We start from the raw sequence: 71,502 nt of genomic DNA, 5'->3' as shown, positions 1-71,502 counted from the left end.
GTAATATAAAATACATTAAATTGAATTGAATGACATCACTCAGGGCTAATATATATGGATAAGTAAAATGATTCAAAGAGCTATAAGACTTTCAATGGAAAGGAGCTAATATTTACTGAATATGTAGAAGATGCTAAGTATGGTGCTAAATCGTCATAAATGATCTCAATTAATCTTCACAAAAACCTAGTGGGTAGAGCTCACTTTCTCCGGCTTACAGACAGGGAAACTCAAGGTTCAGGGACTGAAGGGACTCCCTCCAGATGGCACAGCTAGGAGCTGAAGGAGCCTGGAAGTTAATGCCGGCTGTCTGGTTCCAAAGGCCATGCCCTTACTATGCTCGCTTGAACCAGCCCTCTCCTAGGTCTCCAGGACGAATTTCTGCCCTGCTCTGGAAATTCTGCGTTAGGCTCACTTGTCTAGACTAGAAAGCTGAACCTGGACCTGCCCTCCAGACGTCCGAGAGGAACATGTAGCCTCGCGGCCTGTGGGACAGGAATATCCCTGCCTCTCGCACCCTGGGAGTGGAGGAACACATGGGATGGGCTGGCTGACCCCTTGCACTCTTGCCAAGGCCCAGCAGGTTTGAACTGATGGGATCGTGACTTCCCAGAGTAATTGAAAAAGCACTAACCAGGGGCCAGGAGCCCCAGGACAGCCAGACACAGGGAAGAGTGAAGTACCCCAGTGTCTTATACCACATACTGTGGTCCTTAGAAATACTCAGGCATGGCACTTTTTCTTTTTGCAGGGGTGCTTGATGTCACTTCCTCCTCTCTCACCAGACTCAGGCTATCCCTCAGACAGGGAGTTGGGCTAATGAAGTCCCTCCGTCTATTAATTTATTGTGGCCATGAGAGAGAAGAGAAGGAAGGGAGGATGAATCTCGGGATTTAAGTGTCCCGCAGGAGTCAGCCTCGGGTGCAACTTGTGCAAGGGGAGCCCCTCTAAAACAGGGAGGGCGCTCGGCCCAGGTGAGGAGGAAGGCACAGAGATGAGCCGTCTCCCCATCACACCCAGACAGGCCCCCACAGCCCGACTGTTACCTTCCCTTGGATTCTTGGGAAGTCAGTGATTAAAGTCAAAACTCACAAGAGGGCCGGCCCCGTGGCTTAGCGGTTAAGTGCGTGCGCTCCGCTGCTGGCGGCCCGGGTTGGGATCCCGGGCGGGCACCGACGCACTGCTTCTCTGGCCACAATGAGGCCGCGTCTCACATACAGCAAGTAGAAGGCTGTGCAACTATGACATACAACTATCTACTGGGGCTTTGGGGGGAAAAAAATTACAAGAAAAGATGATTTAATAATATATTTGCTATATACTAGAATTGTCTATTAATTAGACATTCCAAACTTCTTTCTTACACTAAAGACTTGTAGTTTTTGTAAAAGTTGCAAACTAATTCAATGTAACCAGCATTTCTCTGGCTCTTGCTACGCGTCCTGCACGCACCAGGTAGAAATACGAAGGGAAAGGGGACGAAGTTACCTGCTGGGCAGTTTAACTGTGATGGCGCCCCTTTCAGTGCGGGCTTTGGGTTTGGGATTCTGGATCACCTAAAAGATGAGGCCCTTATCAGGGGAAGAGTCCATGTGTGGGAAGGATCTAGGCTTCCGAGGCACAGGCCCCAATGACTAGCCAGGGGACCTTGGCCCAGTTACTTAATTCCTCTGACCTTCCATTTTCTCATGTATAAAATGTATAAATACCATCTCTTTTTCACACATACATTTGAGGACTCGACGAGACCAAGAGTGGAAAACATTCAGTAGCGCAGTCTCTGGCTGCTAGTAGATGCTCTCATTATGATAGCCAAGAAGGTGGAGATCTCTGAATACTGAGTTCCACACGTGTCAAACAGAGTGAGGCCCAACACTTTTACTAGAAGCTAGGTTCAGTTTATTTTAAAAAGCATCATCAAAATTTGATTGAAGGTTACCGATTAGGACAATGGAAAACAAACATTTTAGGCCTTCGCGGTATTGCTGCACAAAGTTTCCCCCCTCTTTTCAGCGGCATAATTGGGGAAGCGCTGACTCAAAGTGTTTGGATTGGTGGTGGGGGGTGGGGGGGAGTGAAGGAGAAAAGAGGGAGGTCTCTTAGCCAAGATTTGCAGGTGTTAAATATAAACCCGAAATCGGTTCCTGAGACTCTCCTGAGATCGGGGAAGGAAGTGGGTGGGTGGACGGGTGGATGGGGAGTGGTGAAACCAGGCTGGAAACCAAGGACTCCATATGATGAATCTTAACAGATATTCCCTTCATATTTCCTTCCTTCTCATGGGGGTGGGATTTACATAAGCATGTTCTTGAGTCTAGATAACAAACCATGCCTTGAAAGACATTTCACTTTTTCTGCCCATAATCAAGGCCAGTACCTTCCAAGATGCAGAAATCTTTGATCAACAACGACAAAAAATGTACTCCCCGTGCTCTGAAAGCCTTCCAAACCAGGTGCAGTAAAGAACAAGGAGATGGCAAGCCCCGCTGCCAGCCTGGCATCCGAGCTGCCCTTTTCTCCAGGAAGGTTTTCATCTCACCAGGCAGCACTTCACGCACATCCTATTGAAAACCCACATTAGCTTCTTGATTTCTCACATAACAGAAAGTAATCTGTTAGACCTTCCTAATGAACCTTAACCCTTTGAGAAGTATTTAACGTTCGCCCCCTAAACGCCTGTAAAAATACGCCCTTTTCGCACACGTAGCAAGCCTGCCCACAGAAAGATTGAGGGGTGCGGTTTTCAGAAGAAAGGTGTCTTTTTCAAGTGCAGCTCTGTCACTAAAGGCATATTACATCTGAAATGGATGCCCTTTTGATAGATAATGAGTGATAGCACTTCCTTACTGTCAGCACCCATTCTCCACTCGTAGGAAAAGCGGGTGTTCTGCAGCATTTGCAGCGATCCTACAAAAGAAAAATTTGAGATGATTTAAACACCTAACTGTTTCTAATTGTTATTCAGGATAAAAGGTTGTACTTAAGCGTTCCTGCTTTTAATACTGTTTTAAGTTCCTCCATTTAAAGCCTGAAAATAAAGATGCTTTTGCATGTGAATGCAGAGCTATATGTTCCTGGGGCGTCTCTCTTGACACTGGGGGAGGCCGGGGTGCTCAAGAGTAGTTTGCATCACGCTCAGGAAGCACCTGGAGTGGGAAAGGCCCTGGTGGCCCCGGCACATCAACCCACATCTCCACATTTACTGGGCACCCACTATGTGCTGGCATGCTTCAAGGCTCTGTAGGGGATACAAATAATAGGAGGTTTTCTGCCTAAATTTCAGAAATTTAAAGCTTCATTGGCAAGATATGGTGGAACCATTGCGCCCAGTGTGCTGTCTACCCCAGGCTGGAGACCCTGAGCAATTCCACATCTAAAATGGCCCACCCTGGTGAAGGCAACCTACGTTTAAAACTCTTGGATGGAAGTTTCCAGAACCTCTTTCAGTCTGCCATGATTTTTCCTGTATGCAACTCTACCCTTAGGTGCAGAAGGAAAATCAGCTGAGTTTCAGTTGTATCAACAAGAGTTTCACAAAAAGTGGTTGGATTAATTGACAGCTGAGAATAGTCTACCATTCAGGGCATTGGACAGGCATTTTTCAGTAATACAGAGTTTAACCTAAATCCCTTATGCTTAATACTTATGCCAATTTACCCCTTTTCTGCCCTAAGTAAGGATGGAAAATCATGGTTTTTTTTGTGTGACAGCCTGGGATGTGCATTCTACATTTTGTGTATGCATTGCTGCCCTCCTACCCTTCAACCGTGCCTGGTAGTTCTCAGTACACACTAAGTATTTAATAAGCATTATTATACGCCTTGAACTGCTCAGTTTTCAGTGATCCCTAGCTTCCTTGTCCCAGACTAAACAACCTCCTTTTCTGGTTTATTAGCATTACTGTCCCTTGGAACACCTTTAGGTTTTTCCTATCCTTCCGGAGTTGTGGCTCCCGGAAGGGAAGACCCTCCAGAACGAAAGAATGACAAAGATGTCCTTTCAACACATCCCAGCATGGGGCTCGGTCCTTCTGCCACCATATAAGACAGTATGGCCATCTCCTGTCAGCCCTCTGAGTCAGAGAAGAGCCCATTGTTAGCTTATGGCACCAAACCCTTGCGGGTTTTTGTAGGGATAGAGGGTTTTGCCTAATTCAGCTGAGACATTTGTGCCCTGAAATTACCTCCATTAGCCACGGTGTTGGATGTGTTGAAGCGGGGTGGGGTGTTCTGACTTCCTCAGCGAACAGGTTTCCAAAACACTTCATGAGTTGGTTTTAGGCTCACAGAGAAGCTTTTATTCAGTTGGTGCGCAGTCATTAGTGCAATGCTTGGAGAGCAGCAGAGTGGTTGGTTCTCCGGATGGCGAGATGAGCCCTGCCACCCTAGAGAATCACAACAGGGCAGAGAGAGGGGTTCCTCTGCTTGACACTCAGACTCAAGAGGGTCTCTGCAAGCAGTTTCAAGGTATAGGAGCATTGAATTCCCCAAGTTCTCATGCTGTACCTGACTAGTCATTCTCTAGTATTGGGTGTTTTCATCCTCTGCTATTACCCTGAATTGGGTCCCGGTGTATCGGCCTCAAGTAAATGTGTTTGAATTTTCACCACTATTCCAAACGAATTTTGAATTGAATTGTATTTTTGTATGCACGCTTTTCCCTGTCACCCCTTCCACAATTGGTGTCGTCCCTAGCTTAATGAGCACAATCTCTACTCATCAGTTCCTATATGCAAGAGAAAATCTGCATCATCGGCAGCAATTGGAAATGCACCACTAAGGACTCACCTAGGGAAGGGAGAGCTGCAGAAAATGTTCTTTCCAGCCTTCTCTCATTCCCTGCTTTTTACTTAGTTCTGTCCATAAGCTGCTGGCGAACTCAGCAATTCTGAGAAAGGGTCTCTCTAGGACTTGGGCTTCCTGCCATCCCAAGTATATTCTGACTTCCTCTTAGTGAAGCGGCAAGCACCCCCTATACTCCTTCCTCCATCTCCTTCCCAAGAGTCAGAACCCTAGTGATAGTCGTTCCTAGATGTTTGCGGCTTCACAACACAGCATGTTGCTTTTCTGACCTCAAGCATACAATTGGTATGGGAGGTCCTGGAACTATGTTTTCCCCTCTGTACTGGGAGTAGACAACTGCATTTGTTAGAGTCTCTCAGATGCTAAAAGAAGAGAACTGTGCTGCGAATGGAGAGCTGGAGAGAATCCAAAGCTGCTGTGTAATCTTTCTGACTCTCCTTTGCCAGATCTTCTGCAAGTGATATCACATTGCACAAAGCTCCCACTGAGGGGAAACCTTCCTGTCCCAGCCCTGCCTAATGACAGACCAATGTGCATTCATGCCCAATTTGAAGGGGGAAAAAAAAACCTGTCAGTGTGCAGCTTCTATGGCCCAAAGCTAATCCAGGGTCTTAAACTGTTTCATAAAGCCCCGAGGCCAAGGCTGCGGCAGGCCTGGGGGAGGGGCGCTGCTCACGCGGGATGCTGCGGGATGCTGCGTTGCTGGTGCATTACACACTGGGGAAATTCCGCCCCTCTGATGGCCCTGGCCACTTGGGGTGGGCCTCTCACTACATGCAGGTCTGAAAATGCAGGCTCTTTTTCTCCACTACTTTTCCTTAATCCATTTAGGGGTAATCCCTGAAATTCTCCACAGGAAAGACCTGCGTTTCACAAAGAAACCAAGCTGGTCATCTCCTCAGCTCTGCCAGGGCCTTGCGGCAGAAACTAATGGGAGATAACTTTCCCCCTAGGACCCATCTAGGGACAGATTATATTTAGATGGCTATTATTTTCTGATATTCAATATTCTTCTTGCTTACTACCACCTATCATTTTCACCTGTTGCCCTGGGATTCAGTTCCTGTCCTAATACTCTCTGCAAAGCTTTCTGTGATATTTCTTCTTGGTTCTTTCCTAAAGGAAAAAAGTAAAATTAAAATTTAAGAAGAAGAGAAAAGAATCATGTGAGAAGGTGTACATAACTCTCAAAGCACTTAGAATGTGAATTTGTTTCTGAACTCAGATTTCGAGTGTTTTAGTCACACAACATCAGATGAAGATGACGAAATTCATCGCATTACTCAGACCATCAAAGTGTGAGATTTTAAAAGTCAAGAAGAACAACGTTTTAGCTCCAATATCCACTCTGGAGAGACTAGGTGAGGCTGAAGGAAGAAAAGGATGAGTAAAACATCCAGATCTTCTTTCCAACCAGAAAGATTGTGCTTATTAAGTCAGGCCAATATCTGAAATTTTAAACTCAGATAAGACTTGAAAAACATACAAACAAACAAACAAACTTTCACTTTGAAACACTGTATATTTCTTAGAAACCTATTCCCTAGCAGTAGATTTTATCTGTTCTAATAATTTTTAGTGAGTCAATAAGTTCACCAACTAGACAACAAGCAAGATATCAACTTGCTTCCTTATTTCCCTTATAAGTGTGGATTTTATTTCTCTTCTTCTCCCATTTTCACAGGGGGAAGAGAAGAAAAGCAACCTTGAGATGCAGTGGAGTTGAGGGAACGGTGATAATCTAGAGGCACATATCCCAGCTATGAGAGCCGTTCCACCCACACCCACAGGCTCGGGGTGATCCTGGCCAAGGGACTGTCCCCACTTCCCTAGGACATGTCCATGCTGCACCCTCAGAGAAGCACACAGATTCCCGTGAACCACGCCGGGTTCTCCACTCCAGCCCTCCCAACACATCACCAAAGTTGAAAACTTGAATCAAGACGATTTTGCCGAATTCAGGCAAACTTACTGGTTTTTGTGGACACATCTAAGGCTATATCGGAAGAAAATCAAAGCAACCAGTTGAAAAGCCAGTTTGAAAAACATGTATATATTATATTATAAAATAATATATTTTGTACACTCTGATATATATGTATATGTATACAGATGTACATGTATATGTATATATGTATATATATGTACAAGTATATATACATATATATGTATATAGAGAGAGAGACAGAGAGGGCACATTGAACTTCTCTGTAACCATTGTATAGGAAAAAAAGATTTGATATGAATAAAAGAAGGTTATATAAACTATACGTCCTTTATCCTCTAAGGGTCTAAAGCCTACAAGAAAAAATATTTTTCACCCTATTAATGTAATAAGTTGTTTTTGATACATTGTCTTTGCCTCATGGACTTTTTAGAGCACTTAAATGATGAACTGAGTCTAATTCCACAATCTCTGCTCAGGGCAAAGGGCAGCCTTGTATTGGTTTATCTAGTGGAACAGCACCCAACCTACTCCCGCCTAGAACAGATAAGCCCTGCTCCAAGCACTGTCAGAGAGAAGAGGCAGGGACCGTGCCCACAGGCATCGCCCTAGAGCACAGTGATGACCACGGAGTTTTCAGAGGACTGGGCCAGCCAAACATGCCCTGATCCTTAGGAGAAAGAGTAAAGCAGAGTGGAGGGGTTTTCTTACTTTTCCAGGCTCTGGCACCCATGCCTTGTATGGAGAAGCAAACAAATCAGAATGGATTTGATGGCACTGCCTGAAGAGACAAGAGTAGACTTATATGAACACTTACAGGGAAGAAATCAAGGCACCAGCAATAAACACAAACTCGGCAACGGATCTTGGTGGGGGCATGGTCAGGCACAGAGCGTGCCTGGGAGCAGGCAGGAAATGTGAAGGCACTGGGGGCCCCTCGGCTGTTCCTCCTAGAACAACAGGTCTTTTATGGATGTTCATGGTCTCCCTCCAGACAGCCCCGCTGAGTTAATCTTACAGACTGCACTCCAGCCAAGCACAGAACCTGAAAGTGGAGCCAAAGGAGGCTTTCTCCTCCCTTACCGTTGGAGAGGGCATTGTTGTAGACTATGCAGGATGAAGGAGAGAATCTGGCAGGAGGAATCTTTTCCATCCTCCTGGCTGCGGAGTGAACAGGTGGCCCCAAATCTGTCCATGTGGTGGGGGGTGGAGGCGGGTGGGGAGACGATGAATCTGAAAATATAATGTCCTGAAACTTAAATCTGAACCACATGCAGGAGGGGGAATAAGTTATAAGGTAGTATTCTCAAAAGTTTCCGCCAAAATATCACTAATGTCAGAAGACAATGCATGTGCTTGGATGAGAGGAAGGGGCAGGAATTGGTCCAAAGCCACCATCCCCAGTCACCAAACGCACTTGGAGTCTTGGTTTTTGTTTTTAAATTATATGATGATGTTGTATGCTATTGTATAATAGATTCGTGCTTGTTTCTTAATAAATGTACAGTTGAAATTATCTATCAGTTGAGCTACTTAACTCGTCCCTCAAAGAATTATGTAGTAAACTGATGCTCCAGGCAGGCATGCCTGCTTGTCGTATGGCTTGCTCTCTGTAACCTGACGCATCGCCTGCACCCCTCAGGAGGTCTGAATTTAACAAGCTCAACTATGGGACAGGACCTCTGCTATGAAAACAAGGCACAGAGGCCGCAGCGACAGGAGGAGGCCACACAGCAAGGAGGGAGACTGGGGGCCCTCTCCCGCCAGCTCCTCTCACCTCACGATTGCTGCCCTGCTCTGTTTGCCAAAGGACTAAGCAGGCTCTCTAAATGTTTTGGCCCAAATGTGGGGAAAACTTGCTTCTGGGGATTTCTCTTAGCCTAGCTAAGTAATTTTTTTTTTCAAAAAGACTTGCAAAAGAATCAGGAGAGAAGAAATAGAAAATTAAGTAGAAGAAACGCAAAAGCCAGCTTTCTTGCCTCTTTCACGTGCTGTCACCTGAGGTGACCACACTTCATCTCAGAGGACTGGAAGGACTTGGCAGCCATCTTACCCCCACGCCAGCTCACGTCCCCTTCTAGGACCTGGTCTCCTGGACATCCAGAGGAGAAGGAACTGTGGTCAGCGCACAGATGTGACTTGAGACACATGTGTGCGTGTGCTGTGTGTGCTGTGTGTGCTATGTGTGTGTGTGTGTGCTGTGTGCACTGTGTGTGTTGTATGTGCATGTGTGTTGTGTGTGTATAGTGCATGTGATACTCACACACAAATCTTGGGACACAGTGCAGTCAACCTTGAGATCAAATAAGCTCAAGTCCACCTTTGCCCCCCACCCAGGAACCCCCCCACCCAATAATGCAATCCAAGAGGTCTATTTCTCATCAGGAGATGGTAAGGATGGGGTGACTGGCAGATTAAAGAATCCCAACCCTTTGATGAGATACCAACTCCCATATACAGGATCTGCCTCAGTCCTGTATTCTATCAAGTGTAAAATAATACTAGATTCACGCAATAAATACAACACTTGCATAAGAATTCTAACTGTTGAAGAGTAAGAGTGCAGCCTTATCACAAAAGCATAATGCAGAGTAAAAGCACTGGGCTTCCATTGAGAATATGGAGCATGTTGGAAATAGTTTGATTTAATGATTTCATTCCAGTTGATACTACGGTATATGCAGGTAGACAATATTTATATAACAATATTGATGATATATCTTAGGCTTTCTGTATATCACAGTAAAGAAATTGGCAGAGAGGAAAAAGAATCCACTTAGTTGGAAATAATTCACCCTCATTTCCAGACCAAACCCTACAATTGAATTCAGTCTCTGAAATTTGGGTAAATTGCATGATTTTGTCTCCACTCTGACCTTTGAAATCTGGCTGATTAAGGCTGTGTCTGCAAGCACAGCTGGTCTGTCCTTATACTAAACTGACTTACTAGAACCCGCCAGTTCAGCCAGGCAACCAGCTACTAATCAGCCAGTATCTGGTTAATCTTTACTGCTTACGAGTTCCCAGATTTGCTGCCTGAATCTAGGTGCATGAAGGAACCTTTCCATTTCATCTCTGTCCTGTCCCATGAAGACAGGAAGGACAGTCTTCTGTGGGAAAGGTCATTGGATAACTTAGAAAAGATTCAATGACAGCAGCTGAACCCCTACACTGTGGCCTCCCAGCCAAGCCACATGCAGAGGGCACAACACTGGCTTGCCTCTCTCACAGCTAGATTCCACTTCTCGCTCTCCACAGTGACTGGACTGGAACTGTGGAAACATGGGTGGCATTAGCGCACATTGTACCATCGGTGGAGATCCTCACTGCAGACTATAAAAGGAAGACACCAGAATTAACCGCGGAGTCCTGCCTGTGGGCTCTGCTTCTGGGAAGGACATTTTGCAGGGTAACTGTGTGTTAAGGATACACTTTGGCTATCTCCCCTGGCAGGGTCAGTTGGAGGGAGAGCTAATCACTCAGTAAACAGAGAAGAGAGATGCTTATACTTAATAAGCCATTGCAAATGGAAAAGCAAGCTCCTACCCAATGTGATTCTCTCTAGAAACAAATGGCTTGGATCCAAACACTACAAAGCCCTTTCAGAATGCTGAGAGGTCTCCCATCCCAGCGCCCCCAGAAGGTAATCCTCCTGCAGCTTCTCTTTCAGTAGCTTTAACGAGGGGAGAGGAAATGACTGTGTGCACGCGTGTGTCACAGCCGTGCTTTTTCTTTTGTCTTAAGTTGCGCAGCTCCTGATGTGCAGCACATCCCTCTCTCAGGGGAGCAGACACAGCAATTAAAGGGGAGGGCCAGACGAACGCTCGTGCTGGGGTCCTGGGAGCCGCCCCCACAACACCTTCCCAAAGGGCACTCCCAGCCCCCTTCCTCCACGCGCCCTGAACCCCAAGAGCTCAAACACCACAGAGCCTTAATGGTGCAGCGAGCAGCAAAGTTGGCCTGGCGGCGGAAGGGAGGTCGAGGTCTCTGCCAAGGCTTGCTGCACTGGTTTCTCTCATCCCCGTCCTGTGCCAACCCTCCTGTCAGATGAAAGAAACAGTGTGGTTCAGTGGGCCAAGGGAACGCTCCAGCTCGGAGCCTCAGCCACCACCCTGTCACCACAGTCCCTTCCATTTAGCATCTTGTGCCCGCTCTAGAGATTTTTCACTTAAAGCGTGGGCAATAAAAACACTAACCTGTTTCCCCAGGCTGTAATACAAAAAAAGAAGAAAAAGGATAACAGAGCACTTTGTAATTACACCTCACATGACTACTAAACAAGGCTGGCATGAGGTCACCAGCAATAGGGCCATGGAGAGATGTGGCGGGGCGCTTTGTATGGGAGACAGCTCCCCAACCTGGGAATTCTGGAGGAGAATGACAACCCCCCTGCTTGCTCACTTGCTATTTCTCAGCTCTCTTCTAGAAAAAAGGACTCCAGAGATTTCCACCAGTCTATGGCCAATGTCTGGCACATGAGCATCTCTTTCAATTGGAATAAATCAAAGAATCCAGGAAGAAGACAAGCCTAATTTTTTTTTTCCTCTCCTCTCTACTTAAGAGATGGTGACTCTCTGTTCTCCTTCTGGAAATAAAGAAAGAATAGAGCTCACTAATATGACAGCTCCTCAATTTTCCAGCTCATAATTAGAAAGAGAGGCCAAAACATGATCATCAAATAGTGTTAGTTCTGTGTGTCCCTCTATCTTGGCCATTTCTCCTTTTCTCCTGTTTCTAGAACTGGACTCAAAAATTAAAGATCCGAGATTTAAAATAATTACCAGGATATTTCTACCCTGCTAAAACCTGTGGCTAATTTGCCTTATTAGTATTATTTCATTATGTTTGTATGTTTATACTTAAAAAAATGTTTCAAAGCCACAATGAGATACCATTTTACACCCATTTGGATGGCTATTATTAAAAAAACAAAACAAAACAAAACAGAAAATAGCAAATGTTGGTGAGGATGTGGAGAAATTGGAACCCTTGTGCACTGCTGATGGAAACATAAAATGATGCAGCCACAGTGGAAAACAGTATGGCAGTTCCTCAAAAAATTAAACGTAGAGTTATCATATGATCCAGCAATCCTACTTCTGGGTATATGCCCAAAAGAATTGAAAGTAGGATCTCAAAGAGATGTTGTACATTCACTTTCATAGCAGCATTATTCACACTAGCCGAAAGGTGGACACAACCCAAGTGCCCATCAATGGATCAATGAGTAAACAAAACGTGGTACACACATACAATGGAATATTATTCAGCCTTAAAAAGGAAGGAAATTCTGACACACACTACAACATGGATGAACCTTGAGTATATTATGCCAAGTGAGATAAGCCAGTCACAAAAGGACAAATACTATATGATTCCACTTATATGAGGTACTAGAGTAGTCAAATTCATAGAGAGGGCAAGTAGAATGGCGGTTGCCAGGGGCTTGGGGAGAGGGGATGAAGAGTCAGTGTTTAATGAGTACAGGGTTTCAGTTTGGGAAGATGAAAATGTTCTGGAGAAGGATGGTGGTGACGGTTGTACGACAATGGAAATACTCTTGATGCTACTGAACTGTACACTTAAAAATGGTTAAGATGGTAAATTTTATGTGTATTTTACCACAATAAAAAATTTTTGTACATCTGACATTATGTTCTACCCTCATAACATACTTGAGAGAGGAACAGGTATTCTAATCTCCATTCTATACCCCAAGAAGGCAAGGCAGAGGCTCTTAGTTAGCCCTTTAACAACTCTGGGCCTAGACTGATGAGATCCTCTGCTTTCCCCTGGAATCTAGACTCCAGCCCAGCCACCTCTGGTTGCATCACCAGGGCCAACCACCAGGTGTCTAAGGCTGCCCACCGTCCTTCGCTGCCTCTGGTCCTCTGCTTGGAGGCATGGAGATAGGTCATCCACACTGTAAAACAGCAGCACAGGTAGTAGTTGCTGGGTCTCAGGAGAGGGTGGGTTGGGCCTGACTGTCACCTCTCCTCCCTTCTGGTCCTTATGTCACAGCTGGTCAGGACATCAGCGCTTCTGCTCCTTCCGAGAGACTCGGTGGAGCTTCCCTGACCTGACAGAGCGCGTGGCCTGGATTTCTATCTCCCATGACCGCTGGCCCTCACAGCGGCCTGGAACCCTCAGGAGAGGTCTGGACCTCCTCAAGCTCCAGCCCACCCTCCAAGTAGGTGGGTCCCTCTCTTCCTCCTTCCTGTGCCCAGCTTCCCTTGCCCTCTCCAGAGGCCCCTCCTGGGCTTCACCACCTGTCAGACTCCTCCAAATAGCACCTGCCAAGTTCAAGGGCAGCTCCTAAGAACCCAGTCCCTCCCTCCTAAGAGACACGGAGGCTCTCCTGAGGCCACTGCAGGACCAGATCTCCCGCAGTTGGGCACTTCCTTTCTGCTTCGTTACCATTATCCTCTTTCACCTCCTTCCCCCATCCCTCTGGAAGCTTCTTTGCCTACAGACCTCTTCATTACGTGGCTGTTCCTTTCGGAAAACAGGTGCGCGGCTCGGGGCTTCTTGGGACTTTCCATCACCGGCCAAAAGGAAAAAGAGAGAGCTTGAACGACACCAGGGCCCTATTAAGGCAGGTGCAAGACGATCCTTCCTCTTCTGTGGCCTGGGGGAACGCGAAAGGGAGGCGAGGGCAGGGGCGCACGGACGGTCCCAGTGGGCAGGCCAGCGCTGCTCCCGGCCCCTGGGAAGGTGGGCTTTGGGGGATTCCGGAGTTCCCGACCGTGTGTGTGCGTGCTGTGTGTGTTGGGGGCTGTCAAGGTCCGGAGTGCGGAGGGTGGGGAGAGGGCCCTCCAAGCCGGGTCCCCGCGCCTTCGGCGGTCCTAACCTCCTCCCGGCGTCAACTTTTTGCTGCTCCCGTTAGATGGCGCCCAAGACTTTCCAACCACTTGTGAAAGTGAGCCTGGCCCGGAACAAAAAGAACCGCGGGGTGTGAGTGTGAGTGAGTGTGCCTGTGCGGGCGAGCGAGGCCGGCACCACGCGGGGCCCGTCGCGAGTCGGCCCAGCCCCGGCGAGGGGCGCCCGGGGAAGGGTCTCTGCGCGGCCACCGAGCACTTTGGCCTTTCCCCGCCTTTTCTCCCTCCTGCTCCTCCTGGGTCCCGACCGCGCTCACTGGGGAGAAGCCGCGCGCCGGCCGCGGCCTCGGGAAGCTGGCTCTGGCTCGGTGCACGCGGGGCCCGGGGCGCACCGAGCGGGAACCGGGGCGCCGACACAAGCCTCGAAACCGCGCGCGTTACAGCCCCTTCCTCCGCCCTGACGTGCCGCCGGGCTCTCAACACACGGGGGCTCTGTTTTTAAGAGAGGGGGGCAGGTGCGGGTTTTGTCGTTGTTTTTACCATTCAAATGAAATTGTTGTTCAGTGTGAGGCTTCATAAACTTCGTGCGTGCGTGTCTTTCCAACAACACAGGGCAAACTTTCTTGTGGCCCCAAGGCCGGTGGAGCCCGGGTGAAGTCAAACAGTTTCCTTTCTTACAAAAGCCCCTGGGGACCCTAGGGCGTAAGATGCGATCGCCAATTAAAAAAAAAAAAAAAAGGCTGTTTAGGTATCAGGGAGCGTGCTTTCTCTCCGCCACCAAGTTCCTCTCTCCTTCCACACCCTCCAGGAAAAGTGACTTGACAATAAGGTGGTCCCGTCCCTAGCTCTCTCCTTCCTGTCAGTCTGAGCGGGCGCTGCCGCGGAGAGGGGGTGCGTCTCCCCAACCTCGAGAACACGCAGGAGCGGAGACCTGCCTTTGTGCCTTCCCTTGGCCGTGAACTTTCCCGCTCGGTAGGTTCTCCTTTAAGAAAGTAGAGATCGCTATGAATATTTAATACCGAGCGCCGGCCGGCCTGGCGGAGGGGAGCCCACCGGCCCGGTCCCCGCGCGCCGCAGCCCAGGCGCAGAGCGGGCGACACCCGCCTGGCCGCGGCGAGACCCGGGGGCTGCGAGGGCGGGGGCGGACGGGAGGACAGGGCCGCGGAGAACGAGGGCTGGGGACGGGGAGCCAGCCTCGGGGTGAGCCGGCTGTCATGTTCATTTCCATAAGAAAGCTGAAATCGCGGTTGGAGGGAGGATTGCTCGCTCCTACCGCCCTCCCCCTCTACCCAGTTTTCAGCAGAAGCAGGCTCGGGAGCTCGGAGCCCTAATGTGCGTTCCCGTCTTGGATGGTTTGCTCAAGTGTGGTTTCAAATGTTGCCCCGACTGAGACCGGTTTCCTGTCTGTAAAGAGTGGAAGCTCTGCGCGGGTGAGTCCAGAGCGCGGGGGAGTGGGCGAGGAGCGGGGGAAGAGGGGAGGAGGGCGAAGCCGGGAGGGCAGGGCACCTTTGCCGAGGAAGTTCTCCGGTAGCGTTCTGAAAAGGGAGCCAGGCTGAAACGAAGACCCCGAGCGCCGAAGGGGGAGGCGGGCGGTGATCAGGGAAGAGAGGTTGCGAAGCCCGTGAGCCCAGGCGGCCGGCTGGTGGGAAGGTCTGGCCGGCCTCGCTGTGTCCCTCTGCAAAGACCCGGGGAAACTTTCCCTCGCCGCCGCAGACCCTCTTCCTGCGAAGGAATAAAGTGAACTTGCTCAGATACTCGATTCTACTAGCAGTTGACTTCGTTCTACTTTCGCATTGAGTTTCTTTTCGGCTTTTAGTGTGAACAGCAGCCATGTGCCCTCAATTCTGCAGTATATTAAAAGAAATCTCTTAGGTACTCTATGATCCCATCTGGAGAAATTAAAACCCAGATCTGTAATGTTTATTCTTAGATAGTTTACAAAAAACAGGAAAAAAATGTGTGAGACACATGTCTGCAAATATAACAAAAGTACTTTCCCTTCTGCTTGAAAAAGTTGCCTGCAAATGGCTTTCCTTTACTGATTCTGGACCACCTGTACTTCCCCGTGAAACTAAATCGGGTCACGAAGAAAGCACCAATCAGATCAAGCAATTAAATACCAATTATGACTATTAATGACTTTATTACTAATGATTGGAATTAAGGACTCCAAACCCGCTCAAGGTAATCAAGCTGTTTCAAAATTGTGCTACCTAAGATTTTACAGCACTCCACCCAATAAAGGAGGTAAGAAGATAGAGTTGATGTTTTCAAAGGGTTCTCCAGTAGGTATCAGATAGTCGATGTTGAATTTATGTCTTCCCGTAAAGTTTGTTGCTAGTCCTGGTAAATAATGGAGTGGAGTCTAGGTTTCTGCCCCTGTCAAGCTATGCAAAGTGTAATTGATGATGGTGGTTACAATATATTCGGTTTGGATACAGAATTGGGGTGGGGGTGGTGCGTTCTCTCTCCAGTTACTCTGGTAATGCTGAAAACCCTGGTAGATTTTAAGGAACAAGTGTTTTAAATCTTCAGATGGGGTAATGGATATTGGGATGGCTGGGATGTGAGGAAGTGAGGGATGGTGAACTCAGGAGCAAAGGAGAAATAAAAAACTTGGTCTGGGTTTTACAATTTCTTTTTGCTCATGGGTTGAAATGGTTTGGGCCTGTCATAAGCTGAGCGACTGTTTGAAAAGAAAAAGTGAGTGAGAAGAGTCTGTGGGTGTCAAGGCTACCGTGGCTGGGCATGTTTATTCCTGAAGATGGCTTGCCACTCCACCTTGCCACCTTATCGGCACCCCTTCTTATCCCAAATGAATATCCGTGCTTGGTTCTGGGATGGGAAGAGGAGGCGCAGAGGGAGGGAATAAATTGCTGTTGGGCGTTCATAGCAAGAAGAAAGGAGGGGGCGGCTTGCAGGGACTCTGGTCTGCCGCCATGAAGCAGGGAGGCTGAGCAACTGGGCCGCTGGAGGAGTCAGCAGCTCCCCTCAGTGTAGGTCATCTCTGCTCATTGCTCCCTAGTTCAGCTTTTCCTACTGGCCTGTCAGGACACTGGGGTGAGTTGGGGCAATGAATTTCAAGTCTGTCCTGTTTGGGGCATCTCCCGGGCACCTCGGCTCCTGGGTGGAAGCCCACAGCAGCAGCGCACATCTGGTTCTGATGTATTTACCAGGCTGGTATGGAAATGCCCGGGCTGCATGGCAGAAACCTGAGCTGCTTGCGACACACACACACTCCTGTGCTAAGCAGTGTAAAAGTTTGGATAGTTTCAGAGTGCTGGGTGGCCCCTTCTCTTGATGTGAAGCACATGACCCCCCTCCCCAAACTATTTTGTTTGAGTTAATTGCCATGCAGTGAGGGCTTCTGACACCTCAGCCAAGGAATATAGCAGAGAAGGAATCCTCCACAGGTAACAGGGTGGTGTGGAATAATCTTGGACACCTGAAGGGTCCAAAAACCTCACCTGAATGAAGTGGGCCGAGGGTATTCTCCCTTCACTGGTTCTCTGGGTACACGACACTTTTGCCTGGCCCAGGCTATTAGCAACCTACATAAGAGCCTGAGTCCTGAAAGTAAGGCTACTGCAGCTTCTTTGAGAGGTAGCCGGCCCCAGAGGCAGATCTTAACAGGACAGCTTCATATGCCAACAACAAATTCCTTGCTGTCCCTAAGAACCCAGAGGCAACCTGAGACCCCCATGAAAGCAGGAGCAAGAGGCTGGCACACAGCTCCGGGGACTCCCAGCAGTTTGGGCCCTGCCTGCCACTGAGCCTGGCAGTGGGAGAGAGGGCCGGGCGTGGGAACAGGGCTAAGGAAATCTGTTGTTCCCCTTCCTTGGGTCAGCTGCGGACAAGCCTGAGACAACAAATACCTGAGGAGGGGCAGGGGTGGAGCCTGGAGCTGGCCCTGTGGTCCTCTCTGGCTGTCCTACAAGGAGTTTTAGGGCTCCTCGCTGAAAAAAAGACCGGAGTCTCCCAAAGTGCCCGTGTGAACCGTAGGAGGTGGCCTGGGGCAGAATACCAGAAGCCATTTGGTCCCTGGGACCTGCCACCTCCCCCCTTACCTTACAGGAGGCCCACATCACCCAGGTCTGAGAGGACTTGCTGTCTCAGGAAACCTTTTCCAGGAATCTGGTGGGAGTTGGAGGCAAGTTTCCTCCACTTAAAATTGGTTCGGAAATTGACACATAAAAAGGAGAGGGAGCATTCTGGCCCAGACAGGGCCTCCATGGCATCAGAAAACCTTTCACCTCCTGGTGAACCCCTGAGACCCCTCCAAGTGGCCCCTTCATGTTGTTCAAGATGCAGGTAAACCAGGAGAAGGAGTCTGATCTGCCCAAGATCTGTCCAAGTAAATACAAGTGAATTTTGTTTCTTAAAAAGAAATGTTATAGCTTTAAACTTCTCCCAGCCAGAATCCACTTAGTTTCATCAAGGTCTCTTGTCAGCAACCCACTCCCACTTCTTTTTCCTTTCCTCCTTGTGGCGTAAGGTTGCATTTTAGGAGGGTTTATATAATGTTGTTCATGACAGCAAGCCTCCTGTGTCCACTCTCACCCCATCTCCCTGTATGGAATTGTAGTTGGAAACCACACATACAAAAAAATTCTTTTAAAAATTTTCTGCTATTCTTTCTGACTAGAAGAGTTGACAAGACATAGACACATTAAGTTGCATAAAATACAGTGGACTGATCAGGCAAAATGCATCTCATTTGCACTTGTATGTAGCCAGGGGTAGAAGCCTGTGTCACTCCTTGCCTCCAGCCCTCTCCGCCATGCTGGGCTGACTGGCTGGAATTTCCAGCAGGCCCCACTGCGGGGGCCATTTGTGAGGCCGGAGCCCCAGCCCAGCCCAGCCCAGGCCAGGCCAGCTGGGGTGAGGGGACCTGGGGCTGTGTCTGGAGGCCTGGCCTGAAGGCTTGAGCCAGCTTTGGCTGACCTTGTGCCCTGGGCAGCTCAGGGGGCTGGGAGGCCTGGCTGGGTAGGCGTAGGCAGCTGGATGCCTGAGGTCTGCAAGACTCGGAGGGGGCTTCCTGTGGGTTGAATTAAAGAAAGGGGACACCATGAAGTAGAGGGATAGTCACTGACCACGTTTAACACCCACTTATATCCCTCTCTCCAAGTTTTGTCCTCATCATCCGCTTTGTAACGGGTAGAGGGACACCTCTGCCTCCACCTACCTCTGGTCCTGAACTCAGACTTCCCGCCTGTCCGCACTGAGCCCCACTCCTGCGCCCCTGGTGTTCCCAGAAAAATGCCTCTCCTACCAACTTGGAGAGGCACGTGGGGGCCACACTGGCAGTCTTCGGGACCCAGTGTGGGCATCAGGGCGAAGTTATGGGTGTTTGTGGTGTTCCCCCTCTCGGCTCACTCAACCACTCTCCTGCCTTGGTCTGAACTCTTCCCTTCTCCCGGTGCTGGGGCGCCACTTCCTACCCACCAGCTGGAGGCCCGGGCTGCGCTCCGGCGGCGCTGGGTCACCGCTAGGGTTCTGTGGCGGCAGGAGGCACGGGGTAGAGGGGCTGGGGGAACCAGGGTCCTCGGGCGGCATCAGCGGGAGCAGAGTGCCCAGGCTTAGGCGTTGGGATATGCCTATCTAGCCTCTGAGAGCTCCCCACCAGCGCGACCTGGGGGCGTCCTTTCCACAGTGTCCTGCTTGCTTTCCTTGCAAAGGTCATGGTGACTCAGACACCCGCCAACCCCCCAAGCTCCCGCTGCTCCAGCACTCTTTCTTTCGCCCAGCAGGGAAGCCTGTGGAGCGCTTCTGGGTCTGCATTGCCAGGCCAGATTGCAGTCCACGACCTTCCCGGGGCTAACCAAGGGCGAGGAATGTTGCCCAACAAGACCACTGCCTCACCGGGGCGCCCGGGGAACAGCCACTGACAAAGGCCCTGCGGACCCAGGCACAGCCACCCACCCATGCCCAAGGCGGCCTGCAGGAGCGCAGGGGCCGAGGCTGCGAAGCCAGGCAGCCAGCCCCGCACCATTGACAGCCCAGTCACGTCTGCGGAGCCCCGGGGAACAATCAGCGGACTCTATGTCCCAGGAGCTGGGGACACGCCTGTAAGGTGTGTGATCATTTAAAGATCCCTGGTACTACTTTTGCAAGAATCCTTTGTTACAGAATTGTCAGCCTGCCCGCCTTCAGCAGCTCCCCCTCCCGGCCCCTCCACCCCACCATTTCCTCCCCCGACCCCGGCAGAGAACACCTGGCTCAGGGGATCTGCCCGGATCAACTGCCCTGCTCCAGATGCTCTCCTGCAAAATGATTGTCCCTGCGTTACATCTCCCCTTCGTGCTTGGGGCAAAGGAGCACGGTTTACACTGCCTTTGCCTTTGGGGCGAGGCTGCCTAGAAGAACAGCCTTTCTGAATGTGACCTCGGGCTGCTGGTGAAGGAGTAGCTCTACAGCCACGGGTAGGGGTGACTGGGTGGGCGCAGCGGGGCGCATGGGTATGGGGTAACCTGCCCTCCCACAGGAAGGGTTTGAGGATTCTGCAGAAAGAACGGGGTGAGGATAACACAGCTCTGAACTAACTTGGCTCTCACTGGCAACAGGGCAAACGGGTCCTAGTATTCTTGGGTATGAGTGCCTTCCCCCTAACCCCCAAATTAGGTATGACTCCTCTTGGCCAAAGTACGGCTCTAGAGAGGGTGTTTAAAGGATGCTCCAGCACACAGGAGGTGCAAGGAATGACTGTTTACATGCATGTATCTTATATGCATTGTCATATATGGCTACACATTTCCCCATAGTTTTTTTTTTTAATTTAATTTGTCTTAATTCCTCCTTTCTAGTCTTTTCTTCCTGCATATAGTCATTTGGAGAAAAATGAAGTGTGAGCACCTCTCCCTGCAGAAAGTTCTGTATGTTATGTAACACATTCACACAGGGATGCCTCAAGTTACCATTTTGCTCCAAATCAGCCAGCACATGGTTTTCTGGCCCAGGTGAGGGTGTCAAGGTGATGCAAATGGGGGTGGAGGCTTCACTCCCTGAGGGCTTTTATTCCCCTCCTTGAAGCCCCAGTTCAAGGCCCAAGAACAAAGGGGATAGGTAACTGATCTGCCTTTTGGTCTCTCTTCTCACTTCCACCCTCTCACCTGCAGGCCCTCCTCTTTGACAAATAGAGGAAAGCCCTTGGGATCAGGTACAAATGTAAATAGTGCTGACCTCCCCTGCCCCTCCTACAGAAAAGCAGAAAGCCTGTTTCAGGTGCAGGCTGCTCAGTGCCTTTGAGGATCCACCCCTTCCACTCCCCCAGACTTCACTAGACCCAAGGCTACTTGCTTAGCATCTCTCTCCTGTTAAAAACATCCAGAACAACTATTAAATAGTTTCTGGAAGAGTTAAAGACATTTCTCAGGTTTGAACCATTTTTAAATCCCTGTTTGGAAGAAATATTTGAGGAGTACAAAGTATAATCAGTAGGATTGCCTGAGCAATCTTGAAAGACTTCTCCTCCAAAAATGTTAATTAAAAATAGTTCATAGATGTTATTTTGTTCACTGATGAGTTTTTCCCTATCGTAACCTACAGATTCTCAAGACCAAGCTAGTAAGACATTTATTTTCATTTTGTTAGTTTCTGGGTGATACTATACTTTCTGATTAGACCTATCGAATTTAGTTTTTTAAATTCTGCTGGAGAGTTTTCAACTTTGGAAATGTAAATGAAAAATAGACTGTCTCCCTCCAAAACTCTTGCTGAGACAGAGTGGAACAAACCTCCCTGGCCCCCACTCACACCTTGGAGTTGCCCTGTCTGAACCTGGGGGAGTGAGGTGGCAGGTATTGGCACCTTTTATTTTAGTGCTGGTGCAAGGTGAGCTCTTTGAAATGAGTATCTCCTCTATTTCAGTGTGCGATGTTCCAGCCGGCTAAATGGGTTTGCCTTCTGCTGAGAGGCAGTCCTGGAGGACGGAACTAACGTGCGATCTCCCGGGAAGCTCTTCCTCAGAATATCCCTTATCCTTTTGTTTTTGTATTAAAAAATATATTTTTACTTTCTCTGAGTGTCTGTCCTGTAATTTTGTAGCTACAACAATTAGCTGGAAATGTGGACAACAGTTGATCATTCTCTTTGTCCTTTGTAAACATATTGGGACCTCACAAAGCTCTAGACATACCTCAGGTGCGTCCTGTGCTCCTGATGTTCACTCACTACTCACAGGTCACCCAGAGAGTCACACTTGATTCTGCCTTCCCCTGGACAGCTCTCTCCCAAACAATGTCCCTCTCCCAACTCGTAGAGGAAGGGAATTCCCTTAGAGAAAGCACCCCGAATTAAAAAAGATGAGGCTCAGGTTCTCCAGGTAAGTGGTACTGGCTTATCCCAGTGACTAGGAAGCCATAGCGAGCATCTCCCTAGGTATAACTCATCTCAGGATGGAGGGAGGGCGGCAGGCACATTTCCACAGACATTTCTAAAACTATGGCAACTGAGTTTTACCGATAAAATTTTGGTATGTTCCCAGCCAGCTGAACTTATTTAAATTTTAGTTTTGTTCATATGTGCGCGCGCGCACACAGGCACACACATCAAGTAGGGTTATATTACCAGCTCATTTACACTAGCCAACTCCAACCATGACCAACAAACTTATTTCTGAAGAGTAAAAAAGGAAAAATCCCTCACCATAACTTTTAGATGGTGATTTTACAATGTTTAACATCCCCCCAGACGGAATTGGCCTTTTTCTAGGAACAGGTTAACTAAGCACTCTTCCTTCCCTCCCCCAAGACCCAGCTATTTTTAAAAGCTAAAATTTCTCTTTCCAAAGGGAGGAAAAGGAACGAATTCCATTAATGAATTACGTACACGGAATGTGGCTTGTCTAGGGCAATTGTATTTGTAAATAAGTGGCTTCCTGTTTATTATGTATGTTTTACTGAAAAACGAACTCTAATGCCTCTGAGTACTTAATACAGCAAATATTAAAACTCACGGTTTGATTCCCACTCTCTTTTTGTACTCACTAGAAGGAAATCGGGTTAAAGCGAGTCATTGGGAGTCCCTTATCTGTCCGCGCCCAGGCTGACCCGGGCAAGAGTCACCTCTATAGTTCTCTGGTTTGCCACGGTGGGAGCGAAGGGGGTTGGCTCCCTGGGAATGTTATTGGAGTCAGTCTGGGGAGTTTCGCTTTTGCCCCTGGATCTTTCTAAAAGTGACCAAGGCCTCCTTTTGTAGCTTCAGAAGCAAAGGCGGCGCGCGCTCTCGTGGACCCGTAGCCTGGGCACCGACCCGCCTGGCACCCCTGCCTTCCTCTGCGGCCCGCGCTCGCCCACTGCCCGCTCGGGATCGCCGCGCAGGCCCGGGGCCCGCAGTCCCCGGGCGGGGACTGGGCGCGGGAGGTGATGGTGACGCGGCCGGGCGCAGGCAGCTACCCCAGCGTTCGTGGGGCCCTCGAGTTTCCCACTCGCGGGAGCCGAGGAGCGGGCCAAGCGCAGGGCTGCCCAAGAACTCGGCCGCGAGCACGGCGCGCGGGGCCCGGCGGCCCGGACTTCACAAGGCGCCGGCTCTCTCGCCCTGCCCCCGCCCCGCCGGCCCGGCTTCCCAGACCTCGGCGCATTCCCAAACAATGCGACCTGCCCGCGCACAGGCCAGTCCTCTCTGACCCCTACTCCCCCCACATTCGGACGGTAGCAAAGGAGTGGACCCTTATTCTGAGCCGGGGCGTCCCCTTCCATGCGCCGCACCCTTCGCGAAGAGACACGTAGTGCCGGCTTATGTAAATCTCAGGCTCTGGTCTCAGAGTTGGGTCTGTCTTTGAAGACCCAGGGGGTCCAGCTCCGCCTTTACTTTTCCTCCAGGGCTCCAGGGCCTGGGGCAGCAGGGAGGTGGATTCAGGGAGATCCCGGGTCAGCAGGCCCTGAACTCAGCCCCCGTGGACTCCACGGTCGCGGAGGGGGAGGCGGCAACCGAATTCCCTGGGAGGGGAGGCTGCGCCTCAGCACGGCAAATCTGCAAACAGCGAGCAGAGGTCGACAGGCGTTTCTACCTTTACTTCCCACATGCGTTGCACAGATATCGCCAGAACCTCTGGAACCTGACGACTGGAGCTCAGCAACTCTCCAAACTTCCAAGGAAACTTTCACAAGTTTCCCTTCTCTCTCTCCTCAATTTCGTAGGTTTTCTCCAGCCACCGGCCTTGTCGATTGCTCTGCCAACTGCCCTTTAGTCTCTATGGCTCCCAAAGCCTGAATTTTTCCAGAATCATAATAATAATTGTTATTATTAGGCTGGGAAGGAAAAGCAGGATCAGAGGATAGGGGACTGAGGAGGAGAGGAGAAATGTTGATGAAAAGGGGAATTTCAACCTGTGTTTCAAAAAGTTTCAGTTGACAATTAGTAACTCTGATAGACAACTTCATTAAAAAAAAAAAAAGACTTTACTACTGCTCTTGAAAAGCCGTTATTTTTTACATCGCTTTTAGGAAGATAGATGAACAAAACATCGCGTTTCAAGCCATTTTGATCTGTAATTAAATGGCAGGATCGGTTTGTATTCTCCTACGGCTTTTACAGAAGTTGCAGTGATCCAAAGTCGGGTTGCTGTGTCAGAGTGGCATTTTTATTAATGAGAATACAAAAAGCTTGCATATTCTTAGCCCTGCTTGAATTTAGTTGCTAAGCAACCGGTGTATGGTAATTCATCCGCGAAATTTAAATCTTTGAGAAAGGATCGTGCGTTTTGCTGAATGGTCGCCACGAGGAAAACAACTTGTGGGACTGGCGGCAGCTGTTACGGCCAGACCGCCGGGCCGGGCCGGGCCAGGCCGAGCAGGGACCGGGCCTCCCCACCGCGACCGCCACCGCCACCGCCACCGCCCCACCTCGGCGCCGGCCGGGCCCTGCGTCCCGGAGAAAAGCTGGGCTTCTGACGCCCGCTGCCCCGCGTCCCCGGCACCACCTTCCTTTGCTCCTCTGATCTCCCATTTCCACTGGAGGCAGGCTCTGCACCTGAGCAAGCCGTCTGCATCCCTAGGGCTTGAGAGTCCACGCTGAGAATTTCCGCAGCCCCCTCCCTTCACCCTCACCCACAGGCGCGCGGCACACACGCACACGCGCACACACACACTAGCGCACACATCGTGCCGTCGCGAGAATGCCAATTGCCCTCTTCCCAGACCCCTCTGAGGTCACTTCCAGAGCCGACTCTTCCTTGAGGAAGACCCGACTCATAAAGAACGCACCCCACAGCCCTCCAGAAGACCAGGCGGCCGCCGCTGGCCGGCAGTGACATCATAGGCTCCTGCTCGCCACGCTCGCGCCCACATTTTAGGACACAGGAACAAACACGGATGTGAAATCAAGAATGAAAGAGAGAGTAATCTAATTAATAGGCCATGAGCCAGGCTAACAAAATCAAAGAATCTGATTACACAAGTACCCCTCTTGCTATCTCCGCTGCCCCCACCCCCATCCATCTCTTCCAGCCTCTGCACTATTTCCTTTCCTAGACTGGAAAGTTCAGGAGGCAAACCCAGAGCCCTCTGATTTCCTTATTGAAATCAAGATCAAGCCCATGGTGGGACTCCGGCAGCCGGGGGATCACGTGGGTGACCTTCAGGCCCTCGGAACTGCCGCCCTGAGGAACTGAGATGACCAAGTGACCTACAGAACTTGGAGAGCTGGAGAGGTGGCCACCACACTCCTTACGTGTGTCTCTCTTAACAACAACAACAACAACAACAACAAACAACAACACCTGTACTCATTGTTTCTGCTGCCAGTAACAGGACTAAGAGAAAGAGGTTCTTCACTCAGAGCCATTTTAAGAGGATCTATTTTTTTAAAACAATATACAACTCTTTTTCCTACATCACCTTGCTGCTGGGTCACTGATAACCTCCAAGTCTTAACTCTCTTTCAATACCCTTTCCTAGCATAGATGTCTGAGCACAGCCAGGTATTAGGTTTTATCACTGATACACAGCATCTGTTTTAATCGTTCCAGTCAGCCACATGCATTTCATGAAAGAAGTGAATTCTTTCATTTCTATCCTTCTACTTTGAAAAAAACCAGGTCCACCTCCTTAATAATTAATTTCAAGTCTGTATCCAGTGCCAATACTTGTTGCATCCATTTTAGAGTTTGATTAATTACCCTGGAACTTGGGTGAACTAAACTCCATGTGGGGAGAATGTCTCTTCCTTGAATTTAGTTCTGAAAGCTACAAGTTATTGATGGATCTTACTCTATTTACATACAAATTGGTGCAAATATGCCCAGCTCTTAAAATGCATTTTGTATAAATATATAAAAGTGTCATTTTTGATTTAGCTTGAAGAGGTTGATCATTTATTACAAAAATAAACGAATAAATACAACAATATATTGTTGCTTCCAACAGGATAAATACTTTACAAATATATAATTTAAAAAACAAATTTAATTGTTAAAATTATTTAAAATATTACACTTATCGATAAAACTATCAATAGTATATACTGCATTTAATATTAGAACCAATTATTCTCTGAATGTCGAAAACCATTCATACAAAACAGATTATAAGCATGGTAATGAGCAAACAGTGGTGACTTCAGGGAAGCAGAGGGAATCTCTAAGATCAATAATGAATAGTTCTATTTTGGAACAAAGAAGTAGTCCTTGGCTAAGTACTTAAAAAGAAAAAAAAGGCAGAGCAACAACAGCAAAGTGACTATTTTAAATACACCTTGAATGATTAATCACCCAGACTTGCAGGGGAAGATGGCTGGGTGAATGAGGTGACTCGGGCTTGGACAAGATCAGGAGCCACAGGAGACTGCAAACTATAAATGGGCCTAGCTCGGAATTAGCCAGATTGATGGAACAGAACTTTGTCACTTTCCTTTGGGTTGGAAGGGGAGGAGGGGGTGGATTGAAATGGAGGAAACAAATGGGCACTTTATGAAGCACAAGACACTTGCACTGCAAAGGAACACAATGACCAAATTCATTAAAAAGATCTGGTGATATATAACAATATTTTCATTATTTACATGTGTAACAATATAAGCCTTAGCACAAAACCTCTCAGTTATATCTGCCCTCTTTTGTTTTTCAACCATGAATTTCATTTTGTAAATACATTCAAAGGGTTGATTTTTTAAAAATATGGAGTGCAAGCATTAGCTCACTTTAAAAAATGCAAAATAATGAAATAAAACGGGCTTGCTTTGCCAGCTTCTGCAATTAAAAGTTACTCTGCTACTCCTAAACCAGGGTTTCTTCTGAAGTAACCAGCAAAGGTTGCTTTTTAATAGAAAACAGTGTGAATTCTAATGTTAGTTCTTTTGTTGTCAGCCAAACCAAGTAAGCAAATACCGCCTAAAATTTTAAATAGACCCATTCTCTGTCTAATCAACCAGGACCATTCCTGTAGGGAAAACAGGATTTCATCTCACGTGCCAGTAGTATGCACCATATAAAAACAACCACACCCAATCCTTAGTTTTCCAATAAGGCCCTCTTTGCTTGCCCCTGTAGACTCTCAAAAAATGATGAAGTTTGTCCCCACTCCCCACTCCAGATTGTAAATTTGCTGAGCAGAGAAATTACAATAGCGAGAGAAATAGGAAACAAGAAGGCAGGGAAAAGTAAATTGTGGTTTCTTGTTTTCATTTTTTTCCTTCTCTCTGTTTAATAAATATGGCCTTTTTCAGATTTCACAAATCAAAATGATTGTGATTTTTAGTACGATTTGGTGTTTAAAATAATGCAACCCAATACACGGCCATCTGGCTGGGCTTGATTTATGAAAGTGACACAGGGTCTGTCTGGAAGAAATAACTGTTCCTTGTTGCTCTCACAGTTTTCTGGGTTTTTTAACCCCTGCATCCGTATCATAGGGAGAGGGAGTGAAGATGAGAGACGAAGACAAAAAGTGAGTGACAGCTAAATGAGATTGGGGGAAATTAATCTATAAAATAACCACTTTATCACCCCTAAATACTTTTGTTTTTTAAAGTACAATATGAAGGGACTCAACTAAGCAGAGCCTTTTGCGTCTTTAGTACTTACAACCTGAGGCATTACACTTTCATTTTCCCACATTGTAAATATTGATGCATTAACTTGATAAATGTGGCCGCTCTGCAGGGTGTGTATCTCAAGAGTGATCAGAAAAGCTAAAACCCCCAGCACCAGTAAAGAAGATACAGAATTGTACTGGGGAAAGACAGAAACACAGAAATGTAGAATCTTAAGTCTCAGCTTGTCATCACACTGAGGGTCATGCAGTGTGGATCACAGGCAGGAATTCAGAACTACACTCTTTCATCATAGGAAAAACAAACAGAACAAAGAACAAAAACAGCTTAATAACTTAAACTTAACTACATATAGTTATTAATGGGAAGTAATTGATATAAAAATATGTTATAGATTTGTAAGCTATTCTTCACAACTATTAGTCTTCAGAATAAGAGGAAAGGGACACAGCATAGCAATGTGGTGGGGGTGGTGAGAGGAAAAAGAGAGGCTCAACTCTGGGGGGGTCTGTATTAACCATTAATAACCAGTTGGCACATTTTTACTGGTGATGTAGGCCAATCCTCTGATAAAGATGATAAAGGACACAGGTATCTCCAAGAAAAGGACTAGTATTTAGACAATCTCACCTAAAAACACCAAAAACTCCCACTAAAATTAAGAAAGAGAACAATATTGTGAAATTTATGGATTCACAAGGAGTGACTACTATGTGAAAGTCCTATCCTTTTCTGTCAGGCCTGTCCTTTCCTCTAGATTTCCAGATAGACCTTCGGTGGAGCAGGCTCGACTTCCTCAGTGCTATCACTTAAGGATTTGCATTAGTAAAAAAATATTTTCTAAAGAACTCTTTTCTTCCCACACAGTGTTTATGCATCAGACACAGACTATTTCATTCTAACAAATTTATTTTCTCGATCAGCTCTTACGGAATCACTACTCAAATTAAATTACAATCAAATGATCACATCAAAAGATACCCTTATTACCTAACAACTGTCCATATTTTCATTTCATTTTGATTTGTGCTCGTCTGAAAAAAACACGTAATACAAGATCTGGGGAAAAATAAATTACCGTTTTGCAGCAGTTCATAAGTATTCTGAATAAAATATTAAAAGAAGTCATTTAATGAAAATATAAAGCAAATATTTTTAGATCAACAACGGATCTAACAATTCTATATTGCCGTCTTTTGAAAAGTCTGTTTATTAAAACCTACCAAAAACACTGCTTGGAAATGGCAGTATTGTATAATCACATCCACAGCACCCATTCAATCAAAGTTGGCAACGGATTGAGGAGAGAAGTCCGGAGAGGTGCAGCGGCTGGTGCTCAGTCTTTCTAAATCCCTTTATCTGAGTCAGTCCAGAAATAAAAAATAAAAAATATTAATAAAAAAAATATTAGCGGTGGAATCTTTAGGCGTCGTCCGCCCGAGTGGCAGCCGTTAAAGCCGGGGCTGGAGGCCGGGCCTCGCTCCGCGCCCAGTCCGCCCGCGCCCCCGCTGGGCCCGGGCCTCTCCCACTCCTCGGTGGACGTGCCCTCTCCCTCGCCCATCCCTCTGCTCTCTCGTGATGCTTTTATTTCCAGGATTACTTTGAGGACACTTATTCTTTATCTGTTGGCTTTGCTATACAGTCTGCTAATTTCAGAAGCTGCGAAGATATCTATCTTTCTTGAGACGGTTCTTTTTTTCACCTTCCCATTTCATAGTCAATTCGTCTGTCCCCAAATGACTTTAAAATGGCCAAGAAAGACAGGGGTCCCAGAGCACAGGGCCATCCCCTGATTAAGCCCGGTGCCTCCGCTTTCTCTCAGATCCCTCCCAGGAGAGAAAGTTTTGGTGGATCACTTTCGGCAGCCCTTTGGAGGGAGAGAGTGGAGGGAAGGGGGATGCGCTTTTCCTTTTCTTTTTTCTTTTTTTTAAGAGGAGAGGACGAGGCAGGTGCTAGGTGCTGTCCACCGTTGCGGGGTTCGACTTCTCAGGGTGGGAAAAACCTCACGAGTGCAGTTTTGGTGCGCTAGGTATCTTCACCCTTCTTTAAAAAGAAAAAGAGAAAGAAAACGAAACACCACCACAGTATAAACGAGATCTCATGATCGCCCCCTTTTTCTCTTCCAGTCTCGTTATATATATATGTATATAAAACAGTCTGGGTATTTATTACGCTTTTGTTCGTTCGTTTGTTTTGCCCCTCCTTCCTTGACTTCAAAAATGTCTCCTTGGTCCGTCTCTCTTTTCCTCCTAGGGCGGGCATGCCTGTCTTTGGGCGGAGGGGAGGGCTGCGGACTGGCCGGCCCGGTGCGGCCCCGGTGCGGGGTCAGCGCGGCGGCGGCGGCGGGGGCGGTGGCGGTGCTGACAGCGGCGGCGGCGGCCCTCTGCACGCTGCGCCCAGTGCCTTCACTGAACGCTCGTCTGCAGCCCGTGGTGCGGCGGCGGCGTGTCGGCGCTCACGGTGCCCACCTGCGAGTAGACGTCGTCGGGCGTCTGCTGTTGGATCCCAGGCGGCGTCATGCGCTTCTCCTTCTGGCGCCGGTTGCAGAACCAGACCCGCACCACCTCCTTCTCGAGCTGCAGGCTGTCGGCCAGGTTGGTGATCTCCTGCGCAGAGGGCTTGGGGCACTTGAGGAAGTGGCTCTCGAGCGCGCCCTTGACGCTCACCTCGATGGACGTCCGCTTCTTGCGCTTGCGGCCCTGCGCCGCGATCTTGTCGATGCTCGTGGGGCTGCCGGTGCTCGAGTCCGCCTCCTCCAGCCACTTGTTCAGCAGCGGCTTGAGTTTGCACATGTTCTTGAAGCTCAGCTGCAGGGCCTCGAAGCGGCAGATGGTGGTCTGCGAGAACACGTTGCCGTACAGCGTGCCCAGCGCCAGCCCCACGTCGGCCTGCGTGAAGCCCAGCTTGATGCGCCGCTGCTTGAACTGCTTGGCGAACTGCTCCAGGTCGTCCGAGGTCGGCGTGTCCTCGTCCGAGTGCGGGTCGTGGCTGTTGAGTCCGGGCCCCGCGCCGCCGCCGCCGTGGTGCGGAGGCCCCTGCGCGTGGTGCGGGTGCGGCGGGTGCGGGTGCGCGTGGTGGTGGTGGTGGTGGTGGTGCTCGGCCAGCTCGGGCGTGTCCCCGCGCACCAGCCCTGGATGCACCAGGCTCTGGGCGCCGCCGCCCGCGCCGCCGCCTCCGCCGCCCGGCCCCGGGGGCGCGCTCAGCATGCCGTTCACCGTGAAGCCTCCGGGCTGCGAGTAGAGCAGACTCTGCGGCGGGGGCTGCTGGCCCCCCGCCATGGACGGGAGGTGTGCGGCGGCGGCGGCGGCGGCGGCGGCGGCGGCGGCGGCAGCGGCCCCCAGCCCCGGGGTGGCCCTGGTGCGGGGGCGGCGGCGGGGGCCCGAGGTGCGGCGGCCCGCGGTGGTGCAGCGCGGTGCCCGCGTGCAGATCGTCGCGGCCGGCGCCGCCCTTCACGTCGGGGCCCGGCGGCGGCGGCGGCGGCGGCTGCGGCGGCTGCTGGGGACTGCCGGCCATGCCCACGGCGCTGCCAGACCACGGCGAGCTCGCCTCCACGGCGGCGGCAGCGGCGGCGGCGGCGGCGGCGGCGGCGTGGGGCAGGGCCGTGACCCACTGGTGCGCGTGGCTCAGCATATGGCCGCCGTTGCTGGCGGCCATGGCCCCCTGCATGAAGTCGCTCTGGACCATCTTGACGGAGGACGGGTCCCCTCGGTAGGCGCCCGAGGTCACGGCGGCGCTGCCGGGCTGCATGCCGCCCCCGCCGCCCCCCGCGCCGCCGCCGCCGCCGCCGCCGCCCCCGCCGCCGCCGCCGGCCCCCGCCGCGTCCGAGTGCACAATGGAGCCGGCCGCCAGCAGGCTGTTCCCCGGCAGGTAGGGGTTAGAAGCCGCCGTGGCCATGCCGCTCCGCCCCCGCCACCCCACCGCCGCCACCACCGCCGCCGCCGCCGCAGCAGCAGCCGCGGCCGCCGCCGCCGCCGCCGCCGCGCCCCCCCGCCTCTCGCCTCCTCCCCCCCTCCCCCGCCCCCGCCCCGGGTCCCTGCCGGCCCCGCCGCCTTCGCCGCCTCCTCCGCCGCCGCCTCCTCCCCCGCCGCCGCCGCCGCCGCGGCCCGCGGCTGCAGCTGCAAGGCCGCTCGGCAGGGCGCGGGGGTCGCCGGCCGGCCTTGGTCAGCAGCAGCAGCAGCAGCAGCAGGAGCAGCGCTCTGGGGAGGGGGGCTCGCTTCTTGGGGCACGCTCCGTGGCCGCCCCCTTCAGGGGGGGTCGTGGCCGCCCCCCAGCCCCGGCGCGTTCGGCTCGCTCCAGCGGGGCTCGCCGGGCGGGGCGCGGGCCTGCGCTCAGGGCTCTCTCCCGGGGCGCGCGGGCTCCCGCTCCTCCTCCTGTCCTCGGGCGAGCGCGGACTCTGCCCCGGCGCGGGGCTCAGTCCACCTGCTAAGTGAAGATTTCACCGGAGACAACAAAGAAAGAAGCCGTTCCTTTCTTCCTTAACCAAATTAGGGATGACCAGCAGCCGGCTCGCTCTTTCCCTTGCCCGCTTTCTTTTCTCCTCCTCAGGAACACATTTCACTCGTTTTCCCTTAGAGTAGTAAAACTTTGTTCGTCCTTGAAGGCGTGGTGATGCTGGCTGCTCGCGTGTGCGGAGAGAGGCTGGCTCCTGCTCTCCCCCTCTGGTCCTCTCGTTTCAAGTTTTGTTCTGTCCTAGGAAAACTTCTTGCGATGGTGCATTTCTCTGAAGTTGCTATTGCCGGAGCTCTTGGTTGCCTCTGAAACAAGAGTCCTTTTTCATTCTCCTCGCAACAGTCACAGTCTGATGCGACATCTTTCCTTTTGGGCAGAAATTAGGAAACAAATATAACAAGGAAAAAATTGAACAGGAGAAAAATGAGGTCGAATTGCTCTGTTACCTTGTTGCTGACGGTTGGGGTTGGTGTTTTATTTTTTTCCCAGCAGTAGTCTGGAGGAGGAGGAGGAAGAAGAGTGCATTGGTAGAGGTGCAGGTGTGTGTGTGCATATAGGGGATCCTTGATACACAACCAACTCCAGTGGGCACGTTGTACGGCTCGTAGAGTGCACCGACGGCGCTGGCACTGGCTGTGCCGGAGCGGAGTTGCAGCGGGAGCTCGCTCTGCGCCCTCGTTCGCGCTCTCTCTCCCTCTCTCACTTTCCCTCTCCCTCTCTCTCCCTCTCTCGCCCGCCCGCTCTCGCTCGGATCTGACAGTTCGCTCTCTGTCCCTCCCTCTCTGAGCAGGGACTGTCGAATGTTTACCCTCCGCCGCGAGCGCGCACCCACCACCACACTTTCCCAAATACAAGGAAGTCGAGCACCAGGGCCCCCGCTGATTGGCTACCCGCTGGGTGATTGGCAGGCCCGAAATGACTGGCTCAGGACGCGCGGCCCCCCTTCCGGCCGTTCCGATTGGTTGCTTTTTAATTTAGGCAGAGCGTCGTAGAAGCTGGAAATCTGTCGTCCCCCCTCCCAGCCTCCCTCCCCCTCGCCACTTTCTCGTCCCCGCCCCTCCCCCGCCACCCCCTCCGCCACATCTTAACTCTTAGTGTCCGGCCGAGTCCTTGGCGTTCCCTCCGCCGTTCTGGGCGTTCGCAATAGGTCTGGGAACGGGGAAGAAAGGGGTAGAGAAAAGGGAGGGAGGGGTGGGAGAAAGGGGAGGGGGAGAATCAGAAGGAAAACGAAGAGGGGAAAAAATCATGAAAAATAGCAACCTACCCGCTCCACCTAGTACTGCGTTCTGTTGCCGCCCTCCCGGCCCCCCACCCCCAGCCCAGAGGTTTGTAAAGCGCGCGGCATGGATGCACCATTCACGCTAGTACCTATAGGCAGATGTGTCCCCAGTGGTTTCAAAGTTTCCTTTTTCCTTCACCAGCCGGCCCCCATCTCTCTCTCGGCGGGGGTGGGAAGGGGGAGCTCGCATAGCCAAGAGCTCCGGTCGTGGCCACGCTCCCTGGAAATCCGCCACCGCAACTTTCCGCAGCCGCTTCGCGCCGGCGGAGGCCCCCTTTGTTTAAGTTCTCGGATGCCATCATCTGGGAAACCCGCAGCCCAGGACCAGCGCGGTGCCCGCGCGTGCGAGACGGACCGCTCGCTGCCGCGGCTCGCTCTCTCCCCCACCCCCTCTCTGCCTCGCTCCCTCTCCCTCCCTTCCTCCCTCCCCCTCCTCTGGGATTCTTGCAAGTAGCGTGCGTGCCCTTGTGAGTTTGGAAGGTGCCGGTCAGCGGAGCCAGGCGTTGTATTTGAAAAGCAATCAGCCCGGCCTTTCCCCATAGATATATCGTAAGTGTATTCCGCCCCGATGGCTTTAGGAATCCCCGTTGCAGCAGGAGCCGGCCTCCAGAACCGGGCTCCACCAGCCGCGCCCTCCACCGCTTACATTGTGTGTGCACGTGTGTGTGTGTGTTTCAGTGTGGTTATTAGTGATGTTTTGCTTGCTCGCTATTCTTAGGCACGGTGGTGGTGCTTTTTCTTTCTTTTTTTGTCTCAGATGGGTTTGCGCAGTGGATGGGGCTGGCGGCGACAAACGCTTTCTCAGCCCCAGCCCGGCTGAAAGAGTTAAAGGGGACGGGAGGGGGAATGCGCGGGGTAGGCGGGAGAAGCGGGGGTGGGGGGACGCGGCCAAGCGGAAACGCTGCACAGAGGAACCTCGGCGAACCAAGAAAAAAGAGAAAGTGGCAACGAAAACAAGGGCAAATTGAATCCTCCTCTGGGATTGCCAATGAACTAACCCAACTCGGACATTCAATAAATACGTCGTTCCTAATGAGTGTGCGTGTGCGTGCACCCCGCACCCCTAGCTGCGGGTGCGCCCGCCCCGCTCCCGCCGCCCCCAGCCTGCACCTCCCGCTGGCGGGGTCCCCAGCTCCAGCTTCGCCTGCCGCCGGAGCGGCGGCCCTGGACGTGGAAGGGGAGCCGCCGCTGTGCTCCGATTAAAATGTGAAGGGGGCTGCCCTTTTCTCCCCATGAATAATTCCTCTGCTGAGCGCCGTTAGGTGAACTCGGTTAAAGCTCTCCAGCCCCGCCGCAGCCACGCAGCCTTCGCGTGATCTCAAAATTAACTGTAGACGCGAAGAATTTATGTAGGATCTCGTCCAGCTCCTGCTTGCCGGGTGAGAGATACCATCGTAGGTGGGTTTTAGCAAAGCCATTCTTGCTAAGGTATAGATCTGAAAGGCAGCGGTAACCAAACCCCAAACAGAAAGGATTTTTTCCTCTGCGTCCCCCTAAGGTTCCTTTTTATATTTATGCATACGTATATGTATATATAAAAGATGGAACACAGATTTCATTGAATAAATCTGAGATCTCCAGGTGCAGACGTTTGACTAGTCGGTGCCAGCACCCCGTGTTTTCCTTTCCTGCCGATTTTGCTTGGATCCGGCTCAAAAACCGAGAGAGTCTCGTGGTTTTGTTTACACTGAATGGGGAGGATAGGAACAGAGCCATGGGGCCGCCTTTCATTAATATACAGTGAGGATTTTGTCTAAATTACTGCTATGAATTTCACAGTACACGCTTTCAAAGGCAGTCTCAGGTGGCCTGATGGAACGTGATAGCGCCTCTGCAAACAGATCCACTTTCTTTCTTTTCAAGGAGGATGTGTGTGTGTATGGGAAGCCCCCCAAAACGCTGTGCTCCTCGATAACTGAAATACACTTCTGTTTCGAGGTCTGTCTCCTTCGTCCTCCCCCCTTTCCCCGCACTTAGTTCTCCAGTCGCTCCCCAGCCTCCCCCCCCAGCCCCACCCCATCCGCCCCCTCCCTTTGCGGAGTGTGATTGTTTTGTCTGGAAAAAAAATCCAAAGTATATAACAAGGGGAGAACAGTTAGTGCTGATTTTCATTTGCATACATTTTCATATATTTTGGTGAAAATAATAGACTAGTGGAGAGCTGGGCTTAGAGGAGTCAGTGTAAAAGGAAGACTAGGATGCGTCGGTTCTGGGGAGTTGAGAAAATGCCTTTCCCCCTAGTTACTTTATTTAAAAAAAAATAAAACCTCTTTTTTTATTTTAAAATCTAACCCTGGAAGTTTGCTCGGTAAGTGTTTTTCATTTTCTTTCCCTACTTTCTGGTTTGCTCCCCTTTCTTTCGGTTTATTTATGCTCTTGTAGGGTCGGGAGATTATTTTCATTGCTTGGGACAAGAGAGGGTTCACAGAGCAACTGTTTTGAAGGAAGGAAGGGAAAGTGTGTTGGGGGAGAGTGAAAAAACCCAGTCCTGCTGAAATATTACATAAAAAAATGGACTCATTCCAAAGCTCCCCACAGCAAGGCACTTTACTTTTTTGGGGGGTGGGGAGGGAAGTGCTATTAATTTTAATTGTTGCTTGTGAGGGAGAAAAAGCCCTAGAAAAGAGGCAATTATAAAGCATGCAGTATTATAAATATTTCTTGTTTTCAGATGTTTTTTTTCTTTCTGGAGAATCAGAACTAGAGAGGAAGAAACCTCCTTTCTGTAGGCAGTGCTGGTGTGGTGAACTGTGTGCGCTTGCCTGAGATTGGGGTGGGGGGATTCCTGCTGGGAGCAGGGGGATTGAGTGAGGGAGGGGAGCTGGCAAAGGGAGGGCAGAGAGCTGGAGAAGAAGGAACGGGGAGGAGGAGGCAGGAAGTCAGTGCACCTTTGGTTAATGCCGAGTCTGGGAGCAGGGGGTTAGTTGCAGCCTCCCAGCACACAGTGAAAGTCCATCAGAAAGAGGATGATCAATCAAAACGAACCAGGACATCCTACACTTTATTCCCAAAGGAGGCTGGAGCTTTAGCATCACAAACTAGATTTTACTTTGTTTTCCATTTTTGACAGCGGGCCTTGCCCCCCTCCTTGCTACTGTCCCTGGGTTTTATAAAAATGGAGGGTGCAGTTACTTGCTAAGTGCAGTTAATTAGATAAATATGGCTGGAGGAAATAGCTAGGGCAAGTCCACGCTGGTGTGAGCGTCTTACCTTAGTGAAATTGGCTGGAGAGGATTCTTAAAGCTTCTTGGTTTTGTTCTTTTTAACGGAAGCAGCCTCTGGGGTGATGAGGGGTAGAGTCAAATGGCTGGGATTTTATTGCACTTTTGTATCCTGAACACCTTGCAATTTAAAATTTGTAATTTCTTTGGAAATAGTTGATGCCAGATCAATGAAATGGTTTGTAAGGAGGGAGGAAGAGGTTTCGGTTGGGGGGGGGGAGAGGGAAGAATCCCCAGTTTTCCACTCCTTGTTTGTGTGCTTGGCAGCGTTGCTTTTGACTGGGGTTAACTCTCTGTGCTCCATTGGACCAGATGCCATATAGAGCTGCTCCCTGAAGATCATTTGTTTCCTTGATGGGGAACATTTCTGAGCAGAGCATATTGGTTGCCATAGAGAAAGAAAGAAAAGGAAGAACACTAGTCACATTAAGCTATATGTTTGTGCACTGGGCTTTAGATAAAAGGACCTTGGTTCAGCCAAAGAGAAGAAGCCAAACTAGAGATTTCTAGCGCCACTAAAACTAGCTTTATTTTGTTTTGGACTTTTACAGTTGAAACATATAAGCTAATTTTATTGGTTGTTGTTAATTTTATATGACACGGTTTACTGAACAAAATAAACTTTGGAAGTGCTCAGGCGTCGCACTGCGGACTTGTCAGCAGGGGGCGCACTGACTCGTCTTAGCAGGCACTGAGGAAAACGTAGCCGTTTCAAAAGGGAATCTGCTCATCCAAACTTGCCAGAGGAACAAACACCCCTACCTTTCCATGCATATTCACAATGAGAAGTGAATTCATTGCATAACACAGGGTTTGAAATATGAGGACAATGACGTCCCCATCTCCCACCCACCTATGTCTGTGAAATGGTCCTGAAAGAAATACAGTTCAAAAAAATAATGCATCCATTTCTCTCAGGAAAGTGTCTATAGGGCTAGAAAACAGAATTGAGCTGTGGAAGCGAAAACATTTTTAAAAAATTCTTGAGGGTATGTAATAAGCTACTTAAGAAGCTGCCTTTCAGGTCATATGTTTTGGGAAGCAGTCAAGAAAACAAAACGCATTCTAAGGTATTATCTATTAAATAATGAAGGTTCTTCAACATGATATATGCTTTGACTTCTAAATAGAACTCAAGCTCCTAGAGATTTAGTCAGGGCATCCAGGATCTGTTACTCCATTTGATACTTAATGGGTACTTTAATTCTTGGTACTGCCTATGGTTGTAGAAAGATTTTGGATTCTCCTTGAAAGGCTTGTTAGGGAACAGAAAATACAAAATAGCCGCTGGTTAGAGGTAACTGTGGGCTTGAAACTTTTTAGCACAGTATTACTTAACATAGTTGAAGAAGAGTTTTAATAGAGCACAAGGTTTCTGCCTCAGAGATTTTTAGATCCTGCCAGTGAAGACTGAACTTTATTGTGGTAAAGGATGAAAAAGATGTGGAAAATTTCCTAAAATAGTGAAGGGCAAGTCCTGACCGGTTCTGAGGAATTAGTCAGTTTGTCACTAACAATTTTCTCAAGGAGATTTAGAGAGCATGACTAAGAAAGGGAAGCCATGAGTGACTGGAAGTGAGAAGCTGGCTTCCCCGGTTCAGTAGTTCAACGCACCTGTGAATGTGTCACTGAGCCTGTTAGGAAAGGGGCACGTTATGTGAAAACTCTAATGTTCCTCTGGAAAAGGGGGGAAAAGACACCTTATTCTTTCTAAATCAACTCCAGGTCAACCAGGTTCCAGCCCTGAGAAGTTTTTCTTTGAAACTAACTTTAAAAAGTCAAGGTTTGGATTTAAACGGTGTTTAATCCAGGAGAGTTGAAAGATTATGGGAATGATATAAGCAAAGGAGACACTCTGAAAAACATTCTAATTCCGTGATTTTTGCCTGCGAGCTGTCACATTTAGAGTCAGGAAATGTAGTGTCAGGTTTGTGCTAATAAAACAAAGTGGAAAATTGGGGAAACTGTGTAATATGAGCTCAAACATTGCTTTTTCATCAGCTCTCTGGACATTTCAGACAAAAGACTTCTGGGGGAGATCCACAGGAACTGGACAAATGCCTCCAAGCTCTAGTTTACTTTGCATGCCCCGGGCGTGAAATGCGTAGAAAAATTATTAAGGAGAAAGGAAACTTTTCTATTTTGCCAGACATTTGGCAAAGCACTAGTTAAGCAATAATGGTACATATTTAGAACATAATTTTTTCTATCACTTTTCATGAGATCTGTGATTGTTACTATCTTGGCTGCTACTTACTTTCCTTTTATACAAAGGTACTTAAAAAAAAAACCTGACAGGAAAAAAAAAATGCTTGCTCCTCATGATATCCATAGTCTTTTCCCTAAAGTAAAAGAAACAGAAAGTAATAATTCTGGGTAAAGCAACAAGTTAATTTGAGAACTGACATATTATAGAGACCGCGTTAGCATTCTATAATGATTTGGAGGTGGAAACGATCAAGCTGGGTATGAATTAAGATCCAAAGTGCTGGGCAAAGCTACAGACTTTTAAATTGTTGGGGATGGTGAAATTGCTTTTGCCAAATGAGAGAGTGAAGAACATTAGCTGGGTCAAATGTACAAAACACAAAATGAATATTTACTCATTACTTCCATTTGAGAACGATAAGGTGCTCTGATACCTTAGCCGTGCAGAAGTACATTTTCCATTAGCATTTACAAATTAAAATGTTAAGCATACTCACAATCCACACTGTGTGCTATATACAAAGGAAAAGGCTCTTCAACGGTAGTTTTTGGGTAGAAATGAGTATTTTGTATTTTTAATCTTGGTAGTGTATGAGCTGTTTGTTGGTCTTGTTGAGTTTTTTGAAGCGTACCGATGGTGTCCCCCCCCCTCAGTTCTTTGTATCACTTTGATAACTGATTTATCTGATCTGTAGGAAAGGAGCAAGCACTTAGTTTTCTTAGATGGGTTTGAAGGAACAATTATAAATTCAGACACTATGATTTCTCACCCTACAGTAAGAAGCTTTCCTTCTGATGCTTATAGGAGAGCTTTAAACTACAGGCCATTTCGGATTGTGGAATCTAAATTAAGAAGTCACGATAAGTTGGTAATTGAGTGTATGCTTTTAAAACAACCCAATTCCAACAGTTTGCCCACTCTAGCTGCCTGCGTGCACCTGACAAGTCTGTAATGAAAGCTACCAATCGCTGGGGAAGCCATCACTGACACAATGTGATGGACTATTCTTTCCTGCCCCCCTAACCTCCCCACCCCACCCACCAACACAGTGGTCTTCTTCAAATTTAAATTTCCAGGGCTAGGTAACATAGAGCCCAGCTAATTGACCACGGTGATGATGGGTGATGATGATGATGATTTATTAACAAGAGCATGTGGGTATGTCCTAGCTACAAAAATATTCCAAGGTCAACTTGTGTTTTGTGTCTATGTTTTTAAAAACGAAATCCAGAAATAGTGACTCAGCTTTGCCAGAGGGGTGGCTGGATTCTTTGAGCTTGTGGTTCTAACAGAATTGAACTCTCCTCTCCCTTGAGGACACCCCCACTCCAAGCATTCCCTATACATCATACAGCATCTCTTTTTTGGGTTGGAACCAGGTGGTCTTGGGATGGATAAGAATCACTGTGGCACACCAGAAAACAATTCTTGCACTTTGGTGCCTCTGTTTTTTTATTATTAGATTTTTTTGGACGTTTGACCCTAGCTACTGTCTGAGGACCTGGGTGCAGACTGCAGCTTATCAGACTGACAGCTGCTCTTTTGGGCATTTCCCCCAAATGGTGCTTCTGTGGTGTCTTCTCTCCTGTGACTGCTGAAACTTGCACTTCACTGCCCTGCTCCCTCCCTAGGCCTACCCTGGACAGGTCAGCCTTAGGGGGTCTTCAAGAAAGTGTGGCTATTTTGTTCACTTTTAAAATACAGTACCACTATTCATTGACATTTGACACTTTAAATACTCTGGGGTTTGCTGAAATATAATTTCAGCACAAAAATATGTGGGAAAGAGACTTTGATGGTAGAACTAAGTGACCTTGCTCACTGCAGCTTCATGCAACTGGGGTGGCTCAGTCCCACGTTAAAAGTTATGTGTCCGCTATTGCTTTGAACGCTCACCCCTCCTCCCAAATTTTCTGTAGGAAGCCTCCTTGCTCAGTAAAGCCCAGGGGGAGGATCCCAGGCTTACAGTGGTGCTTGACAGACATCAAATCTTAATTTAGTATCATATCAGAGTGCACAAAGTCTCCAGAAGTGAAGACATGTATTGTGCAAATGGTGTAGGCTGTGTTCCATTTATTATCATTTCACATCGCAAAAACAAACCAGTAAAACTTCACTTGGAAAAACACTGACTATTAAAGTCGCCTAAGTTAGAAAACACTACGATTTCATTACGGGGGTCTGGCAAGCGATTCCTTTCCAGGATTAGAAAGTCAGGTTGGAACTTTCCCTAGAAAGGTTTGCTTTGGGGGGACACCAGCGCTCGAGGTCTCCGTTCCACAGCAGCGGATCTCCTCCACCCCCACCCCCACCCCCACGCCCGGTGATTTGTGGCCATCAGAAGCGACTACTCCCGAATAGGCGGCGACTTGTTGGGGTCCCAGGGCCAAACTCCGCTTCCTCAGACTGCATTTTATTTTGAGCACTGTTGGCATAATAAAATTAAGAGGATCCGTTTACTCCTTTCTCCCTAAGCACTGCCCTATAAGGGCTTTCAGACTGTTATCTGAACACCCAGAGCGGCCTTCAGAAGTCGAATCAGCGTTGCTTTTCTGTGGAGAATAAAAATGGAAAGAGAAAAGGGAGTAAGGTAAAACGAGTGAGGTTGAGAAAAGAGCAGGGCGAGATGGAGGAGACTGGGGACAGGAGGGGACGAGAGAGAGGGAGATAAGGGTGCGTGACAGCAAAGAGGTAAACGCTGAGTCACCCTAACAGGCCATTGGGTACCCAGGAGCGAGATACTGCAGCCCAGGAAAAACCGGGTGCAAATCGCACCCCATCTTCTGGGTCTCCTTCCCGCCCTCTGTAGGAGCGCAGACTTGAAGCTCGGCGCCGCCCGCCCGCCTTTGTCACCGGCTCTGTGCGCGGCCGCGGGCTCCCGCGGTGGGCTTTGTTCTGGCGGAGTAGGGCAGGACCCCTCGCACCGCCACGTCCCCGCCCTCCTCCAGCTGGGGACGGTGGGGGTGGGACAGGGCGACAGGGACGGGGACCAGAAGAGCATCGGCGGGCGCCTCCAAGCCTGGGATTTCCTTCCTTGGCTCCTTTTCGTAATTGAGCTGTTCTCCCTTCAGGGAGGGGGCCGGGGCTGTGCGGGAGGAGGGAGAGCGAGAAACGGGGCGCCGGCTCTCAGTCCGAAGCTGCGGCGAGGTGCAGCTCTCCGTGCCTGCGTCCGCGGATTTGTATTGTATGCGTGTATGCATCGATGGATGGATGGATGCATGTATGCACGAGGAGAACCATTGAATTCGGTCCCAGGTCCTAGGCTTCTGGCCGAGGTTCTGGCAGCAGCAGGGCGCCTCAGGTCGGTGCCTGGTTATCCCCTAAGATCTGCTCTCGAGATGCTTTGGGGCCGCGGGTGGGCGCTGTGGACGCGCCCTCGGTTCGGGGGCTGCCCACGGAGAGCGCGCAGATCTCGGTCGTGTAGGCCTGTGGCGGGGGACAAAGAGGCAGACACTCGGAGCAAGCAGAGGGCAGGCGCGCACGTGCACCCACGCGCGCACCCCACCCAGAGCCCCTCCCCATGAGTCCCCGCGCCTGTGGGTCCAGGGCTCTGCGTCTGGAAAGTTCGCCCCTTGCGGAGCCTGCTCTCCCCTTGCACCATTGCATTTAGCAAACAGCGTGTGAACGTGTGTCACCCTCTCCCCAGCCACCCCCAAAGGTGTGGGCAGATTGCAAGAGTTGCCGCTCTGTTATTGTTTGTCAAACAGGCCCTTCCTCTTGGGAGAGGGGAGAGGGGCGTGTGGCGGATCCCCGGCCAGGATTACATTAATCAAAGCATTATTTCCCCAGAGAAGCCGAGCACAAATGAGAGTAAATCCTAATAAAATTGGATCGCGGAGAAATGGTGCGCTTTAAGTAATCTGTGCTGCCTGATAAAAATCTCACATTTATAAGATGTGGGTCTTTAAGAAAAAACTCGCACGTCTTGGCTTGGCTACTGGGTCCGGATCAGAATGGGGGACAGTCGCTACCCAAAGCTCAGCTGAACTTCTGGAGTGAGAAAGGGACGTGGACACCCTGGAGTTCGAGGTTTCACAAAATCAGGTCTACTCCAAAGGCACCTTTGGCTCGGGCTCTCCCCCCTCCCCCTCCCCCTGGAGTATTTGCAGAGCCCCGGGCCCAGATGGAGTCGCCCTTCGGTGCCCTGCGAGCACGCGAACTCGGTTCCTCTGGGAACGTGGCTGTCATTTTCCTCCTCTAGCGAAGCTGTAGGGTGGGCAAGTCTCCGTGGGTGGAGACGCAGAGCCCCACCGAACGGGAAGGCGGGCGCGGCCCGCGAGCTGGGCAGGGGCCGAGCGCCCAGGCGCGGCGCCGGCAGCCGGTTCCCAGGACTCCCCCGGACCCCCAGCACCGGGCCCGCCGCGTCCGCGGGGCCGTTTCTTAGGCGGCCTCGGGTCCAATCGGCCAGGGAAGGGCTGTGCGTTTGAGGGTGACTGCTGGGACAGCCGAGGGCGCAGCTCGCCGGCGAGACTTCTGGTACGTTCGGGTCGCCGCAGCCAGGAGGCAAGGCTCGTACTTCATCCGCCTTCGTCCTCCAAGTAGGAAACTTTGCGATGCTTTGTGCGGCTCTGCGAGGAGAGAAAAGAAAAGCTCCCCGCTCCCAGCCCCATAGGGATGATTAAGTCAAGCAAAGCCAAGCAGCCAGGAGGCACACTCCCCCAGCCGCGGGGACCAGGAAGCAGACTGCGACGCCTCGCGGCCCCTCCTTGGTGACAAGTGTGGAAACACTGTCCCAGTCCTGCGGCTGAGCACCAGCCTCAGGGCCCCGCCTGACCCTTTCAGAGAGGCGCAGAGACAGCCCGCTCTGTCCGGGTCCTCGGCCCGGCCCCTCCTCTGCGCCCCAAGGCTGGCTGCTGGGCCCCCGCGGGGCGCGGACGCGCCGGCGCCCCCTGCAGGCCGGCGCTGGGAGGAGCCAGCGCGCCGCCCGCGGCCGTGCCCGGGCCGCGTGGCTTCTCGGCGCTGCCCGCGCCCACGCCCAGCCCGCGCGCACACGCACACCCGGCACCCTGTGCCTTTCCAAATGCGAGCTCCCAGTTGCCGAGGAGCGGCAGGGCGCAGGGGAAGGAGGAAGAGAGGGCATGGAGGGAGGCGTGGGGAGGGATGCAGCGGGCGTCACCCCCTCGTCGGTCCCCTTCCCGCCCTGGGTCCGCCGCTCCTCTCCCGCCCCCTCTCCAGTCCGCGCCCGGCAGCCCTGGCTGGTGTGGGGGCCCCGCCCCTCGTTCCCGGCCCGCCGGCTCCGGAGCCCCGAGAGCCGCGCTGTCGGCTCGCAGAGGCGATGGTGGGCGCCTGGCGGGGCTGGGCCGCCTCCGCTCTGGCGAGCGCGCTTCGGAGGGGCCGCTTCCCCTGCAGTCTGGCGAGTAGAGCGGCTTGGAGCAGTGTGCGTGCGTGTGCGAGTGTGCGAGGGCGGGTGTGCGTGTGAGTGCGGTGCGCGCGCAGGGCAGGGCAGGAGGCGTTAGAGGATGCTCTGGTGCAAGTGTAACCTTTTCAGCCTCGAGATCTAAATCTGCAACCATCGAGGCCTCCTCCCCCCAACACACACTCATTCTCTACACATGCGTCTCCTTCTTTCTCCTTCATCCCATCTGATTCCCAAAGAGATCCCCCTTGTGGTCCGAGGATATTCATGGACACCCTGACCCACGTGAGCGAGGGTAATGCTGAAAGGGACAATGTTCTCTGAGAAATGCCACCGAGAGCATTTCCATCATTCAGCTGACTGGATTTCACCCACCGGGAAGCCACGTTTCAGGGGGCTTATATAATTGGTTCCTCTCTGTCTTGACCTCAAAAATTGCTGTATGGAGGTTGTTTTTATTTTTGGAGGCATAGGGAGGAGGTAGGAACCAATTGAAAATCACTTTTTGGATGTCTCTTTAGCTGATCAGTTGTGGTCCTGTTACGTGCCACTGCCCTCAGCCCCTTCCAATTTACTGTCTCCTTTCCAGTGATGGGAAATTTGGAGGGGAAGTGAAGACACTCACACCTTTTCCGTTCTAAAATAATGACTCCCCTTTCTTCCAGTCTGTGATTTCCATAATTTCAGACACACCAAAAACAAAACAAACAAACAAAAAAACAACCCAGGGCTGTCAGTTCTCTCTCATTAGAAAAGAGAAAGCAGACTAGCAGAAGAAAACTTGGGCCAAATGAAATTCCTCCTTCTTAAAACATTAACCAGTCCCCTCTAGACTGTTCAGCTCTCAAGGGGAAAACAGGGCAGAGAGAATTCAGAAAAAGGCTAAATATTTCTCTCCTTCACTGAGACTATGAACCCAATTGCTAACCTGTATTTTTGATAACATGATTCAGAACATCCTGAAAAGAAACTTTATAAGTACTTTTAGTTGTCTTCTTTTTGCCTTAATGTTTACATCTGAAGATTTTCAATAATGTGGAAATACCAGTGGTACATATTTTTTATTCCTTGGATTATTAATATTAGGTGGTTTTACTAGTAGCCATAATTCTTCATAAGACCTCCTGTCCTGGAGAAAGTCTCTAAGTACAATTTACACATCCTCACCTCAAGAGACCCTCACCAGCCTGTATCTTGATACAATTTCAATCACTCCTTTTCATAAGATAATTTATAGACAGCTAAATTTTAATAAAGAATGTTAATGGTAAAATGTTAATGTTTAAATAGATGAACTTTTGTTTTTGGAATCAAAGTTTAGCTTTGCTTTGAATTATTTATCAAGCTGTTTGCCCATAGGCCTTCCTAAGAGGAGGGAGAGGTGAAGGGGAGGTGTCACTTTAATTTCTTTGAAGCATATGTTGACATAAGATTATAAAACTAGCCTTTTGTAAAACAGTAAATAACTAAACCACGTCTATAAACACACACCTTTGGGACTGTGAAAAAAATAAAACCTAATTACTTTCATAGAAAACAGCACTCGGTTAACAGTTAGCTGAAATATTGTATGGCAGTCCCCAGAAGCTCCTCCTCCTCCCTCAGTATAGTACAGTGTGGTAATATACACATATTTATACATGATGTAAATATACATATGCACCAGGGTAGATGTTTATGTACAGAACATAGCAATATATACATACCCCAACTGAATACATTTGCATATAACAAGCCCATGTGTAATATACCAAACTTCTATGATTAACAATACGTTCTGTACCAGATAGTCTTAAAATAAGAGGAAGAGTGCGTACATCTTATCTCTTTTGAAAAAATTTTTAAAATTTCTTTTGAAATCTGAATTGTGCTAACTGTAGATGACGCCACAGAAATCAATAAAGAATACATGCATATTATTAATATTTTAAGCACACCCCCATTTAATAGTACTATAAACTTAAATAGCTTGTTTTACATAAACTAAAAAGGGCACCATACTTTAGAATGCACGTTTAAAATATAAACATTCCATCTAAAGTCAGGTATTTTTTTGTCTTTTTTTCCCTGCAAATGAAATACTGTTGTCTTATAACAAAAATTAAATTCTGGACGCAATGCAAAAGAGCATTAGTTTTATTTTCCGTTCTACTGTAAAGAAAACACTTTTAAGTAGATTAATTTTATGATCCTTTATATCATTAAAAGACATTCAGTAGTCGAGTGATAATTCAAGATGTAAAAGCAAATTTGAAGCATATATTTATACTTGAAATGGTTTGTATAATATGGGATGACATGTTACTTATTTGCTTCTTGTTAGATGGTGTTTTGAATCTTAGCATTTCCAAAGGCTTTTTTTTTTTTGGTTAAAATAAGAATTACAGTGAAAATGAATACATTGGCAAAAATCCAAATGCTCATTTGTGCTGAGCAAATGTAAAGAAATGTTATACTTGAATGTTATACTTTAAAAGCTATTTGTCCTAGTTGATAGAGGAATCAAAATGGTAAAGTTTTGAAATTTTCTTGAAGCCCGTGATAGAAGGACTTTTGTCAAGTAATGAGAGTTATTTTTACTGATATTATAAAATATTTTGTTGGCTTTTCTATGTTTATGCAAATATATATTTCTTTACTGAAAAACATACATGATGTTTATGATGGCATTTATTCCCACATGTAATTTGTTGCTTATTTATTTCAGAAAGAGTATTTCAAAGATTGATGACTCGTGGTGGTGTCTAAATATTAGTGATGAGCTTGTGAAAATAAAAATCAATTTCGCCCAACTGCTTTTTGAGATTTGTTGCTTAATCTTTTAAAAAGTTTGAAGTTAAAATGGTAGAAATACCTCAAGTGAAAATTTTTTAAAAAAGGAATATTACTTGGAAAGAAGTAAGAACATTTTACTCCAAATGGCGTTTAAAATCAATTGCAAAAATAAGTTAGTCTTTTATTTGAGAAAGTTTTCTGTCTGATGGTGTGGCGTGACATAAGGAAATATAGGCTATATAATGATTTAAAAATGCACAATGTTCATTCAAAAATTTGAGTGAAGAGTCATTCACTACAAAAATGTAAACTAATTTTTTCTGTCGATTTAATTAATGAAGTGAGTAGAGGACTATTTTGGTAGGCTCAAGTTACACATATAGAAAGATTTGTAAGAATAAATACTTTGGCACGCTGTGGCCTAAAAGCAGACAGAACTATAATATAGCAAATAAAACTCCCCAGAATGTAGGCATCCAAGATTCAATTTCATTAAAAAATTTGGCAGTTAAAGAAAAGAAGGAGAAATGCTTATTAAATCAGGGCAACTATAAAATGTTGACAGATCTCAAGTTTCATATCCAACTAGGCTCTCAGAAAACTGCTGGGATGTTGGTGGAGAGCAAGTTATTCTGTCAAACCATTTTTCATAGTGAATTATGTTTTCAGTACCCTCAAATTTAAATTCCAACCTCATAGACTAACCAGTTTTACCTCCCTCCCTCCTTTAGTTTCTCCCTCCCTCCCACCTTCCCTCCCTTCTTCCTTTCTCCCCCCTTTCTCTCTCTCTCTCTCTTTCTTTGTCTTTCTTTCTCTCTCTGTCTCTGTGTCTTTTTCTCTTCCGTCTTCAGTCTGTAAGCAGTCAAGTGAGGCTCATTTAGTAAGGTTCCCAGAGAAACCCGAGGGGGTTTGAGGTCTTCAGCCTGAGCGTTCAGACATTATCATTGACACACCTCGAGGTGAGATGGACCTGTGCTCTCTCAAAGCATTTATTTTCTTCCCTCGTCCAACGACCAGCATCTTTTAAAGAGAGAACCAGGCAGTGTTTACCAAAGGCGAAATAAATGGGAGAATTGAATTAGTTGTTTGGAGAATTCCGGAATCACTGCTCTCCTTTCAGCCTAGCTATGAAGGAAAGAAAAAAGACAGTGAAAGTTCAACAATCTAGTTTGGCTATCTGTAGTGATTAAATTTGTAAGATAGCAACTAATTCTATAAGATATTGCTTGATTCTTCATTCTACCGATGTTATGAGAGATGGAACACACACCTGAATGGAACTCCAGTGGAAACGTTTACCAGATTTTAATAAAGAGTGTTGAGGGGCCTGACTTGCCAGGTTTGGCTGAGTACATTGACTGAAGTTATTAGATAATTGTTCACCTTTCTACTTAGCCCCATGAGAGGAGACACACACATATTGTAAAATACTGGAAATTAATATTAAATAGTCCAACTGGGATTGCTAAAGTTATTTACATTTAGCAATGGATTAAAATATTAGCATTATACATTTAATGAATTAGAATCTTAGTCTCTTTGTATGCTCCGACTTGGAAACATTTGCTGAACACATCTTCAAGGATCTTTCAGGGAGGACAATTTTCTCAGTGTAATTTGGTGAATTGAAAGGTGTAGTCTCTTTACTTTCTACGGGGGACAAAAACCGAAAGAATAACAGAGGACAGTATTATGTACTGTTGGTGGTGATTAGATCCATAGACTATTTTAAAGTGGTCTTTGGTAGAGTAGGATAAGATTGAGTGTGATTTGGGTTTAGTCTAAAGAACATTAGTAAACATTAATTACTGGTGATTTTTAGAAAGATATCTAGTTGCAAATATTATTTTAAAAATAGCAGCTAGAGTTTATATTAATAAACTTTGCTTTCTTTCTCACAAATTTCCAGAAAATTATATCACTACATTTTGCATTCATCTAATTAAACAAGGGGAAGTATTGTTCTAACACATTAAGCATGAATACTCCAAGAACAAATAAAAATGTATGCTAGATAAAAAGAAAATATTGCTGATTTCATATTTGCTATAATTTCAGGAGGGTGTGGCCAGGTGAAAACTAGGGGCTAATAATGCTTTCTGTTTATTTATAAAGTCATTTCATTACACTAACAAAAATTATGTTCTTTGTATTAATCTTAGAAAAAGTGTGATCATATTTTGAAATTTTGGATGATTCCTATGAGTAGATGCACATAAAAATAGGGAAGTAGTAGGTTTAATGTTTGCTTGCACAGAAATTAAACATATAGAAAGATATTAATGAATAAATGAATGAAGGATGTTTAACAACTGGACATTTAGACCTAAGATTGTACTTTTGCTGGTTACAACCATTAGTCTTCTTATGCTATATTTTTCCCTTGAGCCTCCAAAAACTTCTACAATGTGAAATTGTTACAGAATCACTAATTATTCCTCACCCCAGACCCTTTTCAATAAAATGATGCCATCCGGTGAAGATTTATGGCAAAACAAGATAATAGACTTCTTATTAGGAAGTTCTCCTGTCATAAGAATTTACAAGATTTTTTGGAAATAATACCTATGGGGATATTTATTTTGCTTCTTTCCTCTCTCATTTTTGAGGTAGAGCCTAATTCTCCATGTTGGCGGTTGATCATGGTGGAGGCTGTTGAGAGGTATCCATGTAATTTCTTTATCTTTCACCTGCAAATTACACACATTATTTTGCAGCTCAAAATAAGCATTCCGAATGAGTCACATTCAGTAAATGTCTTTCACAGCATTAGTGCAGAACTGAGGTACAAAAGAATATTAATCTAATACATTCCAAAATTCAAATACTTGTGATTAATAAGCATTATTATCTATAAATAAGGCCCTAATGATACTTTGGCAGTGTTGTAAACACAAGAATCAGAGGCAATTATTGTCATTATTGTTCAGCAAGTACTTCCCATGAATACCAAATAGGTATTACTGTCCAGCTAGACTTGGCAAGTAAGGTTCCTATAAAGAAACAGATGTTGTCTAGTCAGGACTGGCTACTATTAACTACCCTTAGCCCAAAGCTCAGTGTCCTTAAAGAAAAAAAAGAAGCCCAAGATATCAAAAATAGTTTCGGTGCCATTTTTTAAAAATGCCCTTTCTAATAAATATAAAAGCGCTGTTCTCCAGTACTGGCTTTGGTGAATTGGATACATCAGCAACCATTGTGTTAGCCAGAAGTAAAGGTCTCCTCTGTGAGGCTCTAGACCCACTGTGATGAGGTCCCTCAAAGTAAAATCAGCGGACAAGAAAAAATCAGTTACGGCAACAGAAATAACGCTTCAGAGAGCATGGACACGACCATGTCTTTATCTTTTTTCCCTTCCTCAGGCCGCAGAGAGCGTACTCCTCTCGATTAAGCAGGACCAGCCCACCAAGCCCAGCTCCAACACTGGGTGTGTGTGTGTGTGTGTGTGTGTGTGTGTGGTGGGGTTGGTGGGAAGCTGCTACAGAACAAGTTAAAGCAAGTTCCTCACGTTCATAGAAAACTGGACACAGCTCCCTACCCACAGATTAGCTCTGCACTCTGGGTCTTAGAAGTCAATGCAGGACCAGCACTGGCTGCGTCAATGAGCTGATTTTAGCTTGCAGTTTTAGTAAATGGCATTGGGTAATAGCTAAATTGGTTTTTGTGGAGAGGAAAAACAAGTTTTGTATACATTTTCCTAAGGGATAGGTGCGTTAAGCATCAAGTATAGATTTGTCGTCTATTTTTAAATTATCTTGTGCCAAGCTTATGCTTTCAAGATGTTACAGGTCTCTACAGAGGGGGTTGAGAAAGCATTGACCTGGTTTCCCAAGGCACTGGAGAAACTTAGGAGGGGTGGGTGGCAGTGGGGTAGTTGTTGGCTCTCACTCTCAGTGTGAACGTGTTCTTGATGGAGAATGCATCGTGCAATGGGACACTAACCACTGGAGGTGAGGGACGTTGTTTAGTGTGGACTCTCCCGCCCTCCAAACCCCAGTAGACACCTCTTTATCATTGCTTTAAGTTTGACGGGGTTTTCCCTTCTTCCCCTCAGGGAACTGAAACAGAGGAGATTCCATTGTGCTCACAATAAACTGGGAGGGGAACCAGGGAGAATGTCAGTCTGTGAGGTTTTCCTCTGGCTCCTTCTGAAAATGTTCTTGCCGCCCTCAGCCTGGACTTGGTCATGGGAGCAAGGTAGCCACGTGCGGGGAATCAGGTAGCTGGACTCCAAAGCCGTTGCTGACAGGAGGCAGTGGGGTTATAGCCTGGGCCCCGGGCACTCTCCCCTATCTTCCACTTTGAACTCCTCTGAATGGGCTGGAGGGAGAATGGTGGAGCAGAATTCAGCAACCTGTGCTCAATCTCTGAGTATGGGGAGATGAGAAACAGGGAGCTCTTCCAAGCAAATCTTTTCTCATTTCCAAGCATAATGATTCAAAAGAAAATTTCCATAACAACAACGGTGACAGCGATAACAATAATGACCAAATTTTACCAAGGACTTACCATATACCAGGCATTGAAACATGAACTTTATGTGCCTTGTCCCCTTTAAGCCTCTAAATGCCCTTTGAAGCACAGCTCATATCCAGGTTTGACATGAGCCGATCGAGGCATCTAGGGGCTAAGTCACCTTCCCAAGGTCATGTGGCCGTGGTACCCAGTTTTGAACTTCTGTCATGTCTCTTAGAGATATTGTCTGCTTTTAATGGCAATGCTTTACTGCTTTCCAAGTTCTGAGGGACCCTGCTGCTTTCTCATCTTGGAGTTTCCCAGATGCCACCCCTTTAGGGACACCTCTGTGCTAGTTTGCAAAGCAGTCCTGTGACATTTGTGAGTTCAGCACCCCCACCAATCTCATATCAAAGCAAGGATGGTAAAGGCTCTTAAGGCTTCCTTGCACACCATTGTTACAGTCAGCCACATCCCCCAGCCCTATGTGATAATGAGAACAGAATAAGGCTCAACATAACCTGAAATGATGATTACAATTTGGTTTGGATGGTCAATTTGCACTGAAGTATAGTAAGTTATGATGAGGGTCTCAGAAAGTGCATGTGTGTATATCTATAAACTCCTGCGCTAAATAAACAAGTAGTAATGTGTCAGCTTCTCTGTATATAAGCACCCTGGGCATGAAAATAACCTATTGATGGGAAACACTGTCCCTAAACACGATGTTGACTATAGACTCTGGAGATTATCCCGCTTCCAGGCTGACAAGAGAGCCCATGGGGCTGCTTTAGCTGGTTCTGCTCCTCACTGTGCTCAGCTCACCACCACCTTCCCAGGGACTGTGTGGACATCTCACAGTCCCAGGCAGAGCCACTTTCTCAAATCTCTTCACTGGTCTTCACTCTCTTCTTTGGGAGCCCCAGATGAATCAGGGAGGCTGGACTCTGTGCCCCCAAGCGAGTGCTGTGACTTGGGCCTTGCTCCTCCCCGTTAACCAGGGAGCAGAGCAAATGCTGGTTCCCGGCTAGAGCGAAAATATGTGGTTTCCTTTGGGTTTTAAGGGGAAATATAATCAGCCATGAAACTTGGAGAAGCACTGGTACTCAACTCACAGCAACAGTGACATAAAGGTTGAAAAAAACCTCAATAATGATTTCATTCTAAATGAAATCTTCATTGCTGCCACTGGCTACCAAAGGGCAAAATGTTATTTGTAAAGGTCAAAGTGAAAAGGTTACTTGGCTTTCAGAAAATGACTTTCACCAATTAAGTAATTAGTTATTAATTAATTAATATTGTACCTCATTCCAAGAAAGAATTTGAGGCAGTTTATTAAAATACATGACAGAAAGAAACTAAGGTGGGAAAAATAAGCCAGGGTAAAGTCAGCATAAACTAATGCATACCCTCAAATGCTGTACTCTGCTTTGAGATGTTAGAAAGTCACAGGAAATGACGTGAGATAGAGTTTGCTTTCTCCATAGCAAAATATAGGGGAAAAAAAAAAAAAGAGTTTTACAATAAGCTATCAATCTGTGTTAACTTTTATTTAAAAAGACACTGTTTTCTAGATGAACTATCAATTACATATGACTTGAATATATCTCCTAAACATCTTTGATATATTTAACCTCAAAGAAAATGTTCTGAGAAGAATTTACTACAATATATTCTGTATTAAAAATAAAAACACTCACATTGAGTCCATTAGAATTTTATATTGGAGAAATAGCATGATGATATTCTTTGACAATTTTTAATGCAAGCAATTGGCATTTTACTTCCTCTGTTTACTTCCCATAAGATAATTTTACAGTTTTCAAAGTCTAGATCACGTCTGCTTCTTCCCAGTAAGTCCCAGGAAATCAATAAATGATATATGTTTTACTGTTTCTTCTGTTTTTTGTTTAGGTAAGTCAAGAGGCAGACCGTATAAAGAGCTAGGTAAAATTCCTTATATTCAGGGGTATGTAAATTCCTGCACTGAGCCACAACTAGTTTAGTGACTTGGTTGCCTCATGTAACCTTTTTAGTTATAGTTTTCTCATCTGTTCAATCAGGTATGGGATTTAGTTGATCTTTAAGTTGCCTTCTAGTCATAAAATTCTGTGTTTTGAATTTTCTTTCATCTAGAGAATCCATTAATGTAAGCATGATTTTTAAATATCTAGTTATATTTCAATTGATACAGAACTTGCATGTAAAGAAGAATACGGGGAAGGCATTCTATTATGCAGTGTAAATCAATAAAATGAAAATGTATCCATTGACAACATTTGTATCTTCACCTCTTACAGAGCGGTGCCATCTCTTTGAATACAATACACTTTTATGCCCCGTTAAAGCATGCTTGACATAGCTTTCAACTACTTGCAAATGCTGAGAAGTTGAAAAACATAACATTTACAAAAGATACATCTGGTGCATATTTATATGGCTTGGAATAAGGAATCATTTAAATACTGCTGAGCCATCTCCATATTAGGAGAAAAGATATGCCATGTCCATATGTGAAATCAGCAGTAAAATACACGTAGGTTTAAATTTCTCTTACACATTTTTTTTTTTCTTGACACATGTTAAAAATATGGGAATATTGATTAGGGCTTAATTCATCTATTTGAGTTGTTGGAATTGCTTTTCCCCTGAAGTTGATAGATTACGTCATTCAATCTAGTTTATATTCTAGAGGAGATAAGTTTTGAAAGGGGTTAAAAGTGGCACTTGCTACTTAGAAAAGTTGCTTCTTCAGGTGCAGGAGTTCTTAATCTGGGGATCATAGACCTGTTAAGTATCCACAGATAAGCCTCAGGGGCTCTGTGAACCTCTTGAGTTTATATGCAAATGTTTTGTGTATCTATATGCATATGATCTTTTTTTTTTTCTTCCTGGAAAAGGCCTAACTTACATCAGTATCTCAAAGAGGTTTATGACCCTGGTGTAGTGGAAAGACGTGGAATCATAAGAAATACGTGGGGTTACCCCTAACTAGTTGCTTAACCTACCTCCTGTAGCCACCTACCTTCTGCAGGCCTTATCTGTAAAACAAAACGGTCGCACTAGATCACCTCAGACGCCCTTTCTAGCACCAGCATTCTGTAGTTCTGAGTCAGAAACTTATCTCCACCTACCTAAATACTTAAGCCACCAGTGCCCTCAGTATTTGTTCTCTTCACTGCCCTCATTTTCGGGTTGTTATTGTGGAGTTTCTGTGTGGCGTGTAGGCGAGGTTATGCTGAATAGTGTGCAGGGCTGCATACATATCAAGTTGGGAAAAAAAGCACACCTAAAAATCGTACAGCTCTTCTAGAATGCCATGTGGTACAGCATATGAAATGTAACTCGTACCCTCCAGCTCACACACACTTTAATTAATATTATGGGCTGTGCTTTAAACTGAGAGAAGTGAGAAAATCAAGGTTAAGGACGCTCTGTTCTTTACTATGTAGAAGGAGAAAAGAGACAGCTATGTAAATTACGAATTTCATATCTCCTTGTCAATTTCTTATCTGTTGTCAGTTTGAATGATTTCTAAATCAGAAGAATGCTGAAGATCTGTTTTCCCATCAGTTTTGAGCCTAAGGAATTTGGAGCTGGAGTTCTGAGCCAGGAAACAGTCCTGTTTTGAATTCAGAGGCTCTACTGCTGAGCACAGATGCCAGGCTGATGATAAATTCCAGAAGGTTCAGCTTGATATTTCAACCCCAGAGGTCAGAGAGAAATCCTTGGAGTGGGCAAATGTGGCCAGGGACTCTCCAGTTGTAGGCTGGGAGAGTAGCACCTCAACAGGCTTCGGTGGCACCATCAGCTGGGAGAGACCCCCCCCTCTCCCAGGTGGAATATGATGGTGGTGGCACTGCTGGCTCAGTCTGTAAGGCATCTCTACATTTCTATGTATTTGTCATAATGTAGCTCCAACATCTAGAAGGCTTTCTAAAGTTTTCTCTTTACAGATAGTTATTATGGTGTCATATAGACCCCACCTCCGAAGTTGATATGATCTATTGTGCAAAAATTCTTAATTTGAGTGGTATTAATTGGACAGATTCTCCCAGATTTTTTTTTATTTTTATTTTGAGCCCTTAAGATTGCTCATGTCAGTGTGGCAGCTGTGCGCTAGGACTAATTCCACATGCGTGCTATAAACCAGATTCCAACCTCAGAGGCGGGCACCCAGCCCCACCTTCCTTTCTTTCTGTCTTTTCTCAGATATTTTTCTATATTGCAGATCTATTAAAACTCTTTCAATATAACAAGAGGTGAAAACTTTTTCTGCATTCAGGCCCCCATGGAGACTATTTTTCAGGGACGATGGCTTGAAGGAGTCCCATAGAGCTGAGATGTCTGCAGTCGTGGACTTCATATGATGTTTGCCTTAAATCATGTACATTACGATGTAGTATACTGATGACACTAGGAATCTGAGAACATGGGGATTTATTCATTATTAATTTGTATTTCTAATAGTTGACAGAACTCATGACCAATTGAAATGACAAAAAAAAAGACACGATTAAGGATTGAACTGTCAAAGACCAAATTTCAATGAGGAAGGAAACAAATATATATATATTTTTTCTGAAGGACCATAACTTTAATACTCCAAAGCATTGTCAAAACCAGAACTACATCCTGCACTGAATGTTTCCTTGGGTGATTAAGTTATTGATCTGCCTCTTACTGTTATTTACCTTGATGGAAAGATAGGCTGACTCAACCTGAGTACCAGACAAGCCCAGGAGGTGGGAGGTCAGAGTAAATTTGCCTAATGCTGTGTTTTCATCTTTGGAAGGAAGGGAAATAAAAGACTGCCAACGTTTGGTGCTGTTTTGTCCCCACCGGGAGAGATCTGAGTGACCGAAGCTGTCCTGTGAGCTCTGTGTCCTGTTACCTTTGCTTCTCCAGAGTCCCACCCAGGCAGATGCAGCAACTCTGTGGTGTGGGAAACGACACTTGCACTTTCTACCTAGGAATATTCTTGTGGGAAACTCTTTGAGCATATTGATAAAGCAACCACAATACAATTGAGTGGTATGCCATCAATAACATTAGCTGATTTAGGTTTGACTAAAACCCCTCAGTCAACAATATATCTGTTTATTCACATGTGTATACACAGGGTTAACACTATTTGACTTCAGTATTGTAAGGACTTTGGAAGAAGAAATGAAATAAAGTGTGTCAGAAGCTCCTTAGAAAAACTACCTTGTCGGTCAGAAGTCTTGTTCCCTTCACAGCGACTCAGTGTTGCCGTGCGGTGGAAGGTTCTAAGATGTCCCATGAAACAGAAGGTGATACAGAAACAAACAAACAAAAAACATCTCTGACTCTCGTGATGCCCTTAATCAGACTGTTTCAAGTCCCTTCCCTCAGGCCCTGGAATTCCTGCTGGATTTACCGTACATTATCTTGATTTGGAAACACCACTCGTTTGTCATGATAATTTTTTTGGTTGAAAAGTATTATTTAGAACTGAATTCCACCTTGGAGAGGTTATACATTTGAGAATTGAGACCCTTCAACTTGGATTTCTAGTTTGGTGTTCATCTAGAGAGTATTTTCTTATGTCTCTTGAACTTTTATATTTATTTCATTAATTAATTATTGATGTGAATTCCAGGACGGTATAGCTAAGTAAATATAAAACAAGCATCTGGATGAAACAAAAAGTCAGATGTTCTGCCACCTTTCTCCTCTCCAGTGAAGGCACTGAGACCAGAAATCTAAATGATTCTTCTATAGACGTGATTTAGAACATATGACCATGACACTACAAAAATGACCCAGGACAATTTTGTAAACCATATTTTTACTTTCTGGGCTGGAAAGCATTATCATTTTAAATATAGAAACCCTTCCTTTTTTTACTAGATGTTCTAAGAATACTCTTCAAGGTGTTAAATTTTCTCTTTTCCTCATATTATCAACCAGGAAGATTTTTCTGATAGAAAAGATTACTAAAAGAGATCAGGAAATGTGCTTTTTCAAGGTATAATTCTCCGTAAGAAAAGGCATGGGCTATTAAATTATCTAAATAAAGTGGCCTGGGCTATTAAATTATCCCTCCAACTTTGGGAACTTATGGGTGAACATTCACTATGCAATACTAAATGTTCACGTTGTAGATCCAGAATTTAAGAAAAGCCTTTTTGCCAATAATCTGCTGTGAGGAAGCAGTGCGAATTAATTAATATTGAGGAAACACATCAAGTGTCTGTGTCCTTAAATGGCTGGCCTGTTGGGACTGAAATGAGTGATAATTCAGCTATAAATTCCAGCTAAGTTGGTGAACCAGTTAACTCAGTAAACAAATTAAGTATGGCTAAATTTTAAAAAATGAGTTGGATGGTTCAAGTTGATAGATCAAAATCAAAGAACACTATAAAGGTATATGGACACAGCCCCCCAAATGAGGAATTTCTTATGATGCCATTCGCAAAGAAGTGAAGAAAGAGTTTGCAAACATTTTTTGTAATTATTTGAGATGAATGTGTAACCTTTTAGGTGTTAGGAACACCCAAATAGGAACATTGGTGGAGAAAAAGACAATAAAAATCTGGACGTTTACAACAAAAATATTTTTTAGAAACCTGTGTATGTTTTGAATATTGAAAGGCTTTCCTTTCTCTAATTTTGGTTATGCCTTTTTAAGTAGCTACTGTATTTAATAGCATTCTTAACCTGAGTCAGAGGATCTGGCCCTTGACGATTTTTCTGGTGGCTCTGATGCCTATTTCAACTTGTTTTCTTAGAAGACAGTATGTATTTACTTTTTGCAGAAAGACTTTTGTCCATTTCAAACCCGTCAGTTTTGGTTTTTTTCATCTTGCTCCTTGGATTTTCTTCCTTTTTGTTTTTTTCCCTTTTTAATGTTTAAAATCAATCTCTATTTTCACACTTGTTTTTCTTTGCTCTACTCTGTGGCTCCCTTCTTTCCCAGGGATGTTGCTGTGATTTCTTCCCTGCCCCACCATCGAGTTTCCCTCTCAATAGTTCTTATGCATCTATTGACTATCCTTTATCTAGAGCATCCTTATCTCTCCCTGTTCTCTTTGCTTTTATGGATAGAATATGTTGTCTTCTTCCTATAGAGATTTCCCAAGCTATTGGAAATTTCAAACCAATATATGTTGATGGACAACTAATTTTTCATTGAATTTCTAATTGGCCCTGCTCCCTGACTTCTTTCCCACAGTTGTTCACTCTTGCCCTCTCTTCCTGGTGGGCGCAGGGCCTGTCTTTTCTTCCTCACTTGCCTGTTTGGATCCTTCTTTGTCCTGCAGGCTTTGGTTACGTCTAAGAAACCCTAGGTTGAGTTCCGCCCAGCCAACTTAACATAGACAGTTTAGTACATTCCTCTCGTCAGCTAAATAGATGGCACCTCCATGCCCATCCTTTTTGGAACAGACCTAGCTGGTGGCAGGAAGACCCCTTCGATGGGAGGTGGCACTGAATGCCTGTTGAGTCAATGGACAGACAGAGTTCTGACTGGGGCTCTCCACTTACCACTATTTGTGTCACCGTGTGTAAAACACTGAATTCTCCACACTTCTCTGCATTTTTGGAGATAATAACACCCAACTCATAGGGTTTTCTTGTGAATTTCATACTTGGACCATTCCCAGTAAGTGTTAATTTGCTCTGTACTTACCTATGTAGAGACCTCAGAAAACGGCAGGCAGTACAAGTTAGACACAATAGAGCCGGTAGATATGGTGGGAGCTGGGTGTGGAGAAATAAAGACATTAATATAGCCCTTTTAGTGTTTCCAAGCACATTCATATCATCCATTTCATGTTATCTTTACAATGACCCTGAAGTTTGCTGAGGACCCCTGGCCACTCACTAAGGAACTGGGGTATCTCTTTGGGCCCCTGCTGCCATGTAATTAATTTGGGAGGAAAGAAATGTCTACTAAAAAGCCACATAAAAAGATATTATGAAGGTAATGGCTAGTAAGAGCTCATCCTGAGTGTGGAAAATTGGAGCCATTCAGCCTCATAGAAGAGGAGTTTTATGTTTCATTCCCAAGTTTAGAGGAAAAAATCCCTTTCCTTTTCTTTCCTTTTTGTTGTTGTTGGCAAGACTCCGTAAAACTGCAACTCACATATAAGACATACTGGGCCAAATTTTCAAAGAGCCTCTATGCTTTGCATGTGTTAGATTTTTCATGCATAGCTTCAGCTCTGGGTGGTGGCAGAGTTGGTGGGGTGGAGGGAGGGTGGGCACAGATGGGCTTTTCACATTTGCCGCCTCACTTTGAATGTGGAAATGTACTAATTTTGTGCGATTTCATTTTCTTAGAAGTAGAGTTCCTTAAGGAAGCTTATGTCTTGAGCAGTGGAGTCTTTAAATGAACAGTTCTGAAAATGATAAGGGATCTGTGCCTGTCTGCCTGGATAGTGGTAAGAAGGTGGTTTATTGTTTGAAATAGAACTCAGCCAGAAGAGAGCTCCAAATCATCTTGCAGTTTGCGTGGGCTAGAGTGACTTTCAATTGCTTGCAGGTAGTACCTTTTTCCTAGGCAGGCTTTGTCTGGAAGAGACCTTCACTAGGGAATGATTAAATGTCTTTGAGTTAGGGATTTGGTCAGAAAGCCTTGAGGGTTTGGTTTATTCTCAGAAGGATGTAGATTCCATCTTTCTGAAGTGACCACCAGTGACTTTAAACTCTCTTGTTTTGGCTCTTTGCCGTCTGTATCTGTTATGATGCAGCAGGTTTTGCTGTGGTAGAAAATAACTGTCAAAACTCAGTGGCTTGAAACAACAGGCGTTTATTTCTTGATCCCGTTGCATGTCCATTGGGGGTCAGAAGGGCTTTGCCGGATGCAGACATTCAGGGACTCAGGATGCCAGAGGCTGCTCTCTGTACCTGCCCCCACATTCACCGTAGCAGAGGGAAGGGAACAGGGTGAAGCTTGCCCTGGCTCTTAAAGCTTCTGCCCAGAAGTGACACCTACCACTTCTCACGTTTCATTGGTCAAAAAAGTCACATGACCATATCTACCTCAAAGTAGTTGGGGCCATTCAATCCTACTCTGAGCCTAGAAGGAGAGAAGAAAAAGTATTAATAAGCTGCCTATGACTACCTCATCATCCATTAAACATAACCACACAGTGGAAGTATTTCTCTGTGTTTATGGTAATCAGCACCGCCAGTGAGAACTCTCTGCCCCAGACATTTTTGATCGTTGGTAAAAAAGTGTTGTCACATATCTCTACAAGAGTTCCATGAATTGAATGTTCTGCATCCTTGGAATCTTATGATACAGAAGGTTCAAGCCCTAGTGATACTTTGAAATGCTTTCAGTGACAATGATTATGATGAAAATAATAGTGAAGAATAAAAACTCACCCACAGAGAGAAAAAAATTCCCTCAAGCAGTTGCTTTAACTCCACTTTTTTTTCTTCTTTTGAAAGTGCCTTTCAAGTTTAATCAGAGAACAATATCTTTGTGATCAGATTAATCAACATTTGATGGATAACAAGGTTAAGACTCAGAGAAGGTAGGTAGAGTAGACGTCTCAAGTTTCTAATATGTAAGTTAAAGTGTTTAATTCATTTTTGGGCGATTTGACTGTAATCGCCAAAACCAACTCCACCACCATCTCCCTCACCGCCCACCAACACCAACACCCCCCCCACTCCCCTCTCAACCTCCACCACCATTACCACCACCCTCACCACCACTACCGTCACTACCATTACCACCACCATCACCACCACCACCACCACCACTACCCCCATCACCACCATTACCACCACCCTCACCACCACCACTGTCACCACCACCCTCACCACCATTACCACCCTCACCACCATTACCACCACCCTCACCACCACCACCACCACCACTACCCCATCACCACCATTACCACCACCCTCACCACCACCACTGTCACCACCACCCTCACCACCACCACCACCCTCACCACCATTACCACCACCCTCACCACCACCAGCACCACCCCCATCACCACTATTACCACCACCCTCACCACCACTACCGTCACTACCATTACCACCACCATCACCACGACCACCACCACAGCCCTCACCACCATTATCAACACCCTCACCACCACCACTGTCACCACCACCCTCACCACCACTAATTACCACTACCATCACCACCACCACCACCCTCACCACCACCACCACCACTACTACCCCCATCACCACCATTACCAACATCCTCACCAACACCACTGTCACCACCACCCTCACCACCACTACCCTCACTACCATTACCACCACCATCACCACCACCACCACCCTCACCAACACCACCACCACCACTACCCCCATCACCACCATTACCAACATCCTCACCAACACCACTGTCACCACCACCCTCACCACCACTCCCCACACCAACACCACCCCCACACCCCTCTCACCCCCACCACCCTCACCACCACCACCACCAGCCTCACCACCATTACCAACACCTTCACCACCACCACCACCAACCTTACCAGCACCATTACCATCATCCTCATAACCCTCACCACCACCACCTTCACTACCATTACCAACACCCTCACCATAACCACCACCACCTTCACCACCATCACCATCAGCACCATCACTAGTACTTCGACTGTTGCCACCATCATCACCACCACCACTACTGCCACCATCTATCATTATAAACACACACTTGTGTAACCAATATAATGTCTCTTCAGACCACCATGGGAACCAAAAAATTAGGTAAGATTTTTAGCAATTAAGTTTGCTTTTTTTTCTATACATCACATAATACAGAAATTAAAAAGGTCGTAGAAGAAAAGTGGCAACTCAGAACTGTCTTGGGGACTGGATTTGGACTAAACTTGTCTTTCTCTCTCTTCAATTTGTCTTTTTTTTTTTTTTTCTTTCAAATTTCTTCCTGTGGTACTTTCCTCCTTTAAACTCGAAAGAGAACTGGACTGACAAATGACCCTCTCCTTGCCTTTCCGGTCCAGAAAGGAGCAGGGTGTTACTGCAGCACCTTCTTTAACTCCTTTACCATGTACCCAACTCAGGTGTACCCTTTTGGAGTGCACGGGTGTGGCCAGAATTTCCAAAGTTGGGGTGATTTTCCTGCCAAACTCTGCTCATCAACCAGCAGGGGACAGCTAGAAGGACCAAAGCAAAGTGGCACAATGACCCAGTGACTCAGAATGATTTGGCAGAATCACTGCAGCTGGCAGTCTCACTGCATGAATTTACCTGTCTGCTCTGATTTGGGAGTGAGGCTCCAGGCCTCTGGGAATAGTGTTCAGAGTGGGCTTTCTTGGGAGGTGATTCCCGCTGCCCACTGAGCTGTGGAGATGGAGGTTCTGTTCTAGCCCTGGCTCATGGGGGAAAGATGGCATCTTGGACCCGTGCCCATGGCCTGTGCAGTTTTAGCAATCCTTTGCAAGGCCTCCAGGCATTTGTGTCTTTAACCACCCATGCTGGCTGAGGTAATGGTGGAGAGTAGAGAGATTCTGGCCCAAAGCTGAAGCCCTAGAGATTTACCACCCCCGACCTCACCCCCAAATATTGACAAAACAAGGATGTTATTAAATTACCAATTCTGTCTCCAATTGAATATTTGCCAAGAATTCCATGCTTCCACCTCACATAATACATTTTATTTTTCTTTTGGGGATTTGTTTTCTGAATCAGTTTACTTCTTCATGGTCCAATAATCACCAAATGGAATTCTCTCCATCTTTCATCCTTCATCATTAGGGTAAAAATACAGTATCATTTTCCAGCAAGAAATAAATATCTGAAAATGAAAGACAATATTTAGTGACCAAAAATAAAAAGTCCTTCAAGAGTACTACTTTTCTGATGAATCAGAACTGGAAGTGATTAAGGGCTCAGTGCATTAAAACAATGAGCACTTACGTCCGTTCCTCCATTTTCATAAGAAAATCAAACATCCTCTTTTAAGTAAGTGGGGGGCTGCTTAACAAATCTTTTAAGTGAGCCGTAGATAAGTGCATTGGCATGGTTTGAGGAAATGCATGGAGGAAATTAAAAATATTTATTTTATTGAACTAATATTCCCTGCTGGAGATTAAAGTAGCAAATCGAGCCCACAACTGTAAGATGGATACTATTCAGCAATTTAGTTTCTATTTATTTAGTTCCTAACTGTCAACTTGAACTTGAGTAGTTTTAAATTGTAACTTACTAAATGCTTATAAGAGTGTTCCTTGAATATAAAATGAAGTTGTCTCAGATTGTATTTTCAGATGAAAATATACTTAATCTGATTTTATTTGAATTGGTGGATTTTCTTTTTATACATTCAGAATGTGAAATTCCTGAGAATCTTTAGTTGACTAAAATTTTGGTGTGTTGAAGAGAATTATGATTTTAAGATCATATATTTTGATCATGCTAGTTTGGAAAGTTCCTTATGCCATTTTATAATGTATTTCATAGGAAAACATTTTAAAGGCATTATTTAGAAATCAGGACTAGCTATTTTCATTTTAGGCTGCTATCTCTTAGCTATTTAAGCCTAGCTGTGGTCAGTTTAATCATTAGTACCTTCTTCATGGATGTACACTGTAGGATTGACTTAACTTTTATTTTAGATTTATAAAGGAAGGGATATCTGGAATGCAGACATATTATACTGAGATGGTCATGTTTTGCTCAGGAGGCAGAGAGTAGGTACAATAGTTAAGTTTCAGTGAGTAGTTACTGTGTTCCAGGCAATAGACTAAAGAATTTTATGTCCATTATTTCATGTGGAGACAGTTACTATTTTGCGGTAACTATAATTATCATCATTTTACAGGTGAGCAAATTGACAACTCAAAGAAGATACGTAACTTTCCCGTAGGCCCCTAGCTGGCAAGCGGCGGGAGCAGGATGCTCCTGAGATGTCAGGTTGGTTCTTTCGCATGGGGTGTGGTGGGGCTTCTCTTACAGTGGGCAGAGACCTGGGTATTTAAAGATGGTCTTAAAGCTCCTTGGGGCAAAAGGTCATAAGTGCAAAATGTGAGGCCAGATTTCCATCCTCTTCTACTTCATAGAAATTCTCCTGCAGAACCGCTATGCATTTTCAAGCAGGCTTTTCCGTGGAAAAGCTGGTGTGGGCACACACTCAATTCAGTTCCCAGTGTGCTTTCTCACAGAGGTTCTTCCACAAGATTACAAAGACTGGGAACCTAGCCCATTATTATTAATATATTTTAAAAGTTATTCTGGCTTCTTTCAGGGCCATATCAGTTTCAAAGATTGCTGTCAGGGTGGGAGCAACTGAAGTTGAAATGGTCTGAATCCTAAATGTAGTCTCAGAGTGGAAACTTTTCTTCAGAGTTGAAAAGTCGGTGGAGTATTCACAGAAATGTAATAGGAGCACAGGATAGTGAGTCAGTGTCAAAACTCTGTTCCAAATCCTATTTGCTGTTTGTAAAACTGGCTTGTTCGGGACTGGCTGGGGGATCAGGTAAGAGGGTGGAGTGGGGTGGGTTACAACATGCTTTGAGACAGGGCTGCAGGTCGGGCTCCCCTTCCCCATGGAGGGAGGGTCTTCTCTCCACAGGAATTAGGGTTCTGGGGCAGGGGTGTAATGGGGTCCAGCCTTCCCACTCCAGGAGGACCATCTCTGCCTCAGATATGGAAACCTTTACTTCGTCTTGCCACTTAAGTTTTGTAAATGAGTTTGAAATAGAAACTGCGGAGGAATCTACAAGAAAATCATTGTGTAGTGTTTTGCAAGTGTGGAAGTGACACCATTTGCTTTTTCCTTGAAAGTTTCCTGATCTGGATATTGATTAAAAAAAAAAAATCATGGTGGCATAGACCCTGATGAGTATCATCTTCAGATGCTGGAATTGTATCTTTTTTTTTTTTTTTTTTTTAGCAGTTTTATTTATTTATTTATTTTTTTGTGAGGAAGATCAGCCCTGAGCTAACATCCTTGCTAATCCTCCTCTTTTTGCTGAGGAAGACCGGCTCTGAGCTAACATCTATTGCCAATCCTCCTCCTTTTTTTTTTCCCCCCAAAGCCCCAGTAGATAGTTGTATGTCATAGCTGCACATCCTTCTACTTGCTGTATGTGGGACGTGGCCTCAGCATGGCGGGAGAAGCGGTGCGTCAGTGCGCGCCCGGGATCTGAACCGGGGCCGCCAGTAGCAGAGCACGCGCACTTAACCGCTAAGCCACCGGGCTGGCCCTGGAATTATATCTTAAACTAACCAAAGGGATCATCTACTGATGACCCAAATTTCCTTTCAAGAATTAACAAATCTCATTTTTTCCCCCCTAGGAACTCTACTCATCTGTAGTTAATCTAAGAATTAACATTTAGCAAATTACTGCATCAGTGCCTTAAATGAGGTATGTGCCTGGTGGCTCAGTTGATTAGAACCCTATGTTAATGAGGTCACGAGTTCAGTCCCCAGGACGCTGGTCCACTTCATCATGGTCCCTCTCTGAAGCCCAGCCAGGCCTCCAAATGAACACTGGTCACAAGTGGCCTTCTGGGGAAGAATCAACACAAATTCTTCACCATTTGTGGGAAAAAACAACTCAAAGCATATGCCTTGACTTAACTTTGAATATGACAATGATCCCATGGGGTAACAAAATGGTACCCTAGAGGCTGCAAAGACTTCTTGCAGACTGTGCAAGTGCCACCCTTCCTGGGGGTGGCTTTCACTCTGTGAGAACAGCTTTGATGTGTGTGGGAGGTTCCAATCCGGCAAGTTAAAGGGGAGTGTCATCTAGGAACAGTAGGAGGCTGGATGCTCATTCAAGAGACAGACTCAGAGGGACGCTTTAGGGAAATTTTGTTGAATTTTCACTAATCACTTATTTAGAAGATGGATCATTTTGGGTCTTCTAATTAATGTCTGTAGTCATGCAACCCATGGGACATTTTCTCCCCCAGCCAGGCCACTCCAGCCATTTGTCTCAAGGTAGCAGGACACACAGTAGCTAAGAGCTTTAAGAGTAGGGTGATTCTCACTTTCACGCTTTCTCTCCATTTTCCTCTCTCAGAAACCACTTTTTCAGATCCAGGTCCAGTTCTGAGGCTAAATCTCACCCTAGCATGACCAGATGCATTGATATCCTCTGAAGCCATTTCTTGGGTTTAGGGAAGAATAATGCCTAATGAGCTCCAGCTGTGCCTGGTGGTGTTCATTGTTGAAACCAGCAATCCCCACTGGCTTTCTCCCATTTACCGTGAATACCTTCTTCAGGGCAGAGGCCACTTCTTCTTTTTAATTAAAAAAAATTTTAATCACCTAGCAGAATACTTTGTGTATAGTAGGAGTTCAATAAATATTTGTTGAATCAGTGAGTGAGTGGATGAAAGAATCAAATGTAGAACTGGTTCCATTTAGACAAAGGCAATTTTTTTAATGTTATCATTTTCTTGTTTTTCTCTCTACAAAATTATATGCGGTTATTGAAAATAATTTAGAAAATAGAGATGGTCAGAAATTAAGAAAGTAAAAATCATCCATAAGCCGTCACTTGGAGATAATCTTTCTTGACATTTTAGGGAGCATGATATTTATATTTATAGGCATAGCTATCATATTCCCTCAGACAATATGTATTATTGTGTAATCTTTTTCTACTTATATCAAAAAGCTTTGCATGATAATATATTCTTCCACATTATATTTTTAATTTGTTCAGAGCATTTTATTACATGACAAGATTTCAAATTAATCAGTCACATAATAAAATATTCTTGTAGCTTAAACTTTCTACATAGCTTTGTTTATTTCCTTGGGATAAATTCCTACAAGAGGAATTGCATGGTTCCACGATTTTCTAATTCACAATGTGTTGGCAAGTTATTGGTCAGAGAGGAGCCACCAATATGTACTTCAACCTGCAACAATCTAGTGTACTGCCACTCTCCTCCCTTGCTGAACAGTGAGTATTATCATTCTTTTAAATACTTGCTAATTCATAGGTACAAAGTATATCAATGTTCTTATACTTTGCATTTCTTTTATTAATAGTGAAACTGAGTATTTTTTCATGTGGCCATTTTAATGTCTTCTTTGCAAATTGCCTGTTAATGTCTTTTAAGCCCTGTATATTTTGGTGGCCAATATACTTACCCCTCTCTATTTCAAAGGGGCTATTGTAAGAATTAGTGGAAGTAATCTATTTGAATATGTTTGAAACCTACAAAGCAATACACAAATGTGTTGATGCAATTTGTGACCTGTTGGTGAAGGTCAGAAGGAATGGTCACCTAGAGACACATGGACTGAGGAAAGGCTTGGGTAAGCTTTGGCAGAGGAGGGATGGGGAGGGACATCTGTGAGCAAAGGGAAAGAGGCCTTGGCCTAGAGATTTGTTATTTTGAAAAGGTCACTGGAAATAGACAAGGTCAGAGATAATACAAGGGCCGGGAGCTCAAAATGGGAGCCAATTAGAAATAGAAGGGAGCACAACGGGCCAGGGAACTACAGGAAACCAGAGACCATCCTCAGGGGTGGTTTGTGGCCTCCTGAGGGGGAGGGGGAACAGACATCTCTTCAGATGTCCCCAAACCAGCAACTGGGAAGAGAAAACAGCAGCAGTGCCACTTCTCTGAAGACTCACCTGAATTCCAGTGTGACTAAGGCAGGTGTGTTTAAGAACAGAAAGGGAAACCCGTGCCACTGCACACAGGTGTGGTCCTCTGGCCAGAGCACACCTGTGCTTTCCAGTAAGTACCTGGAGTAACCACACCTGGGAGAAGCAAGCAAAATACATAGATAAATGGTAATTAAATAAAGATAAAATACTGCACTGAAATTCCCGCAACATATATATGACACCACTTATGTGAAATTACATATATTATAATTATGTTATACATGTAATATATAATTAAATACAAATATGTTAAATATAAATATATATTATATATATTGCATTATATAATTATATATATAATACATAGATAAATGCATATGCATGCATGCCCATGGTAATCTCCAGAGAGTAGTAATCTCCAAAGGGACAGGGAGAAAGAATTATCTTTGCTTTCACTCACCATTTTTAAGTGTTGTTTCACTTGTTACAGTTAGTACATATTACTTCTCTAATTTGAAATTGATCCAATAAAGAAAAAACTTTTAAGACTAAAAAGACATTCATGCTGTGAGTGTGGCCTGCCACTCTCCACTCCGAAGCACCAGTGAGGAATTCATTAGGCAGCAGGAGCTGAAGTTCTGGGCTGTCACTGGAGCCCATGCTCACCTGGACGGAGGAGCCCCAGGAAGCACCTGAGAGTCACACCTGGGCCCCGCAGGGCACTGAGCTCATTGCCATCACACTCTTAAGATGACAGAGGAAGCCGTGCCTCCATCGGCAGGCAGGACCCTGGCCAACAGGTAAGACATTTCCCAGACTGGGAGTGAACACAGGCCTGCCTTGCAGATCAGGTGTGCATTGCCGCCTTGCAGGGAGGAGGCACAGATTAATTGCAGGGAAAAGAACCTGAGCTTGATGAGGAGGAAAAAGGAGAACGTTTCTCCTTCAGCTGAAGGGCTGCCACTGCAGCCGATGAAACACAGTATCTCACTGGGGCTTTATGTTATTTTAGATCAGGTCAAGCTACTTAAGGTAACACTGTTTCCTGTGTCCCTCACATGCCAGGCACTGTGCTGGGGCCTGGGGACAAAGTGGGGGAATAAGACTGAGATGATCTCTGACTTTCTGGAGATTGCAGCTGAGTTGGGGAGATGGATTATGAGGGACCAAACAACAGAGAGGGTCATACACGGGAAGGATGCTCTGAAGGAAACCGAAAGGGGCGGAAAGATCAGGGCTGGGCTGTTTTGGATCCAGAGGCAATGGAAGGTCTTTCTGAGGAGAGGACATTTAAGCTGAGTCAGGAGTGAAGACAAGGGGCCAGCAGGTGATTAGCCAGCCGGCAGGAGGGAGACCCGAGGGGCGGGACCCTCTCGCAGCCTCTCCACAGTGTGTCTGGGGAGCAGTGAGTGTGGGGAGCTGGTCAGGATGAGATGTGAGGGGGCCAGCAGGCGTCAGATCACACCTGACCTCACACCGGGTTCATGTTTAGAAGTTTGATTTTATCCTAAGTGCAAAGACAAGGTCAAGTGTGCTTAGAAATCCAACGTAATGATGCAGCATCTAAGCCTCAACTAGCATGCGTAAAGATCTGTTGAATGAGTGCAAAATAAATAAATGGATTGATGTTCCATGTTCAGAGAACATCTTATTTTATTTTGTTTTTAAACTTTGTTTTTGACGTCTATTACATGAAAAATCACTTCCATTTAGATTTATTTTCACTAGTGATACCAATAAAAACTCTGATGTTGAGAAATGCATCTGAAATTAAAGGAAAGGTTAATGAGACGCTGTCCCCGAAGCATGGATTGTAGGAAGCGCTTTCACAAACGGGATCCTGTCCCATCTTTCTCATCACCCAGCGTGCTGGGCTGGGCAGGTAGTCATACTGTCTCACTGGTGCAGATGAGAAAACAGCCTCAGAGAAGTGAAAAAAGACTCGGCAAGGCCACCTTCCTGGGAGCAGTCCTGGGAATGTGTGTCTCTGTTCTGGTGAACTTTTGGTGAGCCCAGGGCAAATGGTGGCCACACAGAGTTCCTTGGGCTCCTTCTAGTGGCCTCAGGGGCTCTTGTTGTAGGAGTTGGTAGAAACAGGAAGGAGGTCTTGGGCGGTCATAGCTGGCCTCGTTACTTCTGTGGCCCTTGGCCAGTGTCTGCTCATCAGGAGACAGGAGACTCGGCTCCCCTGATCTCACTCTGTGCCCACTGAATATCCACATCCTAGACCTAATCGGGGCTCCCAAATCTTGAGGTCAATGAAAGTTCTGACTTCTCCCATCCCAACACTTAGTATATGGGCTGTGATGATTTTGGACATGCTGCCCCTCTAAGGATTACACCTGGGTCCTCCATCATCCTCGAGCCCTGGCTTTTCCTCCTCTTCCTCTTTGAACTCCAAGGGAGACTGCCATGATCATTAGGATCACCCCTAGGTTTTGAGGTTCATTGAGGTGCATCAGCATTTTGGGACACATACGTGTGGCATTCAGACTTGTTAGTGTAGATCTCCAGTCACCTGGGATACTGTCTTTCTTGGCAGGATCCCACCAGGAACTCTTTGGGGCAAAACAATTCTTTTGCAACTTAATCTGCAGATGTGGAATACAGTATTCCCTGTCTGAGCTTCAGTTGAATGAACCTGTAATCTTTGAGTTCCAGCTCTTCAGAAAAATGGCAGCTGCTGCAAGATGTGAACGTGACATTTGAAATTGGCAGACACCTGGGAGCTAGTGTGAGGTGGAGAGACAAACATGGACTCCAGGGTTGGGTAGATCTGGATTCCAGACCAGCTCTGCATTTCCTGGTGTGAGACTTTGAAGTAGATTTGCATGATCTCTGTGAGGCCCATTTTTCTATCTTTAAAATGGGGGTAATACAAATTACTCATAATATATTGGAGAGGATTAAAAAGAGGAGAATTAAAATCTCAATTTAATTAAAAAGAGCAACAGCTAATATCATCCTCAATGGTGAAAAACTGAAAGCTATCCCTCTAAGAAGAGGAACCAGACAAGGATGCCCACTGTCACCACTCCTATTTAACATAGTACTGGAAGTCCTAGCCAGAGCACTCAGGCAAGAGAAAGAAATAAAAGGGATCCAAATTGGAAAGGAAGAAGTGAAACTGTCACTATTTGCAGATGACATGATTTTATATATAGCAAACCCTAAAGAATCCAGCAGAAAACTTTTAGAAGTAATAAACGAATATGGTAAAGTTGCAGGATACAAAATCAACATACAAAAATCAGTTGCATTTCTGTACACTAACAACGAAGTAGCAGAAAGAGAAATTAAGAATACCATCCCATTTACAATTGCAACAAAAAGAATAAAATACCTAGGAATAAACTTAACCAAAGAGGTGAAAGATCTGTACACCGAAAACTATAAAACATTTCTGAAAGAAATTGGAGAAGACACAAAGAAATGGAAAGATATTCCGTGCTCTTGGATTGGAAGAATTAACATAGTTAAGATGTCCATACTTCCTAAAGCCATCTACAGATTCAATGCAATCCCTATCAAAGTTCCAACAACGTTTTTCACAGAAATAGAACAAAGAATCCTAAAATTTATATGGAACAACAAAAGACCCTGAATAGCTAAAGGAATCCTGAGAAAAAAGAACAAAGCTGGAGGTATCACACTC

At 46.5% G+C, this 71,502-nt stretch overlaps 1 protein-coding gene, 2 long non-coding RNA genes and 1 pseudogene across 4 annotated transcripts; 2 read left to right on the top strand and 2 right to left on the bottom strand.

Moving 5' to 3' along the window:
* Positions 1–14,318: 14,318 nt before the first annotated feature.
* On the top strand, positions 14,319–64,271 carry LOC147912072 (uncharacterized). Its single transcript, XR_015550325.1, has 3 exons — positions 14,319–14,537; positions 14,859–14,995; positions 64,089–64,271. It is a non-coding gene; the product is annotated as an uncharacterized LOC147912072 (long non-coding RNA).
* LOC147912073 (uncharacterized) lies at positions 17,871–21,618 on the top strand (annotated as a pseudogene). Its single transcript, XR_015550298.1, has 5 exons — positions 17,871–17,876; positions 18,821–18,885; positions 19,192–19,338; positions 19,474–19,638; positions 21,432–21,618. The product of XR_015550298.1 is annotated as an uncharacterized LOC147912073 (transcript).
* Positions 29,461–30,690, bottom strand: POU3F3 (POU class 3 homeobox 3). Its single transcript, XM_004435928.3, has one exon. It carries the CDS (start codon positions 30,341–30,343, stop codon positions 29,957–29,959), a length of 387 nt encoding a protein of 128 aa, XP_004435985.2. The 5' UTR covers positions 30,344–30,690; the 3' UTR covers positions 29,461–29,956.
* LOC106802751 (uncharacterized) lies at positions 31,656–33,636 on the bottom strand. Its single transcript, XR_001391947.2, has 3 exons — positions 33,369–33,636; positions 33,090–33,149; positions 31,656–32,496 (listed from the first exon to the last, which is right to left on the bottom strand). It is a non-coding gene; the product is annotated as an uncharacterized LOC106802751 (long non-coding RNA).
* Positions 64,272–71,502: the final 7,231 nt, after the last annotated feature.

The sequence above is a fragment of the Ceratotherium simum genome, chromosome 40 (assembly GCF_057802395.1).
Source record: "Ceratotherium simum simum isolate JZ-2026a chromosome 40, ASM5780239v1, whole genome shotgun sequence".
In the NCBI taxonomy this organism is placed as follows: domain Eukaryota; kingdom Metazoa; phylum Chordata; class Mammalia; order Perissodactyla; family Rhinocerotidae; genus Ceratotherium; species Ceratotherium simum.
Note: the sequence above shows the minus strand (reverse complement) of the source record. Positions and strands in the feature narration are given on the sequence as shown.

Bases quoted from the DNA above. Each gene is read 5' to 3' on its own strand.
- POU3F3 (XM_004435928.3), bottom strand. From the start codon at position 30,343: ATGTGCAAACTCAAGCCGCTGCTGAACAAGTGGCTGGAGGAGGCGGAC.